The 72,089-nt window shown below is 36.6% G+C and overlaps 1 protein-coding gene across 8 annotated transcripts; it reads left to right on the top strand.

Moving 5' to 3' along the window:
* Positions 1-5,447: 5,447 nt before the first annotated feature.
* Positions 5,448-32,185, top strand: PWWP3B (PWWP domain containing 3B). 8 transcript variants are annotated; one of them, XM_023248912.2, is made up of 9 exons: positions 5,485-5,581; positions 6,589-6,794; positions 8,396-8,581; positions 14,216-14,392; positions 15,112-15,212; positions 17,059-17,190; positions 24,919-25,052; positions 27,317-27,388; positions 28,433-32,185. In XM_023248912.2, exon 9 carries the CDS (start codon positions 28,654-28,656, stop codon positions 30,733-30,735), a length of 2,082 nt encoding a protein of 693 aa, XP_023104680.1. In that variant the 5' UTR covers positions 5,485-5,581; positions 6,589-6,794; positions 8,396-8,581; positions 14,216-14,392; positions 15,112-15,212; positions 17,059-17,190; positions 24,919-25,052; positions 27,317-27,388; positions 28,433-28,653; the 3' UTR covers positions 30,736-32,185. The 8 variants fall into 8 exon arrangements, with proteins under 8 accessions (XP_023104678.1, XP_023104685.1, XP_023104681.1 ...); XM_023248910.2 differs by lacking the exon at positions 6,589-6,794 and having other exon boundaries at positions 5,448-5,581; positions 8,401-8,581; XM_023248911.2 differs by lacking the exon at positions 6,589-6,794 and having other exon boundaries at positions 5,466-5,581.
* Positions 32,186-72,089: the final 39,904 nt, after the last annotated feature.

Raw genomic sequence — 72,089 nt, forward strand, 5'->3', positions numbered from 1 at the left:
CCACAGCTAACATCATCCTCAACGGGGAAAAACTGAGAGCTTTTTCCCTGAGATCAGGAACACGACAAGGATGCCCACTCTCACCGCTGCTGTTTAACATAGTGCTGGAAGTTCTAGCATCAGCAATCAGACAACAAAAGGAAATCAAAGGCATCAAAATTGGCAAAGACGAAGTCAAGCTTTCGCTTTTTGCAGATGACATGATATTATACGTGGAAAATCCGATAGACTCCACCAAAAGTCTACTAGAACTGATACATGAATTTAGCAAAGTTGCAGGATACAAAATCAATGTACAGAAATCAGTTGCATTCTTATACACTAACAATGAAGCAACAGAAAGACAAATAAAGAAACTGATCCCATTCACAATTGCACCAAGAAGCATAAAATACCTAGGAATAAATCTAACCAAAGATGTAAAGGATCTGTATGCTGAAAACTATAGAAAGCTTATGAAGGAAATTGAAGAAGATTTAAAGAAATGGAAAGACATTCCCTGCTCATGGATTGGAAAAATAAATATTGTCAAAATGTCAATACTACCCAAAGCTATCTACACATTCAATGCAATCCCAACCAAAATTGCACCAGCATTCTTCTCGAAACTAGAACAAGCAATCCTAAAATTCATATGGAACCACAAAAGGCCCCGAATAGCCAAAGGAATTTTGAAGAAGAAGACCAAAGCAGGAGGCATCACAATCCCAGACTTTAGCCTCTACTACAAAGCTGTCATCATCAAGACAGCATGGTATTGGCACAGAAACAGACACATAGACCAATGGAATAGAATAGAAAACCCAGAACTAGACCCACAAACGTATGGCCAACTCATCTTTGACAAAGCAGGAAAGAACATCCAATGGAAAAAAGACAGCCTCTTTAACAAATGGTGCTGGGAGAACTGGACAGCAACATGCAGAAGGTTGAAACTAGACCACTTTCTCACACCATTCACAAAAATAAACTCCAAATGGATAAAGGACCTAAATGTGAGACAGGAAACCATCAAAACCTTAGAGGAGAAAGCAGGAAAAGACCTCTCTGACCTCAGCCGTAGCAATCTCTTACTCGACACATCCCCAAAGGCAAGGGAATTAAAAGCAAAAGTGAATTACTGGGACCTTATGAAGATAAAAAGCTTCTGCACAGCAAAGGAAACAACCAACAAAACTAAAAGGCAACCAACGGAATGGGAAAAGATATTCGCAAATGACATATCGGACAAAGGGCTAGTATCCAAAATCTATAAAGAGCTCACCAAACTCCACACCCGAAAAACAAATAACCCAGTGAAGAAATGGGCAGAAAACATGAATAGACACTTCTCTAAAGAAGACATCCGGATGGCCAACAGGCACATGAAAAGATGTTCAGCGTCGCTCCTTATCAGGGAAATACAAATCAAAACCACACTCAGCCATCACCTCACGCCAGTCAGAGTGGCCAAAATGAACAAATCAGGAGACTATAGATGCTGGAGAGGATGTGGAGAAACAGGAACCCTCTTGCACTGTTGGTGGGAATACAAATTGGTGCAGCCGCTCTGGAAAGCAGTGTGGAGGTTCCTCAGAAAATTAAAAATAAACCTACCCTATGACCCAGCAATAGCACTGCTAGGGATTTATCCAAGGGATACAGGAGTACTGATGCATAGGGCCACTTGTACCCCAATGTTCATAGCATCACTCTCAACAATAGCCAAATGATGGAAAGAGCCTAAATGTCCATCAACTGATGAATGGATAAAGAAATTGTGGTTTATATACACAATGGAGTACTACGTGGCAATGAGAAAAAATGAAATATGGCCTTTTGTAGCAACATGGATGGAACTGGAGAGTGTGATGCCAAGTGAAATAAGCCATACAGAGAAAGACAGATACCATATGGTTTCACTCTTATGTGGATCCTGAGAAACTTAACAGGAACCCATGGGGGAGGGGAAGGAAAAAAAAAACAGGTTAGAGTGGGAGAGAGCCAAAGCATAAGAGACTGTTAAAAACTGAGAACAAACTGAGGGTTGATGGGGGGTGGGAGGGAGGAGAGGGTGGGTGATGGGTATTGAGGAGGGCACCTGTTGGGATGAGCACTGGGTGTTGTATGGAAACCAATTTGTCAATAAATTTCATATAAAAAATAAAAAATAAACATAAAAAAATAAAATAAATTAAAAAAATTAAAAAAAAACTGAAAATAAACTGAGGGTTGATGGGGCGGGGGGGGTGGTGGGAGGGAGGGGAAAGTGGGTGATGGGCATTGAGGAGGGCACCTGTTGGGATGAGCGCTGGGTGTTGTATGGAAACCAATTTGACAATAAATTTCATATAAAAAAATAATAATAATAAAATAAAATAAAATAAAATAAAATAAAATAAAATAAAATATACATACACGTGAGGCATATTAAAACTTTCTGCAATCTGGATAGAATAAAGGAAAAATAAATAATAAGTATACGATCTCATTGGGAAGGGAAATTGTACATTCTAAGATCAGTTTTCATTTTAACTGCTTAATCCTCTCCTTTCTATTATTCCTAGGTTGCTCTTATTTGCACTAATGTATCATTATATGTATATATTTAAACATACAGCCCCAGATACATGAAAAGTTTTAACCTTAAGCTTTAAAATATAATTTTAACTGCTGAAAATATTGCCATTTTTATTAGAAATGTATAAAAAGTAAATACTTTCATACATAAAACTATAATTAAAAATTATTGCATTGCAACTTGGTATGTTTGATGCTCTGTGTTTATGGATTCTGATCTTCTGAGGAATTTCCCAGGTATCCAAAAAATATTCCCTCATTACTTTTGAGGTCTTAAAGTCAACTAGAGAACTTAGAATTTAAGTTGACATTAAAAAAAAAACCACAATCATGAGGCACCCGGGTGGCTCAGTCGGCTCTTGATCTTGGCTCAGGTCATGATCTCGTGGTTTATGGGTTCGAGCCCCATATCTGGCTCTGTGCTGACAGCAAGGAGCCTGCTTGGGACTGTCTGTCTCCCCCTCTCTGTGCCCCTCCCTTGCTTGTGCTCTCTCTGTCTTTCTGTCTCTTTCAAAAGTAAATAAACATTTAAAAAAAACAATTAAAAAACCACAATCATTGTTAACATTAAAATTTTGGCTGTATAATATTTCAATGAAAACCTATACTATAATATATTCCAAATAGAATAATTGTAGGGCCACATATTTTGTAGCATTGTCTGAAGTTGGCAAGAACTGATCCTTTTGTAAAAACTTGGCTTACTGCAATTCAGTTTCTCGTTATTATCTTAAACATTTCATGAGTAATGGCAACTTCTATGAGCAGCAAAATCAGTAATGGAGGCAATCTAGGAAGTTCAGATTAATTAGCCTTTTTATAATATAATAGTCCCAAACAATTCAAATCAAGAAGACAAGTCGAAGGACTAGGTCAACTATGAGGCCCATAAAGCAGAGATTTCTACATATTTTTTATTCTCACTACTGTGAAAAATTTGTTGAAGCCCCCCAGTTCATATATTTATAAAGTATATATTAGAGTAAAAATAATTTATTATGAGCATTTAAAAGTGTTTATAAATAAAAGCTTATAAATAAAATGAAAAAAATGAAAATTTTTGAATATTTGCTTCCTAGGCCCGACTGGATAGTCTCATATGTGCTCTACCACCTAGTTAGTCATGCCACTCTGCTACCAAAAACCCTAAATGTTCTCTGTTAATCTCTATAATGTTCAACTTTAGGGAATCACATCAAACATTTTTCGAAATACTAATTCCAGTTTACAGTCAAGCAGTGTATGAACATTTAGTTTCCCCTTATCTTCACCAACACTTGGTATATTCAATATTTTATATTTTGGTATATTTATTGTCTATATTCCACTGGTTTCTTTTTAAAGCATTTTTCAATACCAAAGAAAATTACAACAGTATCAAAAACAATAAAAAAGCAACGCTCAGAGTAGAATCTTTTTGTTCTGAATAGCAATGTTTCTCACGGTTTTTCCATTTTGAAAAACAAAGTTGACCAGTTTTCTGTTGTCAGTGTTGCTATGTTTCAACGAGCAGTTTCTTAGTATTATGTCCTTGATAAACAGCAGAGCCGCTTCCACAGTTTTGTAAAGATTCCCATGAACAGAAACGGTTTTCATAGAATTGCAATACTGAGAAGATTTGGTTTTCAAAACTATATTAGAGCTCTTGAGAGAATGTGCTGTTAGAAATCATATCAGATATTACAAGACCAAAATAAAAAGACTTTAATCTGGAAGGGATCAAAATGTTTTGTATGTTAAAAGAGCCTCGGGAAGAGCTGACCAGCATTTTCCTCCTACTTCTGATAGAGCTACACAAAAGTTTCTTACTTTTCCAGCAATGTGTTTACATTATTATACATTTTGAGGTTAATTGTAGATACATAAAAGTTTATACATCCTGGAAACAATGAACAAATTGCAACAATAGCAACAAAATACATGAAATAGCAGATGAAACAAAAATGTCAGTTTTATTAAGAGAGGAAAGCGAATTGCAGAATATTGCTCGTCATGAGAGTGAAATGGTGCTAACAGACCCCATGGTTTAAGCAAACTATCCATCAGCCTAGAGGCCTGTTTACTCTAGAAGCAAAACCTTCTAACTGCACTACTTGTGCTTTCTTCACAGGGAAATATATATCAGGAGTAGGGAAGAACCTTGTGAATTGTTTGTGTCCTTTGCCAGTTTCTCTACCCTACTGTTCATTTCTTTCTCAATGAAATATAAGAACTAGTTTAGGGATATTTTTGTTTATCCAATCATATGGATTGAAAAGCATTCTAAGTTTGTGGTTGATTTTTTACTTTCGTTTATTGTGATTTTACTATTGACACATATGGTTATTTTTTTTCAATTTGAGTATAGCTAGATTTTGTTTCAGGATTTTTGTTTAGAAGTGACTTAAGGAAGGAAGTATTAGATCTAAGTGAAAAGAGATACATATTATGTCCCAGGTTCAGATTCAAAATTTTAAATAATTAATTCTACCTAAAATAAAGTATTCATTCATTAAAATCCCCATCAAGACACTTAGCATGCTTTTGTAGTGGAGCTTGACTAGCAGGTTTCAAATTTACCAGAGATAAAGTATAAGAGAAGGCCTGGAAAAAACGTGAGGAAATCTTTAACTGCATCTTTATTAGAGGAAAAAGAAATTTGCTACCTCTACTTCTTTTCTTTTTTTTCTTTTTTGTTTTCAGGAAATCACCCACCCTAGGGGTTTGAATGGAAACTGAACAGACATGTTGCCATTACACTTCAAAATTCTTTAAAAGGGTAAGTTCTTCCTTTTAACTGTATTTCTGTTTAACTTGTGATTCTCCTCCCTCTAAGTGAAGGAAGCACCTCCTGCTTTCTCCATCACAGGGAGGGGGCGGAGCATTCTCTAGAAGCTTGGATGTGAGCTGTGCCTGGCCAGTCTTGGGGGAGGAGCCGTATTAACATACAGACTTGGAGGCTTCCGCTGAAGAGAAGCTTGGAGGTAATGGCTGTCGTAAAAGCTAGTTATTTTCGGAGATTTCTGGAAACTTCCGAGTAAAGGTGAGAAAAGAAGGGACTGCTGGTTTGGAGTAAAGGGAAAGGGGTGTCTTTTCGTGGGAGTCGTTGTTTCTGTGAGGGAATTGATATCTGGATTTTGTATTCCTCCAGATATTTTAAAAGCCCACATTTTGAAAGTGGGGGAGGTGGTGATCAGATTACACCTGCAGGAAAAATAGTTCATGAGGTTGCCAAAGCTAACTTCTGAATAAGGCATTTTAGGTTTGAAACAAAAAGCAGTGGTAACAGGAGATAAATGATGAAACAAAAGTTGAGAAATTAATCTTTCTTCTTGTGAAAAAAGATTGTGATAATCCCAAATGAAAAATTAAGTTAGTTGGGGTTGTTGGCTTTTTATATTACTTTGGTTGTATTGTATTTCTAACAAATCTTACTGTTGTGGTGGAGTTTGTATGGTAATAATCTGAAGTAATGTATAAGTGTACAGATTTAAATACTTCTGAAAATTAGGAGTTTGGTTATTTGTCAAGGGATACTCAATGCCTTAAAAGAATTGCCTTTTTATGGATGTTTAGAAGACCATCTTTGTCTACATCTCTACCTATCAAAAGAATGATGTATTCCTTTATTTGCTATAATCTGAAAAATACCTGAAAAATCATAAGCTAAGGAATAACGGACATATATTAACATAATAAAACACAACAAACACTATGTCTAGTAATAAAGGATGTCTGGAGGAAAAAAAGAGGAAATTTTCCACTTCTTCCTTCCACATTTCACTTAGCATGTAATACTTATGTCAGCATAAAAAAAAGAATTTTAAAACATGGGGGAGAAAATTATCTTCCTCAAAATGTGTGTGTGTGTGTGTGTGTGTGTGCATAAACATGGAAAGATATTCAAATATATGGGTGAATAAATGTAATCTCAGATAGTACATTCTAGAACATGTATGATGAGGGAAATAATCAAAGGGATTAGACCCAAATGTAAGCAGTAAACGTCTCAGTGGTTGAAGTAATGATGGTGTGTATTTTCTTCTTTAGATTTTATGTACCTTTAGATTTTTTTGGAAATACATAATGGAGCTGAAAAGGAAAATCCATTTTGTTACCGTTATTTAAATAGATACCACGCAAACTCCATTGTCTTTATCTGGAGGTGTATCTGAGAAGGCTGGTTATCTGTTTGCTTGGATTTTCTTGCAGTTCAGATATTTAGACTACAATCCAGACTTGGGTTCAAGCAGAAGGTATTTATTTTTATTTTCATGTACTCTTGAGAAATAATTCAAAAAATGCTTAAAACATATTATAGAATAGTTACATGGGATAGTACATCCATAATGTTGAGTACTATGCAGCTGTAAAAAGAAGAAGCTAATGCAGTGAGCTAAATGCAATAATAAGAAAAAGTGTCCATGATATATTCCAAAAATAGGCAAATTGCAGAATGGCCTATATTATGTTAATACAATATATGCCAGAAAAATCTGTAAATATGCATGCTACTTTATTAATTGGGGATATAGGTTTAGTTGCACAGACAGCACACTTCAATCTTCTATATATAATATTTCTCCATTAAAAAAATCTTACTTTGAGGGGCACCTGGGTGGCTCAGTCGGTTAAGCATCCAACTTCAGCTCAGGTCATGATCTCACAGTCTGTGAGTTCGAGCCCCGTGTCAGGCTCTGTGCTGACAGCTCAGAACCTGGATTCTGTGCCTCCCTCTCTCTCTGCCCCTCCCCTGCTCATGCTCTGTCTCTCTCTGTCTCAAAACTAAATAAAAACATTAAAAAAAAATTCTTAACCTTATTTTGAAAATAGTAACCTGAAATAATTTTCATTATGAGAAAATGAGATAAAATTTTAGAAATATAGACAACTTGTTTAAAAGTAATTCCTACTTATCCCAAGGGAAAGTGGAATGGCAAGATAATGCAGAAAATATTTATTGATGTGGAGAGATGATAAAATACATTCTTGTTTAAAAAAATACACATTTATAAATATCTGTAGAAAAAAATCTAGAAATATATAGAGCAAACCGTTATATTTTGATCATTGTGGTGGGGATTTGCTTTCTTTGAAAAACTAAAAGATGAAGTAAGAACTACAATAATGCATGAGAGATATTATAATAAAAGCCATTAAAATGAGGAATTATGATTCCATTTTTGTCTAACACAATTCTTAAATTGTGTGTATATATATATTACATATATATATAAAAGAGAAAGAATGAAAACGTATAGAAGCCTAAGGCCACTGTCTGCATAACTGTAGGTCCCACTCTTCCCCACAAAGGACCAGGGTATCTGCAGTTCTGTTTACAGTCACAAGATGGCACTTGCTAGGTGTCCTAATTTTTCTCCAGGCACCCATTTTTATGAAGTGGATGAACAAAGCAATGAAACATATTTTTCATCAGCAGATTATGAAACAGTACATAGAATTTTATTGTAGTTCCATTGAAAATTTTCACATGTATAACAGAAAAAGCATCCATACTAGGACTGATGTTAGAATTCAAACAGAAAGCATTAAAAAAAAAGTAGCTATACAGGTTTGGATGTGAAAGACACAGGCAATTGTTATGTCCCTTCTTTCCTGTCCCCAAATCATACTTTTCATGAGAGAGCTTATTTTAGCATGAACCAAATAGCAATTGTATCACAGAGAGCATTTCAAATAACAACAAAACGGGTAATGAACATAGCATCTTCATCACAGATGAAACTTCACTTCATTTCTGTGCTTCAGAATAACACATCTGCTAAAGTTTTGGTAGCGAAGTTTCTTTATGCCTTTTCCATTTAATTGGTTTGATTCCCTCTCTCTTTTTGGACAGAGTAGGTTAATATCAAAGATGCACATGACTTGGAAAATCTGCATGTGATCTCAGTTGAGCCCTAGAAAGACAGTGCAACCTTAGAAGTGCTGAGCAGGGAGAAGGCTCTGCCGGACAAGCAGTTGGAGTAAGAATCAAGACAAGAAGATCACAGGACCAGCCTTCCCATAATTTATGAGATACTGGGTAAAGCTTTCCCCATTTCATGAAATATTTCATGTTAAAAACATGTTGAGAACTTGGAATGTAATTCATTTTGCTTCCTGCTTTCTAGCCATAGCATTTTAAATTACAAGCCACATTTCATATTAAAATTACATTAGGTTGAGAATTAGAGGTACAATTAATATTCTTCCCTATTCTGTAATTAAGAGTCAAAGTTTCTCATTTGGGGGGGGAAATCTCATGTGTCAAACCACTGTGAGGAAAATTGTGCAAGTGTCTATTCAGGTATCTACCTGAGGTTTCAGCCAATGGCCTGACTCTCTATTCTTTCACCACTATTTTAGGTTGTCATCACCACATCCTAGATAACATAGGTACAAAGATTTCTTAAAACCTGCTTAAGGTCTTATGACCTTCCTTAAATAGGTATCTGTATAGTCTCCTGAATAGTATCTTATAGTGGTTTAACATTTAATTCTTTCTCAGCAGCCATCATGAATCTGACTCCTAAAGTCATGCTTTTAGTGAGGTTGGTACTGAACCCTCCTATCTGTGTCTGTGAGATCTTTGGTTGCTTTGGACAGATGGGGCAGCACTCGAAGCTTAGGAAACATAAAGCCAAGCTTTCCCTCATGATAACCCAGTGGGGTCCAAAAGGCCCAAATTATCCAGAGCCTCTCTGGATGCCAGAGAGATGCCTCTCTGGCTCTGCTGCCAGAGCCTCTCCCACATACGTTCCCTTCTTATATTACATTAGAAATAATAAAAATAGCATATTGGGTTTGTTACCATAATACTTCTTCTGTTTTTGTTCCTCTCCCCCAAAATGTGTTCCATATCTCTGACCTCCACTGATACTCACTACTTATTCTTCTGATTTTTATGTTATCTTCATCCTAATTTTCCATGTTCTTTCTGCTTAGCAAAGTAAACTTTTATTTGATCCCTTTTCTTTTCTACTATGTTTTAATCTAATTCAGTTGTCACCCATTGAAAACAGTTTATTCAGGCTATTTTTTGAAGTTTCAGAAGGATAAGAGGCTACAGCACGTGAGAACCATTTACTAGCCCTAGTAAGAAGAGTTAAGGGTTCTTTAAAAACACTGCTTTTCTAGAAAACCAGGTAGCTAAAACTAGATCACTGATGTAAGGATTTTCCCAGCATATAGTGTATCTTTTGATTGACTTCTTGTCAGATGCATTAATTGAACATGTGCAAATTCAGTTTCTCTGTGATTACGTTAGGACATCTTTTACCCCCTTTCCCATACTTCCTGTCTCATCTGTCTCTTTCTACTCACTTATACAGGTAATAAACTCTTTTTTATTCTAACATTAAATGTGATTTAATATTTAGACAATGTAGGTTAATATCAGAGATAACGTGTGACTCATGCATCTTTCTTTTTTTATATATATGAAATTTATTGACAAATTGGTTTCCATACAACACCCAGTGCTCATCCCAAAAGGTGCCCTCCTCAATACCCATCACCCACCCTCTCCTCCCTCCCACCCCCCATCAACCCTCAGTTTGTTCTCAGTTTTTAACAGTCTCTTATGCTTTGGCTCTCTCCCACTCTAACCTCTTTTTGTTTTTTTCCTTCCCCTCCCCCATGGGTTCCTGTTAAGTTTCTCAGGATCCACATAAGAGTGAAACCATATGGTATCTGTCTTTCTGTGTATGGCTTATTTCACTTGGCATCACACTCTCCAGTTCCATCCACGTTGCTACAAAAGGCCATATTTCATTTTTTCTCATTGCCATGTAGTACTCCATTGTGTATATAAACCACAATTTCTTTATCCATTCATCAGTTGATGGACATTTAGGCTCTTTCCATCATTTGGCTATTGTTGAGAGTGCTGCTATGAACATTGGGGTGCAAGTGCCCCTATGCATCAGTACTCCTGTATCCCTTGGATAAATCCCTAGCAGTGCTATTGCTGGGTCATAGGGTAGGTCTATTTTTAATTTTCTGAGGAACCTCCACACTGCTTTCCAGAGCGGCTGCACCAATTTGCATTCCCACCAACAGTGCAAGAGGGTTCCCGTTTCTCCACATCCTCTCCAGCATCTATAGTCTCCTGATTTGTTCATTTTGGCCACTCTGACTGGCATGAGGTGATATCTGAATGTGGTTTTGATTTGTATTTCCCTGATAAGGAGCGACGCTGAACATCTTTTCATGTGCCTGTTGGCCATCCGGATGTCTTCTTTAGAGAAGTGTCTATTCATGTTTTCTGCCCATTTCTTCACTGGGTTATTTGTTTTTCGGGTGTGGAGTTTGGTGAGCTCTTTATAGATTTTGGATACTAGCCCTTTGTCCGATATGTCATTTGCGAATATCTTTTCCCATTCCGTTGGTTGCCTTTTAGTTTTGTTGGTTGTTTCCTTTGCTGTGCAGAAGCTTTTTATCTTCATAAGGTCCCAGTAATTCACTTTTGCTTTTAATTCCCTTGCCTTTGGGGATGTGTCGAGTAAGAGATTGCTACGGCTGAGGTCAGAGAGGTCTTTTCCTGCTTTCTCCTCTAAGGTTTTGATGGTTTCCTGTCTCACATTTAGGTCCTTTATCCATTTGGAGTTTATTTTTGTGAATGGTGTGAGAAAGTGGTCTAGTTTCAACCTTCTGCATGTTGCTGTCCAGTTCTCCCAGCACCATTTGTTAAAGAGGCTGTCTTTTTTCCATTGGATGTTCTTTCCTGCTTTGTCAAAGATGAGTTGGCCATACGTTTGTGGGTCTAGTTCTGGGGTTTCTATTCTGTTCCATTGGTCTATGTGTCTGTTTTTGTGCCATCATGCATCTTTCTTAACTATGTTGTCTAATATGGGGAGATGACAACTTAGCATAGTTGCCAAGGATTTGATATTTTTCTCTCCACTGAATTAATACAGGTCTCAAACCCAAAACTGTCTGCCTGCCTGCCTGTTTGAACCCTTCAGAAACGTAACTCTGTCATAATGCCTCCATGACAAATTCTTAAATGCTAGGCATTGGATTCTGCCAACAAAAATCCGTATCTCCTCACCAAACAGCCCTTGATGTCCTTTATTCAGATTGGTTAGCAGAATAATTTTGACCCAGCCTAACACTGCTGTTATGTGTCTCTGGAAGAATGATGGCTTCTTCTTTCTTCAGAGTCCCCAGTGCAGACAGTTTTCTTTCTCTTGTTTGCTAATTACAGGAAGAGCTGTGTCATACTGCAGTTCTGTTTCTGTCACTTTAATAGTCAGAGGTGGCAGGAGGCAGGAATTGTGTTTACTTGTTCACTGTGGTAATGGATAGGGTTGTGAGGATCTCACCAACTTTACTTATGTTTTATAATTTTTTTGTTTTTAAACTTGGCATAACATTATCTTAAGAGAACGAACCCTCTGAATGATCCACTGGCAGTGTGTAGGTTTTTGCACCTCCTGGGAAACAACACCTCTAAGTTAAAAATCTAAATTTAAACCTTAATTTCTTGAATATTTTATAAACACAAAATCTCAATAAAAGCAGATAGAAAAATGATTTTCTAATATTGAACTAGAATCTGCAAACAACAAAAGCACAAGGAGTTGACAAATGTAAAATGAGGGTGGAATGAACTGGGGCATTTCTCTACCTAACAAATGATTTCCAGTCCCTGCTATATCTTAAGGGAAAGGTATTGCCAGGCTCTGAAACACAAAAGAGATATGTCCTACCTACTACGTGGCCAAGTGAATGCTATCATGCAGATATGGTCAGTGCAAAAACATAGTGCAGAAAAATATTTTTAAATTTGTGTGGGAATGTGGATGTATGTAAAAGATGGAGAGTTTATATATAAGTATGGTAGCTACTGAAAATGGTTGTAGTTCACCAACGTGTTTACCAGAAGGGACATGAGATTAAGCAATGCTCACTCTGGGGCTACATTTGCCAATTTCTTCACAATCTGAAGGTAAATGACATCATCCTTGGTTCTACCAAAGAGTCAGGATTCCAAGCCCAGGAGGCAGGGAATACTTGTAGAGAAGATCCTTTTGTTTGGAAGTCAGGTAGACTTTGGCTTTAATTTTGTTTTGACCTCTTTCCAACTTCATGACCTTGCACATGGGTAAGAGTGCCCATTTCCTAATTTTCTGGTCAACTGTCCATTGTATCATTTCCTTGCGTTTTTGTGATTTAAATTAGGTAGAAAAATCTCATTTCTGTTTTTGTTTGCATCTCTTTGGTGATTAGGGAAGATGAGTATCTTCCATGTTTTGCCCAGTTTTAATTTTTATTTTGAATGTTTGGGTTTGGGGAAGGCCCATGAATAGCACTTTCTTTTCTCCACTGAACAAATTGAGCAAATTGATATAAAACAAATAAATTTGCAGATGGGAGCCAAAATGTCAGCTTTGTACAATGGGGAAGATAAGTTGCAGGGCATTGATTATTGTGAAAATCCAGTGGCCCTTATAACACCACATTTAAATTTTTTTTTAATGTTTATTTTTGAAAGAGAGAGACAGAGTACAAGCCGGGGAGGGGCAGAGACAGAGGGAGACACAGAATCCAAAGCAGGCTCCAGGCTCTGAGCTGTCAGCACAGAGCCTGACACAGGGCTCAGACTTAGGAACTGCAAGATCATAACCTGAGCCAAAGTTGAACACAACTGACTGACCCACCCAGGTGCCCCAACCACCACATTTAAACAAATCTAACAAACAGCCTAGAAGCTTGCAACCATACAAGAAGGACAGAGATACCTGTAGTTGAATTACTTGTGCTTGATTAGAGCAAGTAAATATTAGGAGCAGGGAAGAACTATTCCCTCAGAATATTGTGAACTGCCTGTTTGTATCCTTTGCTCTTTTTTTTTTCATTTTGCTGTTTATTTCTTATTTTTCTTAATTTTTTAATGTTTATTCATTATTGAGAGACAGAGGGAGACAGAGCATGAGCATGGGAGGGGAAGACAGAGGGGGAGACACAGAATCCAAAGCAGGCTCCAGGCTCTGAACTGTCAGCACAGAGCCAGATCTGGGGCCCGAACTCACAAACCACAAGATCATGCCCTGAGCTGAAGTGGGACACTCAACTGACTGAGGCACCCAGGAGCCCCCATTTTGCTGTTTATTTCTTATTAATTTGGAAGCGCTACTTTAGAAATTTTTTTTAATTGAAAATGGTTCTCTCAAGTTTGTTCTTCTGTTTTCAACTTTGGTTTATTGTGTTTTTACCATATTTTTAAATTTCAGTATATTCAGAGACATATATCTTTTCTCTAAGGATTTTGGTTGATGTTTTATGTTTAGCAATGACTGTACTTGAAAAAAACTAGAAGATATTCTGAAGGATAAATGAGACAAAGACATATTATGTCCCAGAGCCAAAACTGTAGACAATTAATTCTTCACAAAATAATGTATTGATTCACTGCGATCACAAACAAGGATCTAAAAGCTCTTTTTTATGGACAGTCACCAGCGGGGTCTTAAAATCTTATAGAAATAAGGTGCCAAAAAAGGCAAGAAAAATATGCAAGAGCTATTTTAACTGGGTCTTTATTTTATGATAAAAGGATTTGCTACTTCTTTTCAGGAAATCACCTTACCTGTGGTTTGAATGGTTATTAAAGAGACACGTGTTGTCATTTCACTTTCAAGTCTTTTAAAAATGAACGTTTTTCCCCTTTAAGTGAATTTCAGTTAACTTGGCGATTCTCCTCCCTCTAATTGAGGGAAAGCCCCCCTACTTCCCCCATCACAGGGAGGGGGTGGAGCATTCTCTGAGAAGCTTGGAACTGAGCTGTGCCTGGCCAGTCTTGGGGGAGGGGCTGCATTTCAGGAGGCTGCAGCTGACAAGAAGCTTCAAGGTAATGGCTGTCTTAAAGCTAGTTATTTACTGGGAATTTTTTCGGGCTTTGGTGTTACGGTGAAAAAAAACAAACATTGTTGCCTGGGGGAGGTGGGAATGCACTATGATTTGGGGAAAATTGCTGTTAGTGTGACAGAATCAATCCCATGAAAATTTAGTTTCTCGATATTTTTTGAAGTCCACAGTGTGGGAATGAACGATCAGATTACAGCTTCTAAATTCTAAATTCAGTGAGGCATGCTGTTCATGTTAATTTTTTACGTGGCATGCATGTTTCTATTTTTGTTAGATTTTAATTATATTTTGATGTAAACATTTATTATTCTACACAAAAAGTAACTGAGAAAAATGTAAACATAAAAAGTGATTGGCACATACAAACACAAATATAAATGTACACAATCGAATGTGGAAGAGATTCATATATACTGTTGAGTGATAACACTTGTGAAAAATATATGCATTTTCATTAAAGAGAGAGCTAGACTCCCATGCTAACAGTCAGCATCTCTGAAGTGTTTAGATTACTGGGGATTTCAAAATACATTTTTATTTGGTTTCAGCATTTTTAGAATTATTTTGTTCCATGATTATTTTTATATTTAGAGGAGCAACATAAAGCTGAAACGCTGTACCTGTCTGGTTTCAGACACATAAATGTTCACAGACACAACAACAGACATGCAAACATACCCCCTCCTTGTCTTTTGCCGATAGTGGAGATTTTCCTGGACCTGATCAAGCGCGTAGCCTGGTTGCTGTGTTGGCTACCACCCTGCCTGTGTGTCCTCCTTGCAACTCATTCTTTCAGGCCACAGGTATGGCTGTGGTCAGCAAGAACCATTTTTCTATATCTTTTAAGTTTATTAGTGGGACAGGGGATTTGGCTTATTTCTATGAGCAGTTTTAAAAATATGATGTGGCATGGTGCATCCATACAGTTGAATGGTATATAGCTGACAAATGGAAGTATGAACATGTGATGATTTGAAAAAATGTCTGAGAAGTAATATGAAGTGAAAACTGGAAATTACAGAATGGCAAGCACTGTATTATGTCATTTAAAGATAAAGGACTGCCTTAATACAACATGTATAACAAAATCCCCCAAAATATAAGGCCAGCTGCTAATGGGATTGTGTGGTTGTAGACATAGGACAGTCTTTACTATCTCTACGTAAAAATAATCCTTAATACATGGTTATTCATTTTTTAATAGTAACAGGAAAAAAGTTTGAAGTAAAATCTTATAAATTAGGGGGAAATTACATTTGAAGCAAGTCATTAAAAAATCACATTGAAAATACTTACTGATACGGGAAAACTTTCAAACCATGCACTTGAGCATGATAAAAAAGCTGGTCTGAAATCATATGCATTCCGGTATATTTTTAAATAAATATTATGGAAAAATATTCAGGAAACAATAATATTATTTTTCTAGAATTATACTTTCTTTTTATAAATCACATCTTTTCAATTTTCATTAAGTATGCAATTTTTTATCAGACCATTGGAAGTAGACATTAGCATTCCAGTTTTTGCATAATGCATAACAAAACTCTAAATTTAAGCATGGTATATTCTAGAAGCCTGAGAAAACTGCTGGCTTGGCAGCATGTAGTTTCCACCCTTCCAAAAGGATCTGGCAGTAAGACAGTGCAGTTCTGGTACTGGTCACAAGATGGCGCTTGCCAGATTTTCCAAATTTTTTCCAGGCAACTGTTTTTATGAAGTGTGGAGACAAAGCCGTGAAGCGCATTTTGTATTAGTAAACTATGAGATGGCATGTAGAATGTGATTATAGTTCTATTGAAAAAAACCCGTATGTGTCTAGAAGAAAAAACTCCACATGAAGACTGATGTGAGAACTCAACCAGAAAGCACTCTTTTTAAAAGTAACTACATAGAATTTGGCCTATAGAAGACACAAGGCAATTGTTATTTCCCTACTCTTCTGTCCTCACCTCACCTTTTACTGATAAAGATGATGTCAGTATGAACCAAATAACAACTGAAATGCACAGAGAACATTTCAAATAAGAACAACAAAAGAATATAAGCATGACATCTATATCATAGATGAGATTTTGTCTCATTCCTGTTTTTCAGAATGACACACCTGCTAAAATTGTGGTAGGGAAGTTTCTTTACACCTTTTCCATTTTTAAAAAAAATTTAATGTTTATTTTATTTTTGAGAGAGAGAGAGAGGGAGACAGAAGATCCAAAGCGGGCTCTGTGCTGTCAGTAGAGACTAATGTGGGGTTCGAACTCACAAACCATGAAATCATGACCTGGGCTGAAGTCCGACACTTAATGGACTGAGCCACACAGGCGCCCTTTATATTTTTGTAATGTTTATTTATTTTTGAGAGCGAGAGAGAGACAGAGCGTGAGCAGGGGAGGGGCAGAGAGAGAGAGGGAGACACAGAATTTGAAGCAGGCTCCAGGCTCTGAGCTGTCACCACAGAGCCTGACAAGTGGCTTGACTCCATAAGCTGTGAGATCATGACCTGAGCCAAAGTCAGAGGCTTAACCGACTGAGCCACCCAGGCTCCCCACACCTTTTCCATTTAATTGGTTTGATTCCCTGTCTACTTTTGAACAGTGTAGGTTAATATAAAAGATGTGCATGACCTGGGGAATCTGCATGTGATTTCAGTTGAATCCCAGAAACACAGTGTAACCTCAGAAGTGCTGAGCAGGGAGATGGCTCTGCTGGACAAGCAACTGGAGTGAGAATCAAGACAACCAGATTACAGGACCAGATCCTCCATGATCCACGTGACATTGGGTAAGACTCTTCTCATTTCATGTTAAAACATGGTTAAGTTGAGAATATGCAGCACACTTTATTTTTATTCTGGCTCACTAGCCATAGCATTTTAAATTATAAGTCAGAGATTCTAGTGTTAGGAAAGAATTAAATATGTTAAACTCCTATGAAGAAATTATACAAATGGAAGTGTACTTATGGAAGACTTTCAGGTCTCTGCCAACTGTCTGACTCTCAAGAAATCCTTGAGAACTACCCTATTCAGTAGGTAGCTATGGCAGCCTCTCAAAATATCTAACTCCTAAGCTCATCTTCTTAATGAGGTCATGGTGCTGTACAAACCGCAGTATCCGTCTGACTGCCTTGGGTAGATAGAACAGCACTGGCAACTTTAAGAACTTAAGATTACCCTAGAATTAACCTCAAGAGGCCCCAAAGTATCAAAATATCCAATAATAGAAATGGTCTCCCTGACACATTCCCCAACACCCCCCATCCCCTACCATACACATACTCATTCATATTTTATATGTAATAGCTACAATAAGTATTACATAGTGGAGAATTATAGAACTTTTTTTGAATTTTCAAATACTTTTCCCCAACCACAATATGGGTTTTTTTTGGTGTCAGGTATTTATTCGTCTTTTTGTATGTCCTCTCCATTTTCATTTTCTACCTTCCTTCTTTGACAGAAGAAATCCTTTTGCTTATTTTCTTTTCTCTTTGCTTTCTAAGTAAATATTTTCTTATTATCTCCCATTCAAAATTACAAATTCGAATTCGAATTCGAATTCAAGCTTCCTAACAAAGTTTTCAGCAGGATATGTATTAGTACTGAATGAGAAAACTATTTAGTAGTTCTAAGGCAATAGAGACCTCTAAAATCACTGTTTTTGTGGCTACCTAGGCAGTCAAACATAGCCCAATGACCTAAGGATTTTTATAAATGATTCAGATTTCTAATCTATATCCAGATGTACCAGTCAATCACACACAGATTCAGATCTTCAGTGATTCATTTTGAACTCTGTTTATTTTCCCTTTCTTATGTTCATAGCCTTGCTATGCACACTTAGACTGTTACTGAACTTTTACAAATTATTTTTCCTTGTAATGTATTTTTCTATCTTTAAAATTTTTTTAATGTTTACTCATTTTTGAGAGGCAGAGACAGAGAGCAAGTAGGGAAAGGGCAGAGAGAGAGGGAGATACAGAATCCGAAGCAGGCTCCAGGCTCTGAGCTGTCAGCACAGAGCTTGATGCGGGGCTTGAACTCACAAACCACAAGATCATGACCTGAGCTGAATCAGACACCTAACCAACTGAGCCACCCAGGCACCCCTCCTTGTAATATATTTTGATATCTAGTAGTACCAGTTGCCCCTCCAGTCAGGTAGTAAAGTTAGAACCTGGTCCCAAACCCATGTCTGTTTATCTATTTGAAAACTTCTAACACGTAACAACTTTACTGTAATGCTTATCTGAGAAACTCTGATATTTAGACATTGTATCTTTTAATAGTCTGTCATATGTCTGAAAAACTGATAAAACTGATAAGTACATTTATTAAGAGTGGTAACAAGAAATAATTTTGGTTCAGCCTGGATCTTTCCCTATGGATGTCTCTGAGAATAATGGAGTGTGGAGGGGAGAGAACAGGAAGGGGATTCCTTTTTTAAGTTCCCCAAGGTAGATCCCATACAGTTCTTTCTCTTTGCTTGTTAATCCTAAGAAGAACATAGCTGAGTCTCTCTACTTCAAAGTGTAGGAAAGCTTTGTTTGATATGTGCTATAATGATGAAGTTGTGAGGTCCTCATCAACCTTTGCTTTATTTTATTTCTTTTAATATATTTCCCATTTCATCATCCTGAATCTTAATTTCCTAGCAGCTTCAAATGTTAGCACTTTGTAGGTTTTAGCATTATCTGGGGAATACAAAATCTCCAGACGTGGCAGGTTTATCTTCTTGTGACCCCTGAGTCACTGTTTTTTTTTTCCTTTTTTCCCTGTCATGGTCACATACACTTGACCAGAGATTATGGAGTCCCTTTGGCTCTGGCAGGGATGCACTATCTGGCTAGCCTTTTTTCTTACCTGAGATGTTCATTCTTAGTAAATTTTCTTCTAATGTTCCTCCTCTTCAGGTGGGCTCACATTCAGCCAGTGAACGTTAATAATAAGATTTTAACTTTGTTTATAGCCAGTGTCCATTATTTGTTTGTGCCTATTCAATATTTTGTATATCTGCAAATTCCTTGTAGTATCTGCAATTCCTTGCTTTACCAGTGCTCATGGCCCCCTCATGGTTTTTTACGAGTGTTGCTATTTGTTTATTCTATAACCATTCTTTCTCTTGTATATTATTTGGCTTATATTTTCTCATTGAGGGGCATACTTCTTATCCGGATCTCTGTCTCCAGATTATAACACTTTGGCTTTTACTGCTTCTTTTCCTTCCATTCACATAGTTGAGTGGTTATGTGAGAACTTCAGTTTAGTTAAAAGCTCTGCCAATGAGGATAAGTTTACAAACTGTAAGGTGACGATGTCATCTGGATTCTTGACATTTGTCGTGTGTTAACTAACATCTAATGAATATCAAACTCTTGTATGTATCCCCATTACTTACACAGTAAAATCCAGTCTTCCTATATAGGTCATATTCTGATTTTGAATGCCTTTTTTAAGGCTCAGATTTATTGAGGTGTAATTTACATAGACTTAAAGACTTTTAAGTGTATAGTTTGATGAGTTTTCACAAAGATCTGTAGTCATGTAATGATGAATACAGTCAGGCTATATTTCATTACTATAATTCCAAATTGTTCCCTCTTGCCCCATTGTAATCAATACTCTAATTCCTGGTGACCACTGATCTAATTTCTGTCCTTATAGTTTTATATTTTCAAAAATGTCTTATAAATGCAGCCATATAATACATAGTTTTTTTTTAGTCTGGATTCTTTTACTTAGCATGATGTTTCTGATATTTACCCATGTTGATGTTTGTATCAGTAATTTGTTATCATAGCTTAGAAGTGTTCTAATATCTACAATTTGTGTATCTACTCACCAGTAGGTTTATAATTTGGGGTGATTATGATTAAAGTTGTTATAAACATTCCAGAACAGATCTCTGTGTGTATATAAGTTTTTATTTCTCTTGGGTAAATACCTAGGAGTGGGATTCTGGGTTATATGGCAAATGTGTGTCTAACTATGTTAGAAACTGCCATACTGTTTTCTAAAGTAACTGTGATATCTTGTATTTTCACCAGCAGTGTATGAGTTCTAGTGGCTCTGCATCATTGCCAGCAATTGATACTGTCAGGATTTTTCTCTTTTTAATATTAGCCATTCTTATACAGTGATGTCTTATTGTGATTTTACTTGCATATCCTTAACTGTTAATAGTGTTGAGCATCTTTCAATGTGTTCACTTGATATTCATATATCTTCTTTGATGATGGTCATATTTAAATTGTCCATTTTTTATTGGGTTGTTAATCTTATTGTTAAATTATAAGAGTTTCTTCTATATGCTGAATAAATGTTCTTTATTAGATATGTGTTATGCAAATATATCCTCCTGTGGATTTTCATCTTATTTTTCTAAAAGCAGAAGTTTTCAAGTCCAATTTATCAAATTTTTTATGGTGCATGCTTTTTATGTTTTAATAAATCTTTGTTTAAATGAAGGCCTCAAAGGTTTTCTACTTTGTTTTCTACTAGAAGTTTTATAGTTTTTGCTTTTACATTTAGGTCAGTAATTCATTTTGAGTTCATTTTTGTATATGGTCATAGATAAGGGGTCAAGATGAATATTTTTGCATATGATGTCCAATTTTTCCAGCACTATTTGTTTAAAAGACCATCATTTCTCCATTTATTACCATTGTCAAAAATCTGTTGACCATATTTGCTGATATATTTGTGTTCTATTTATCTATGTGTCTATTTAATGTTAATAGTACACTATAATAATTAATAATTGATAACTAATTAATAATATACTTGATTGCTGTAATCTTAAAATCAAATAGCATGAGTCTTCAAATTTCATATTTCCTTCCCAAAAATGGTCTGCCTATTCTAGTTCCATTGCTTTTCTATGTATAGAGATAACTTTCCAATTTCTACAAAAAAAAAAAATTCTGCTGGGATTTTGGTTGAGATTATAATGATTCTATTGATAGGTTTGGGGAGAAGTTACATCCTAAAAATACTTAGTCAATGAACATGACATATTCATTTATTTAGGTTCTTCTTTAATATCTTTCATCAGTGTTTTGAAGTCTTCAGCATACAAATTGTGCACGTATTTGTTAGATTTGTTCTATCTTAGTGTTTCCTGGTTTTTGATGATATTATACATGGTACTTTTTAAAACTTCAACTTCCAAAATAACCTAATATAATTATGGGAGTGAGTGACATCCCATCACTTTTGCCAAATTCTATTGATTAGAAACAAGTCACAGGTTCTCTCTATACTTATCAAGAGGTTCTGTCAACTCCCCATACATAATTATTTCAACATTAACTAATTCACCTGTTCATCCAGGCACATTTATAGAGCACTTTTCCATTTGCAGTGGGGTAAGTACAGTGTATCTTAGTGATTAAGAGCATGGACTCTAGACTTAAAGTACCTGGATTAAAATTCCATGCACCACATGCTCTCTAGATATCCTTGTAAACATTCATTAACCTCTCTAAAGCCTTATCTACAAAATGGGAATACTCATAACACCCACCTAACAAGATTTTATGAGAATTAAGAGAGATAGTGTATACAGAGCACCTGGTAGAACACCTGGCACATGGTAAGAAACACTTCTGGCTTCTATAATTTTTATCATTTTTTTAAATGTTTATTTATTTGTTTTTGAGAAAGAGAGAGTGAGAGGGAGGGGCAGAGAGAGAAGGTGAGAAAGAATCCCAAGCAGGCTCCACGGTGTCAGTGCAGGACCCGATGCGGGGCTCAGTCTCACAAATGGTGAGATCATGACCTGAGGGAAAATCAAGAGTCAGATGCTTAACTGACTGAGCTACCTTGCACCCCAATTTTTGTCGTTATTATGAATAATACTACTGTTGTGCAGAATGAGTTAGTTATGGGACTCTCCATGAAATAACCATCTGATTATTAAATGAGATAATATGTTGAGTGCTGGGAACAGGTATTAAATATTATTATATTCATAATTATTATATACCTTCATTATAATAATAGTAGTAATAATAGCTTTTTTATTATTGGTTATCATTCCTTTCCACCTCCTGCTATATAGAACAATAAAACATAAAATATTATCCAAGGAATTAATCTTTTCCTTTGCATTTTGTTTGGAAAATGGTAAGGTAATGTAGCATTTCTTGATTCATGTGCAATATAGAAAATAGACAAATGAAAGAAAGTATAGTTTTGATGTAATGGCCATACTTTATTTGCATTTGTTTTTTTCTAAACATGTGAAATGAGAAGAAAGGATAATAAATATTTCATTTATAAAATATATAGTGGAATCTCTTTACATTATATAGTAATACCTTGAAAGCTTTGAAAAGTATTAATTCTGTAATAAAAATGATATTATTTTTGTTAGTGATTACAAGATCAACTGTTTTGTTCTGCTACTAGAAAGAGAGACTGGAAAACACAGTGATTTACATAAGATAGAAGTTTATTGTGTCATTAAGTTACAGGAATGAGCTGGCCCCATTATTGAGGGGTTCAGGATCTTCCATCCCTAGTGAGTTTCATCTTTTTTCTACATCACTTGGTCCAGAATGACTGTCTGAATTCCACCATGGTCAAATTCTAGGGGGGAAGCAAGAGAAAGAAGGAAAGTGAAAAAAGCCCAAGTTGGCTGTTTACTCCATCTGGAAGTACCTTCTCTAGAATCTTTACAAGTATTTCTGCTTACATTCTTTGGCAAGAAATTCCATCATATGACCATGGCTTGTACAGTAAGAGAGTCTGGAAAAAGTAGTATTTTAAGAGTTTACACTGTACCCTGAATGCGACTGGGGTTCTGCTAATGAGGACAAATGGAAACAGTGGATTTTGGGCGAGCAACTAGAAGTTTCTGACGCAGTCATTATAACTATGATACGTGGTTGTAAACAAAAAAAGCATTAAACAATAAAGGAAATCTATAAAAGATTGAAAGGGAAAACTTTCAAAACTTTGGCAGAGAGAATGCTAAGGGGCTCACCAAACTCCATTTCACTTTTCTCTTGGGTCACAGGGAGACTGCCTCCCCGAGGCTCTATGGCAGTTCTAGCTAGTTGACTGTGACTAGCAGTGATGTTTGCTAGACCTGTCCCTAAAACCTGCCACGGTATTCTCCAGCCTCCCTCTTTATAAGATTGCTAGCCAGATGCAAAAAAATGCAGTTGAGGACTTCAAGGCTAAAGAAGATGGTATAGCCATAGGGTGGAAGAAGTTTGAGTCTCTTAATGACTCCTTGGAATAGAGCTCCCTCCCTATAATAGCAACATGATGGCTTGCATTTTATTTTGACATCAGGAAAATAAACTTCTGTGGCTGAGCCTCTGAGATTTAGGGGTTGTTTATATACAGAACATTACATACTCTAATTGTTAGAGCCCCCAATAATATACCAGTCTAGAGATGACCTTCATTAATTTATTGATACTTACTGTTCCAATGTTAATCCTTATATAATGGTAAATTTTTATAATATATATGTTATATATTACATGATAGAGTGGCCAAATAAAACATGTCATCCTTAAATATCTTCATCCCCAAATTATCACTAATGATATTGAAAATTGGCTTTCTAAGTTAAATCAGGAAATCTAAATTTAAATTTAACACAGGAAAATTTTAATGAATAAAATTTACAAAATACCTTTCAAGGGTACCTGGGTGGCTCAGTTGGTTAAGCGTCTGACTTCAGCTCAGGTCACGGTCTCACAGCTTGTGAATTCTAGACTCACATCAGGCTCTGTGATGACAGCTCAGAGCCTGGACCCTGCTTCTAATTCTGTGTCTCCCTCTCTCTCTGCCCTCTCATACCCTATCTTTCTCTCTCTCAAAAATAAACAAACATTTAAAAAAATTTAAAAAAAAAACAACAAAATACATTTCAGACATACAAAGACATGTAAATTTTTATAAATTAATTATCCCCACATTGAATTGCCTGAGTGAAAAATACCAACAAAATAAAAGAAGGAATTTCCAATATTGATGAGGGTATGTGAAATGGGTACTTTCCTGCAAAACCAGTGATTCTCAGCCTTTAGTCAGAAATATCCATGTTTGTGAAGAATTCTCTGAAACTTTTCTAAAGCATTTAATAGAAAAACAATAAAAGGAGAGATTTACCGTGTCACGGAAAAAGAAAAAAATATATAAAGCAATCTCTCTAAAATAAGGTACACTTTTAGTGCATTCCCAGTCAAGACCCCTAATGAGCTATTTTATTGGAGGTTTAACAGCTGGGCTGTAAAATTTACCTGCAAAGGTAAGGTACCAAAGAAGGCAAGGAAAAAAAATATGTTAGGAATATTTTAAACTAGATTTTTGTGTTTTAGTAAAGTGGTTTGCTAACCTCTTTTTATCCAAAAATTTCACGTTCTCAGAGTTGAGTGGAAATTAAACAGGCACTTGTTGCTATTCCACTTTAAAGTTCTTTGGGAAAAAAAACATTTTACCCTTTCATACTTCACTAGTTTAACTTGGCAATTCTCCCTTCTCTGATTCAGGGAGGTGCCTCTGTCATCCCCATCACAGGGACTGGGCGGAGAATTCTCTGAGAAGCTTGGAAGTGAGCTGTGCCTGGCCAGTCTTGGGGGAGGAGCTGCATTTCACCAGTCTGCAGCTGACAAGAAGCTTCAAGGTAATGGCTGTCTTAAAGCTAATTATTTTCTAGGGACTTCTCAGGGCCCTGGAGTAGAGATGAGAAAAACAAGGAGGGTGGTCTTGGAGTGGTGGGAAAGGTATGTGCTTTTCAGAGAATTGCTGGTGTTTTGAAGGATTTAATCCTTTGGAAATGTTGTATCTCCCAATGCTTTAAAAGTCTCCAGTAAGAGAAGGGGTGATCAGATTACAGCCTCTATATTAAGGCCTCTGTGCAACATGGCCGTTCATGCTAATTTATTGACTTGGCATCACTTGTTTATATTGTTAGACATTCTGTTACTGTTTGAATTTTTAAGCAGTTATTAAGTTACACACAAAAATGATAGATAAAAATATTTAACAACTTGGGGGAAATACTCCTGTGAATTGATTACCATATAGAAATACTATGTATTTGTCATATGTACATGAATATGGAAAGGGGAGCATGTATGTAGCTGAGTGAAGACATTTGCACATATATATGCATGTATATATGTGTGAGTAGAAACAAAACCTGGGAGAAAATAAACTCCCATGTTAGCATTTCTGGGTGGTCAGGTTACTATATTAATGTTATTTTTTTCGTGTATTTCAGCATCTTTAGAGTAGGTTTTCCCATGATTATTTTTTTTTCAAAATTTAGAAAATTTTATTTTATTTTTTTAATATGAAATTTATTGTCACATTTGTTGCCATGATTATTTTTATAATCAGGAAAGAAAAATAAAGCTGAAGCAACATGCCTATTTTGTTTCAAACACATAAGCAAGCATTCATAGATACATGCAGACATGCAAACATACCCCCCCTTTTTTTGCCAATAGTGGAAATTTGTCTAGACCTGATCAAACATGTAACCTGGTTGCTGTGTTACAGGCTACAGACTTGCATATGTTCTCCTTGCAGCTAATTCTTCCAGACCACAGATATGACTGTGGTCAGCAGGGCTGTGATCTAAGAGTGAGATACAGTGGTTTATTTCTATAAACAGTTTTTAAAATTGTTACAAAGCATGGTGTACTATGTATCTGGAGAATAGAAACATGAACTCCTACATCTGGTGATTTGAAATGTCTGAGAAATAAATGGTATGAAGTGAGAAAACCAAATTAGATCATAGCATTTATCATATGACTTCACTTAAAATTAAATATGTATGTTAGTGACACATGTGTATGCTACTACAGGACTTGCAACCAAATCACGGAAAATGTGTCTGCCACAGTATTAATGGGATTATTTGCGTAGTTGGAGATACAGAGCTAGCTTTACTGCTCTCTATTTAAAATATTTACATCATAAGAGAAAATACTAACATAAAATGTTGCAAATGTGGGAAAAATATCATTTTAAGTAATTCATGAAATATGTGGAAAATAATTTATGTAGAATGATGTTCAAACTCTGCTCTTGAGATCTGAAGTTGGTTTGAAATTATATGCATTCATTTATACATGTAAAAATTCTGGAAAGAGAAAATATTCCTAGTGAATATTTGTATAGAGCTGTACTTTATTTTGCATATATCTTTTTGTATCTTTTAAGTTTGCTTCTGGATATTTTTACAACCAGAAATATTATAGTTGAAGACATTATAATCCTGTTATAATTCTATACAATAAAATCCTTGAGCTTATAACAAAAATTATAGAAACCTGGGAAGGCTCCTGGCTGGCTAAATGCAGTTCCCACCCTTCTCTCATGAGAAGGATCTGATAGTGATTGAGGCCTTGTCTGTACTTCTCCAGGAGGCTGCAGTTCTGGTTTTGGTCACAAGATGGCACTTGCCAGGTTTCCTGAATTTATCCAGGCAACCATTTTTTGAAGTAGGCAAACAGAACAATGACACATATTTGTATTAGTGAACTATGATACAGTATATCGAGTGTAATCAAAATTCTGTTGAGAAAATTATATATTTAAAGAAGGAAAAATACACATGCTGATCGATGTGAAGATTCAAACAAAGGTCTATAGTCTGGCTCATAATAGACACAAGGTAGTTGTTACTTCCCTTCTCTCTTATCCCTACCTTACAGTTTTCCTGAGAGATTATTTCAGCATGAACCAAATAGCATAATTGTATCACAGAGAGTGTATTTAAATAATAAGAACAAGAAGGAAAATAAACATGGTATCTATGTCATAGATGAGATTTCATCCCATTTCTGTGTTTCAGAATGACATGCCTGCTAAAGTTTTGGTAGGGAAGTTTCTTTATGCCTTTTCCATTTAATTGGCTTGTCTCTTTTTGGACAGCTTCCCTCCTTTTAGAGTACGAATGGAGACAACCAGATCATAGGGCCACACCCTTCACAAGTCACAAGTTGGGTAAGGCACTTTCCATTTCATGAAACATTTCACATTAAAAATATGTTGAGAACATGTGGTGTAATTCATGTTGCTTCCTGCTCTGCAACAATACCATTTTAAATTAAAACCCACATTTCATATTAAAATTATGTTTGTTTGAGCATATGAGGTATAATTTATTTTGCTCCCTGTTCTATAGCCATAACATTTCATAATTAAGTATCAGAGTTTCCAGTTTGGGGAAAGAATCTCATGTGTTTAACCACTATGAAAAAATTATGCAAAAGGCTATTAAGATTTCTACTATGAGGTCCTAGTCAGCTACCTGACTCTCAAGAAATCCTTGATAACTATCCTAATAAGTGAACATAGCAGTCATTCTGAATCTCTGCCTCCTAAGTTCATGCTTTTAACAAGGTCATTGTATGTTGTCTGAGTCCAGGAAATACATAATCCTATTATCTTTGTCTGCCTGCTTTGGGTGAACAGAGAAGCATTTGTTTACAGCTTAAAAATTATAAAGCTGTTTGTTCATCTAGAACAGTGCTTCTCAAGGAGTTCGTGGACCAGAAGCATTAGAATCACTTGAGAACTTTTTAGAAATATAAAATGTTGGGTCCTATCTAGACCCTCTGAATATAACTCTCGGGATAGGAGCTAGAAATGTAGTTTTATCAAGTGCTCCAAATTATTCTGATGCGTGCATAGTTTAGAGTCCCACTGGCCTAGGTAAAACATTAGGGGACACCTAAGTCCCAAAGCATCTAATAACATAGACTCCCTGACATATCACTGCAACCTCTTCCACCTCTGCCATTATGTATACAAATTTACTCCTTAATAATCATGTGTAGTAATAAGGGCAAGTTTTTGAATTTGAGATATTATAAAAACATTTCTCCAATTCTTGTCCCCCATCTTACATTATGTTGCTTTTTTCTCCTCCCAATTGATACCCCATTGAGCATTGTTCTTTCTTTTACTTCTCTGTTTGCAATTGCCCACCTCTACTTGGGCAAAAACTTGCTGATACCTTTCTTCTTTTCCTTTGACTTATTCTAGTATCCTCCATATTGTCCCATTCAAACAACATGTTCAAGCATCCTTGAGAAATTCAGCTGGAGAAGAACAGGTGACACAAGCTGTATATCCTTTGTAGTTCTAACACAAAAGAGGCTTTGATCAGAGTATTGCTTTTGGTTGAAACTGTCTTAGCAGAGTCAAGAATAGCCAGACACCTCAATCTCTGATAATAACCTCTTGGCACACGTATATAAATCATAATGGATGCCGAGTATGTCCTGTGCAACTGGAAAGACCAGTTATGGCCGGCAAAAGTTTTGTCTGGATATGAGACTTCATCAAACAGTAAACGAAAAAAGGCATTTTCCCTAGAAGTTCAAATACTCTCACTAGATGAAAAAATTAAAGTGGAAAGCACGGAAACAAAGATTCTAAATAAATCTCAAATTGAAGCCATTGCCTCCTCACTAGCAGCACAGTCAGAAGTCAGCACTCCACCTAGAGCGGAAACAGCCTATGAAAGGTCATTAAAAGTGGCACTGGATATTCTGAATGAAAGAATATATTTGAGTCAAGCAAGCAGTTCATATGACAAAGAAACCACTACTCTGTCTCAAAATGATCCACAAAAACTTTCTGATTCACCCCCTCATAAAAAGTACCGGAAGCATGAAGGAGACTTATCAGAATGTCTTGAGGAAAGTAAAAATGCAACATCCTCGTTAGTATCATTAGAGAATAATGATTCCCTGTATGATGATAAATCACAGGTGCATGCAACCATTGATACTCTTCCAAGTGAAATGGAAACAAAGTCATCAGAAAACTCCAGCTGGTGCCAGAGATTTCCTTCACTTTCAGAAGATGATGATGAAAAGGAAAGCAAGAAAGAGATTGATATCTCAACAGTTATGCCTTTGCATTCCACAATCAAAGAGGAGGATGTATGTGTTAAAGATGAAAAGTTCACTCCAACTTTGCCATTAGATACACTCACTGTGCCCAAAGCTTTGAAAGAGGAGGCACAGGACATTTGCCCAGAGACCCAGGCTATTTCCTCTGAATGCTCTTCCTTCTCAGAGAATATTGAAGATCCTGGAGAGGGCCCTTCAAATCCGTGCTCAGATACCAGCCAGAATCAAACTGTAGAATCAGAAGCAAGTGCTGTGACATCCCCCAGGCATTGTTCATGGGAATGTCAAGTTTCATTTAGTGCCTCTAACAACGTCCTGGATTATTCACTCCTTCTTGTGAATAATGAAAGAAATCCTCAGAGACTGGATTTTGAAGAACTTGGAGAAGACCTTCAAGCTTCTGATAAGTCAGTGCATCTAAATCCTATTGATACTTCCATAGTAGATGAGAATGAGGAAGATGAAGAACTTCCACGCTTTGTTTTTAATTATGAGCCTCGTTCATTTGAAACAGGAATGATAGTCTGGTTTAAATATCAAAAATATCCATTTTGGCCAGCAGTGGTGAAGAGCATCAGGCGAAAGGAGAGAAAAGCAAGTGTGCTTTTTGTTGAGGCAAATATGAATCCTGAAAAGAGAGGTATTAGGGTGCCTTTTAGAAGATTAAAGAAATTTGATTGTAAAGAGAAACAAGCACTAGTGGATAAAGCCAGAGAAGAATACAGTGAAAGTATTGACTGGTGCATCTCGCTGATTTGTGACTACAGAGTAAGACTAGGTTGTGGTTCTTTTGCAGGCTCTTTCCTTGAGTATTATGCTGCTGATATTAGTTATCCGATTAGGAAAGTAATCAAACAGGATACCTTCAGGAACTTATTTCCTAAGCTGCATAATGAGAATCCTGTGGAACAGATGGTTGTGACTTCCCAGACCAAGAAAATGTCCTTCCAGAAAATTCTTCCTGACCGAATGAAGGCTGCTCGGGACCGAGCCAACAAGAACTTAGTGGACTTCATTGTGAATGCAAAGGGAACAGAGAACCATCTTCTAGCCATTTTAAAAGGCACAAAAGGATCCAGGTGGCTGAAATCATTTTTGAACGCAAATAGGTTCACTCCCTGTATTGAAACATACTTTGAGGATGAAGATCAGTTGGATGAGGTGGTGAAATATTTACAAGAAGTCTACAAACAAATAGATGAAAGAATGCTGACTGTGATAAGAGATGATAAAATTAAATTTATCCTGGAAGTTCTTCTGCCAGAAGCTATCATTTGTTCAATTTCTGCTGTTGATGGATTAGATTACAAGGCAGCTGAAGCAAAGTATCTAAAGGGACCATCCCTAGGATACAGGGAAAGAGAATTATTTGATGCAAAAATCTTATTTGAAAAGAGACGGAAACCATTAACAAATGAGTCTCATTAAATCTCTTGAGAATCCCAACCATAACAGAAAAATTACATACATATTAGTTTTAAAAAGTCGCTGAGGAATTCTAACATATATTTTCCAGAAATGAGAAAGTTTGGGTAATGTATTCACTTTTTTTTTTAGATCTCTAGGATTTGTGACTATTACTACATTTTTGTTTTCTTTTCTTACACTTCTTCAAAGTCAATTTTACTAACATATATCAGCAGTTCTACTTTCCCATACATTTTTAGAATGCATAATTCCTAAATTATTTTTAAGGGAAGGTACTGTTTTGTTTTTTGACATTTTTGTGTCTATGCTGTATAGTTAAATACAGTGTGCACAATCATTTTAATATTAAAATTGTACTGGTGTTAGATATTAACAGAGATAATTAGAAAAAAGTCTAAAGAACATCACATATATTTTTTGCTTAATTTTTTATAAAATATTGGGTTTTCTCTTAAGCTAGTTGAATTATTTTTCCTGCCATGCCTATTTATTTTTGGAAAAAAATATCTCTGAGACGTGGAACCAAAGATAGAGAGATGCTTTGCTATATACTATAACTAACTGCAATTGCTTTTGCAAGATAACAGTCTGGAATTCAAAAATAAAGTAAATAGATTACCTGCATGCAGTCTTTCTGTGTGTGAATAACATCTCAGCATGCAGAAAATAATTTTGGCAGCCTTGAACAGGATTGTTCATTTTATGTTTCCCTGAAATTCCATTTATGGAGTGTCTTTTATTCAATAGTTGAATGGTTTCTTGCCTTTTGGCTGTCTTCATTATTAACAGTGAGACTGTATCTTAATATAGCCATCTGATCACATGTGAAAGGCAGATAGAGTCATTGTATTCATGGTCTGGCTACTCTAGATGAATGAATCCGGACTGACTGCTTAAAAGCCCATCTAATTTGATATAAACTATAGAAATGCAAGCACTTTGTTCTGAGTCTTGTATCTCTGAATATACAGTCATTTGTTTCAAACCAACCAATCTTCAGCATCTGGCTTATTCGTAAAATAGTTCTAGTTGGTTCCAATAGTATAAATGCCAACTGGTATGTTATTCCAGGCTACTAGAAAGAGTAGATGGACTAGAATCTGTGAATTTGGAAATGAGTCACAGAAAAAGCCTTCATTTGGCCAAAATTGACAGTTATCTGAATATGATTTAAAATATACAATTAAAAGTTAAAGTTTGAAGCCAATGAATTGTTTATTCTAACTTGAAACAAGACTTTAGTGAGAATAAATATTAGGAGAGCTGCTTTATTTTTAAAAATAGATGTAAAAATAAATGCTAAAGGCTTAACGTTTACCTGTCTGCGTTTTTACTGAGTGAGACACATACCATTCTTGGGTTTTTGTTATGTGTTCACATGGCCACATGTTTATGTAAAAGTTACAAATGTTTCATGTTTTGATTTGCAATAAAACTATTATACCTTTCACTTTGGATTGTCACTTTATCATACTTCAGATTGTGCAGCCTCCAAAGTAGTGTTTCTGTAAAAAAAATTATACACACACACATATATTATAATTTGGAATTTTTGCCTATTGTAGTTGTCATAAGTTTAACACATGTTATACATTATCATTCTAAATAAATATTCACTTTCATGATTGATTTTGTATTATTTTAAAAGAAAGCCATCTAAATTGTATAAGCTTCAGATTCCACAGAACCTTCTTTGGACCCTGCCTGACAAAGACCAAGACTCTGGGCATATAGCCAAATCAATCCATATAGTTTCTTCATGGTTCTGAGATGTATTTGACAACAGACATCACCACACTATATGTGACCTTGTACCCTGAGAAAACACTGTATTTACTCTATAAAACTGTGTCCCTTTGATTCCAATCTATTACCAACCTTCAGTTTTCTCAATGGAGCCAACTCTATCACTTGGTTCCAATATTTTCTTTCCTACCTCATTCATTCATTCATATGGTTGTGAGTCAGGAGAGCAAACAATGTGTGGTTTCAAGCTCAACTCTGAGGATTTAAGGTACCCCAAACGACAGGGTTAGATCTAAGGTGAACCAGATGATAATCTAATTTCTAAAATGATTAGGATGCACTACATCATAATAGTGAGAAGTACTTATTAACCTTGTGGACTGCTTATATTTCAAAACAAGAGCCCCAGGCTTCCCCGTATTTGAGTCCTGAGTATATGGTTTGGAGTAAAAGGAGGGTAACTGACTCCTCCTGGGATGTCATGTTGTAGCATTTATTGCAGTGAGGGAAATATGCTTCAGACATGCATCTATTCTCTATAAATGGGTTGGCATTTGAGGTATGGGAGTGAATGAATTTGGCTTCCAACTCAGCGTGGATTCTGAGATACCTTTCAGTCTAAAGTGGTTGTTGGAGCAGCCTCTAAGACTGCCCTAATCTGAATCTCTAACCCAAGTTTGTGTGTCTAGTAAGAATGCCCAACCTGTCATCTACACTAAGCCATTAGGTTAAGGAGACCTTCATCTCCTTCAGTCATAAAGAAGACTGCTGAATATAAGGCACAGGTTCTAATTGTAAGGCTAGAAGAGTTTCATGGAAACTGCATTCACATTACATGTCTCTGTATCAATGTATGTATTCCAATAAAGAGTAGAACTCTAGGAGTTGGAATGGTAATGAGTATGAGAATCTTGAATATCTACAATCCCCTGAATCCTCAGCCTGGCAAAAGCAGCCCCTTAACTCTTATAATTGGAGAGCAGCCTCTCTGTTCCTAAACACAAGGCAGTAACCTCATCTAAGGCAGCTACCTCAAAAGAAATTGCTTGTCTTCCTCAACACCCAGCATTGATATATTTCATTACTTCTAACTTTTAAGGGTGAGGTATCACAGCACAAAGAGCAAAATGTAGTCTTTGTTTAGGTGGAAAATCCAGAAGGAACTACAGAGACTGGCTGATATGTACTAGCACGAACTGGGATAATATATGTTGGAATTGACTTTGAGGATGATGAATTATCAAGAGAACGAAGCAGAAAAAAAGTGAATATACTAGAGTACTTACTAACATGGGAGTGCAAAACTATGACTCAGAATTCAGTGACCTAGAGCTGCCTTAATATGCTGCTCAGGTGACATCTTTAAGCTTGGATGACACCCTATAGTAAATGAGATAGCAATACTGGAACTTCCTTGCCAGAATGCTGAAGAATTGGTGAAAAGGTCAAAGGGAGTGAAAGTATTAGAAATGATTTCTAGTATGAGACAAGAGGACCTATCTCTAAACTATTTTCCTGGGGGGAGGGGGACAGAGAAGACTCTACTATAATGAGTCTGTGGGTGAGGGGAAACACATTTTTTAGAAGCTCAATATTGGCTCTCCTCTGCAAACCATGATTGGAAGTAAACTATGTTGCAATAAAGATGATAGGATTCCAGGCCCCAGTGCCAAGCACAAAACTTCAGGACATTACCATAATGGGAAACAAGGTCAGAGTGGAGCGAGGCTTTTTGGACTGACAAAAATCTGTGGCGATGCTTTATATATTGTATTTCAGGGCTAAATGTATGGACAGGTGTCCATTTTGTCTTTAATACAAAAAGGAAAACATGAGACTTGGCAAGGCAAAGTCTGATGTTAGCAGGTCTGGTGGAATATCGTGGTCCCCCACCAGTTTTTCAGATCTGCAGTGCAAGTTGTCCTGCTACTCTGACCGTATGATTCAGCATATCTGATAGTGTTTATGGTGGTATCTATGGTAGATAAGGATGCACTATCTAGTCATTCTAACCCATAATATGGGAGGCACAACACAGAATCCTGGGATTCTGAACAAAATCCATATATTCTGTGCCTGTAAAGTACTTGTTATTTAAAAAACAGCTTCTTGGGGCGCCTGGTTGGTTCAGTTTGTTAAGCGTCTGACTTCGGCTCAGGTCATGATCTCATGGTCCATGAGTTCAAGCCCTGGGTCAGGGTCTGTGCTGACAGCTCGGATCCTGGAGTCTGCTTCAGATTCTGTGTCTCCCTCTCTCTCTGACCCTCTCCTGCTCGCACTCAGTCTCTCTCTTTCTCTCTCAGAAATAAATAAACATTAAAAAAATTAAAAAATAAAAAATAAAAACAGCTTCTTGGGGTGGCTGGGTGGCTCGGTCAGTTAAGTGTCTGACTTCAGCTCAGGTCTGATCTCACAATTCGTGAGTTCAAGCCCCCCCGTCGGACTCTGTAGTAACAGCTCAGAGCCTGGAGCCTGCTTCAAATTCTGTGTCTCCCTCTCTCTCTCTCTCTCTCTCTGTCCCTCCCCAGCTCATGCTCCATCTCTCTCTCTCTCTCAAAAATAAATAAACATTAAAAAAATAAGTATTTCTGAAAAGTCTTTTTAAAAGAACAGCTTCTTATATGCTATTAGAGGCTTAGTAGCTATAGAGTGCCTAGCCAAGAGAACAAATGACTATATACAGGAGCACTCCACCATAAGCTGTACATTATAAGATGCACCAAGTGATAAGTTATGACAGGTTTAAATAATTTAAGTTTATTTATTTTGAGAGAGACAGAAAGTGCAAGCTGGGGACAGGCAGAGAGAGAGAGGGAGAGGGAGAGAAAGAATCCCAAGCAGGCTCTGCAGAGTCACTGCAGAGCCCAAAATGGGGCACAAACTCACAAAACTGAGCCAACAAAAGTCAGAGGCTTGGGGCGCCTGGGTGGCGCAGTCGGTTAAGCGTCCGACTTCAGCCAGGTCACGATCTCGCAATCCGTGAGTTCGAGCCCGCGTCAGGCTCTGGGCTGATGGCTTAGAGCCTGGAGCCTGTTTCCGATTCTGTGTTTCCCTCTCTCTCTGCCCCTCCCCCGTTCATGCTCTGTCTCTCTCTGTCCCAAAAATAAATAAACATTGAAAAAAAAATTAAAAAAAAAAGTCAGAGGCTTAACTGACTGAGCCACCTAGGTGCCCCAAGGTCTGGCAGGTTTAAGAGCAGTCCACCCTATGGTGGAAATGCTACATTCAGGATCCAGCCTGACAAAGGACAAATAAATCAGCAGATTTCACAAACCCCTATGACATCGACCATTGTTGCAATGATGTCCCTCCTGGGGTATGGGGTGATGTACGATCAGCTAATGGAAGATAGTGTACAATGTGTCAGCACACTAAATATTGATGATAGTGCAAAAATGTGTCCGCACATTAAATATTGATGATAGCTGTAAATGAACTGCCACCATACTTCAGCTTCAGTTGGGAAATCCCTAAAGGATAATGTTCAAAGGAGAAACCTACCAGTTGGCAGAGCTGTGAGCATTACACCTGATCCTTCACTTTACATGGACGGAATAGTAGCTTGATGCAATGTCCTGGACTGAATAGTAGCTTGAGGTGATGTCCTGGGCTGTGAAGAATGATTTGGTATGTCAAGATCTTGGAAGAAAAATTGGAAATTGAGGACAAGAAAGTTTGGATAAGAGGCATGTAGAGGGACTATGGGACTATGGGAAACAAAGCATATCCATCTCTGTGCCTCATAATAATAACTATACAAGGAATTGACTGTAGAAAAGGCACTTAACCACGTGGATCTGATGCCTCATGCTGTGGATATGAAACAGCTTCTGTCCTCAGTCATCTTAGTTCTGGCACAAGGAATGATGAATTGTCATGGTGACAAGGATGGAGCTCAATAGCTTTGGATCTCCCTCACTAAGAGTGATTAAGCTACTGCTACTGCTGAATGTATAACTCCCTAAGAGCAACATCTGATTCTGGGCCCTCAATTCTGAAACCTTCCTTCAAGGATATCATTCAGCTACATCATTCCACTTTGAATGCACTACACTCATTCTATCTTATAATAGATAGTGGTAGTTATTTGTTCTCACAAAAATGCATACCAACTTTGGACCCACAGGTCACACAGAACCCACAGGATCAACTATGCTTGCCTATAGTGGTGTGAAACTTCATAACACATCTTTGATCTTTCCACTTTTTTGTTTCACACCTCATTTTCCTTACTCTGACTCACTAGAACCATTTACCCAAATGAACTACTCATGTGGAAACTGTTGTATTGCATTCTCTTTTGTGGGCACTCAGGCTAAGACAACCAGCAATAATTATGTTTATATTTTATAAAATATAATTAGGTACTTATATATCAAAAATGTGTTAAAGATTTTAAATTTATTCATAAGTGAAAACTATTAAAAGTACATTTTCCAGGGGCACCTGGGTGGCTGAGTCAGTTGAGCGTCCAACTTTGGCTCAGGTCATGATCTCACAGTTTGTGGGTTCGAGCCCTGCATCAGGCTCTGTGCTGACTGCTTGCTCTGAGCCTGGAGCCTGCTTCAGATTCTATGTCTCCTTCTCTCCTTGTCCCTCCCCCACTCATGCTTTGTCTCACTCTTTTTCTCAAAAATAAATAAATGTAAAAAAATTTTTTCAGAAAAGTACATTTTCCAGGAGAGGCTGGGAAAATGCAGAGTAAGAGGACCCTAAGCTTGCCTCATCCCACAGATACAACTAGATAACACTCACATCAGTGTAAATAACCCAGAAAATGACTTGAAGGCTGGAAAAACAAACTCCACAACTAAAGGTATAAAAGAGGCCACATCAAAGAGGGTAAGAAAAGTAGAGATGTGCAGGAAGCTAGATGGACCATAGCCATCTGTAAGGGGAAGAAGCCATAGGCACAGAGAAGGGGAGAAACAGACTGTCATACCAGGGTGCACACACAGGGAAATATCTCCATAACATTTGGCTTTGAAAGTGAGAGGGGACAAATTTTCAAATTTCATGAGTTCTTACAACCAACAGGACTTAAAACCTGGAATTTTAAAAATTGGACTCCTGTCTGGGAGAGCCCAGAGGGCAAGAAGAAGCTGAGTCCCCACCCTTAAAGAGACAGAACAAATAGTTCATAGAGATACAGCCTGGGACATACAGGAGGAAGAGTAGCTTACTCATTTCAGAGCACATCTTAGAGGGGCAGGGATCACAGGAAGATCTCTCCAGGAAAAAAAGAGCTGACAGGCACCATCTCCCTCCTCTGCCCCCCAGCATAAATGCAAAGCCACCTGTAGGAACTATCACAGTACGGGCATTCACACTACCTAACTTGCTAACAATGTGTCCCTCTCTCCCACCCCCAGCTTTCTCTGATCCTCCTTTCCCAGTCCTGCTCACCGTAGTCCCAACACTGTGGGTCCCCTCCTCCAGAAGACCAGTGCAAACCTTGCCAATACTGTGTCTCCTGACTGGTACATTTTTCAAGTCCTTGGTCTCAGTGGTGGTGGTGGGGGCAGCAGAAGCCAGTCCTGTGGAAGACCAGTGAGTACCTTGTTGAAATAGCATGCCCCAAGCACATGGGCTTTGCAGATCTTCCCAGGCTAGCATGGAGCCTTGGAGCCACAACAGCAGATATCATTTTGCAACTAGACCAGCAGTCGCCATGCTAAAACTGCATACCCCATTCTGGCCCAGTCCCAGAAGCAGCACATACCCTCCAATATGCCCTCAGCTAGAGACCATCCAAAGCATTGCCACAAGCCTGGAAGTGCACAAGCAGCTCCAACAGAGGCCAGCACCACTCCAAAGTGACTACTGCCTAGAAAGAGGGAAAGATAACCATACATGCCAGTCACACTGTAGCCCCAGAAGTAGGATGGAGGCAGACAGCTGGTCTGAATGCAGGCCCCACCCACCAATGAAAATTTTTCAGTGAACAACACAGGGAAACTGCCACACAGTTTGGTACTACTGCCTCTTTAGCAAAAGCCTGGTCTGACTCAACTCAAGCCCAAGGCGGCTCCAGACTGGTCCACTAATAACACAGAGACCCAACATGCCTACAGCAGGCAAAGAAAGCCACTGAAGATAACTAGAATGAAGAAAAAAGTAGCCAAGATACAACAGCAGCATGCAGCAGTTGAGTGCATGCAACACACACAGGAGACATTCCTGTAGTCAAGTTCTGGTGAACAGGGGACACTGCATTGCAGGGCACTAAAGGACCTCATCTTCATAAGGCAATTACTTTTAAGAGCAGGAGAGATAGATGACTTTCCTAACACAGAGAAACAAATAGAGTTAGACAAAATGAGGAGAGTATGAGGTATATGTCCCAAATGAAAGAACAGGACAAAACCACAGAAAGAGACTTAAGCAAAATGGAGAAAAGTATTATGCTTGACAGAGAATTTAAAGTAATGATCATAAATATACTCACTGGACTTGAGAAAAGAGTGGAAAACATTAGCGGGACCCTTATCAAAGAGATAGAAAACATAAGCAGTCAGAGATGAACACAATAAATAAAATTAAAATACAATAGATGGAATAAATAGCAGGCCAGAGGAAGCAGAGGGATGAATTAGTGACATGGAAGACAGAGTAATGAAAAGCAATTGAGCTAAGCAGGTAAGAGAAAAAATATGCAAAATGAGTATAGACTTAGGGAATTCAACAACTCCATCAGTTGTAACATTCTCATAATGGGGATACCAAAAGGAAAGAGAGAAGGGAGAAGAAAATTCATTTGAAGAAGTAGTAGCTGAAAACTTCTCTAATCTACGGAAAGAAACAGATGTTCAGATCCAGGAGACAGAGATCCCCCAACAAAATCAATCCAAGGAGGTCCCCCCAAAAAACACACTGTAATTAAAATGGCAGAAAGTAGTGATAAAGAGAGAATTCTAAAAGCAACAAGAGAAAATAAGTTACATAACAGGGAAACCCAATAAGGCTATCAGTGAATTTTTCAGCAGAGACTTTGCAGGCCATAAGGGAATGGCATGATATATTCAAAGTGCTGAAAGGAAAAAAAAATCTGCAGCTAAGAACACTCTGTTCAGCAAGGCTATCATTCAGAAAAGAAGGAGAGATAGAGTTTCCCAGATAAATAAATGTAAAGGAAATCATGACCACTAAACCAGCCTTATAAGAAATGTTAAAGGGAACTCTTTGAGGGGAAGGATCGACCATAAGTAAGAGTAAGAAAAGTAGAAAGGATAAAAGCACTAAAAATAAGTATATCTGTAAAAATTAGTCAAGGGCATCACAAAATAAAAGGATGTAAAATATGACAACATATACCTAAAACATGGTGGGAAGAGGAGTAAAGAATGGGTTCAAACTTAAGCGACCATCAACTTATTATAGACTAATTAATGTATGTTATATACAAACCTAATGTTAACCACAAATCAAAAACCAGCAATAGATATGCAAAAAATAAGAAGAAAGAAATCCAAGTATATCACTAAAGAAGCCAGCAAACTGAGGGAAGAGGACAAGAGATGAAAGGATCAGAGAACCACAAAAACAACCACAAAAAAGTAACAAAATGGTAAAAAAAAAATACATACTTATAAATATTTACTTGAAATGTAAGTAGACTAAACACTCCAATCAAAAGACATATGGTGATGGAATGTGTAAAAAAAACAAGAATCATATATGTGCTGCCTACAAGAGACACATTTCAGACCTAAAGACATATGCAGATTGAAAGTAAATGATGGAGAAGCATTTCTCATGAAAATGGTTGTCAAAACAAAGCTGGGGTAACAATATATCAGACAAAATACTTTAAAACAAAATACTTTAGAGATGCCTGGGTGTCTCAGTTGCTTGAGTGTCTGGCTTCGGCTCAGGTCATGATCTAACGGTTCATGAGCTTGAGCCCTGCGTGGGGGTCTGTGCTGACAGCTCAGAGCCTGGAGCCTGCTTCAGATTCTGTGTCTCCCTCTTTCTCTGCCCCTCCCCTGCTCTCTCTCTCTCTCTCTCAAACATAAATAAACATTAAAAAAAATTTTTTTAATGAAAAACAGCTTCTTGGGGTGGCTGGGTGGCTCAGTCAGTTAAGTGTCTGACCTTGGCTCAGGTCTGATCTCACGGTTCGTGAATGCAAGCTCCCCGTCGGACTCTGTACTGACAGCTCAGAGCCTGGAGCCTGGAGCCTGCTTCAAATTCTGTGTCTCCCTCTCTCTCTCTGCCCCTCCCCCCCCCCTCTCTCTCTCTCTCTCTCTCAAAAATAAATAAACATTAAAAAATTTTAGAAAGAATAAACTTAACCAAAAAGATGAAAGACCTGTACTCTGAAAACTATAACACATTGATGAAAGAAATTGAAGACAATGCAAACTAATGGAAAGACATTCCATGCTCATGAATTAACAGAACAAATATTGTTAAAATGTCTATACTACCTAAAGCAATCTGCACATTTAATGCAATCTCTATAAAAATAGCAACAGCATTTTGCACAGAACTAGAAAAATCTTAAAATTTTTTATGGAATCACAAAACACCCCAAATAACCAAAGCAATCTTGAAAAAAGTAAAACAAAACTGGAAGCTTCATAATTCCAGGCTTCAAATTATATTACAAAGATTTAGTAATCAAAAGAGTATGATACTGGCACAAAAATAGACACATAGATCAATAGAACAGAATAGACAATCCAGAAATAAGCATACAATTATATGGTAAGTCAATCTTTGACAAAGGAAGCAAAAATGTGTAATGGGTAAAAGTTTGTCACTTCAACAAATGGTGTTGGGGAAACTGTACAGCTACATGCAAAAGAATGAAACTGGACCACTTTCTTACACCATACACAAAAATAAATTCAAAATTATTTAAAGACCTGAATGTGAGACCTGAAACCATAAAAATCCCAGAAGAGAGTACAGGCAGTAATTTCTCTGATATTGGCCATAGTAACTTTTACAGATAAGTCCCCTGAGGTAAGGCAAATAAAAGCAAAAATAAACTGTTGGGACTACATCAAAATTGAAAGCTTCTGCACAGTGACAATCAACAAAACTAAAAGGCAACCTACTGAATGGGAGAAGGCATTTGCAAATGATATATCTGATAAAGAGTTAGTATACAAAATAACAAAATAATTCAAATTAAAAAGTGGCAGGAGACATGAACAGACATTTCTCCAAAGAAGACATCCAGATGGCCAATAGACATATGAAAAAAAATACTCATCATTTATTATCAGGGAAATGCAAATCAAAACTACAGTAAGATATCTCCTAACACCTGTAAGAATGGCTAACATCAAAAACTCACGAAACAAGTTTGGTTAAGTATGTGGAGAAAAAGGAACCCTCCTCACGCACTATTGGTGAGAATTAAACCTGGTTCAGCCACTCTAGAAAACAATACTGAGGTTTCTCAAAAGTTGAAAATAAAATTACCATATGACTGAGTAATCACAATACTGGGTATTTTCCCAAAGAATACAAACACTATTTCAAAGGGATATATGCACCCCTATGTTTATAACAGCATTACTTACAATAAACAAACTATGGAAGCAGCCCAAGTATCTGTCAGTAGATGAATGGATAAAGAAGAAATGATATGTATACACAATGGAATATTATTCAACCATTAAAAAATGAAATCTTGCCATATGCAATGACATGGATGAAGCTAAAGAGTATAATGCTGAGATGGAAAGGAAGATGGCGGCATAGGAGGACGCTGGGCTCACCGCACGTTCTGCTGATCACTTAGATTCCACCTACACCTGCCTAAATAACCCAGAAAACCGCCAGAGGATTAGCAGAACGGAGTCGCCGGAGCCAAACGCAGACGAGAGGCCCACGGAAGAGGGTAGGAAGGGCGGTGTGGCGGTGCGCGCTCCACGGACTGGCGGGAGGGAGCTGGGGCGGAGGGGCGGCTCGCCAGCCAAGCAGAGCCCCCTAGTCTGCCTTGCAAAAGCGGAGGGGCCTGACGGACTGTGTTCCCACAGCAAGCGCGACTTAGCGTCTGGGAGGTCATAAGTTAACAGCTCTGCTCAGAAAGCGGGAAGGCTGGAGGACAAAGGGAGGGAGAGCTGCTGAGCCCCCGGACGACAGAGCCCAGTTTGGTGGGGAACAAAGGCGCTCGCCAGCGCCATCTCCCCCGCCCATCCCCCAGCCAAAATCCCAAAGAGAACCAGTTCCTGCCAGGGAACTTGCTCGCTCCACGCAAACACCCAACTCTGTGCTTCTGCGGAGCCAAACCTCCGGCAGCGGATCTGACTCCCTCCTGCTGCCACAGGGCCCCTCCTGAAGTGGATCACCTAAGGAGAAGCAAGCTAAGCCTGCCCCTCCTGCCCCTGTGCACCTTGCCTACCCACCCCAGCTAATACGCCAGATCCCCAGCATCACAAGCCTGGCAGTGTGCAAGTAGCCCAGATGGGCCACACCACCCCACAGTGAATCCCGCCCCTAGGAGAGGGGAAGAGAACGCACACACCAGTCTGACTGTGGCCCCAGCAGTGAGCTGGGGGCAGACATCAGGTCTGACTGCGGCCCCGCCCACCAACTCCAGTTATACACCACAGCACAGGGGAAGTGCCCTGCAGGTCCTCACCATGCCAGGGACTATCCAAAATGACCAAGCAGAAGAATTCCCCTCAGAAGAATCTCCAGGAAATAACAACAGCTAATGAGCTGATCAAAAAGGATTTAAATAATATAACAGAAAGTGAATTTAGAATAATAGTCATAAAATTAATCGCTGGGTTTGAAAACAGTATACAGGACAGCAGAGAATCTCTTGCTACAGAGATCAAGGGACTAATGAACAGTCACGAGGAGCTGAAAAACGCTTTAAACAAAATGCATAACAAAATGGAAACCAACACAGCTCGGCTTGAAGAGGCAGAGGAGAGAATAGGTGAACTAGAAGATAAAGTTATGGAAAAAGAGGAAGCTGAGAGAAAGAGAGATAAAAAAAATCCAGGAGTATGAGGGGAAAATTAGAGAACCAAGTGATACACTAAAAAGAAATAATATACGCATAATTGGTATCCCAGAGGAGGAAGAGAGAGGGAAAGGTGCTGAAGGGGTACTTGAAGAAATAATAGCTGAGAACTTCCCTGAACTGGGGAAGGAAAAAGGCATTGAAATCCAAGAGGCACAGAGAACTCCCTTCAGACGTAACTTGAATCGATCTTCTGCACGACATATCATAGTGAAACTGGCAAAATACAAGGATAAAGAGAAAATTCTGAAAGCAGCAAGGGGTAAACGTGCCCTCACATATAAAGGGAGACCTATAAGACTCGTGACTGATCTCTCTTTTGAAACTTGGCAGGCCAGAAAGAATTGGCACGAGATTTTCAGGGTGCTAGACAGAAAAAATATGCAGCCGAGAATCCTTTATCCAGCAAGTCTGTCATTTAGAATAGAAGGAGAGATAAAGGTCTTCCCAAACAAACAAAAACTGAAGGAATTTGTCACCACTAAACCAGCCCTACAAGAGATCCTAAGGGGAATCCTGTGAGACAAAGTCCCAGAGACATCACTACAAGCATAAAACATACAGACATCACAATGACTCTAAACCCGTATCTTTCTATAATAACACTGAATGTAAATGGACTAAACGTGCCAACCAAAAGACATAAGGTATCAGAATGGATAAAAAACAAGACCCATCACTTTGCTGTCTACAAGAGACTCATTTTAGACCTGAGGACACCTTCAGATTGAGAGTGAGGGGAGGGAGAACTATTTACCATGCTACTGGAAGTCAAAAGAAAGCTGGAGTAGCCATACTTATATGAGACAAACTAGACTTTAAATTAAAGGCTGTAACAAGAGATGGAGAAGGGCATTATATAATAATTACAGGGTCTATCCATCAGGAAGAGCTAACAATTATAAATGTCTATGCGCCGAATACCGGAGCCCCCAAATATATAAAACAATTACTCATAAACATAAGCAACCTTATTGATAAGAATGTGGTAATTGCAGGGGACTTTAACACCCCACTTACAGAAATGGACAGATCATCTAGACACACGGTCAATAAAGAAACAAGGGCCCTGAATGAGACATTGGATCAGATGGACTTGACAGATATATTTAGAACTCTGCATCCCAAAGCAACAGAATATACTTTCTTCTCGAGTGCACATGGAACATTCTCCAAGATAGATCATATACTGGGTCACAAAACAGCCCTTCATAAGTTTGCAAGAATTGAAATTATACCATGCATACTTTCAGACCACAATGCTATGAAGCTTGAAATCAACCACAGAAAAAAGTCTGGAAAACCTCCAAAAGCATGGAGGTTAAAGAACACCCTACTAACGAATGAGTGGGTCAACCAGGCAATTAGAGAAGAAATTTAAAAATATATGGAAACAAACGAAAATGAAAATACAACAATCCAAATGCTTTGGGAAACAGTGAAGGCAGTCCTGAGAGGAAAATACATTGCAATCCAGGCCTATCTCAAGAAACCAGAAAAATACCAAATACAAAATCTAACAGCACACCTAAAGGAACTAGAAGTAGAACAGCAAAGGCAGCCTAAACCCAGCAGAAGAAGAGAAATAATAAAGATCAGAGCAGAAATAAACAATATAGAATCTAAAAAAACTGTAGAGCAGATCAACGAAACCAAGAGTTGGTTGTTTGAAAAAATAAACAAAATTGACAAACCTCTAGCCAGGCTTCTCAAAAAGAAAAGGGAGATGACCCAAATAGATAAAATCATGAATGAAAATGGAATTATTACAACCAATCCCTCAGAGATACAAACAATCATCAGGGAATACTATGAAAAATTATATGCCAACAAATGACAACCTGGAAGAAATGGACAAATTCCTGAACACCCACACTCTTCCAAAACTCAATCAGGAGGAAATAGAAAGCTTGAACAGACCCATAACCAGCGAAGAAATTGAATCGGTTATCAAAAATCTCCCAACAAATAAGAGCCCAGGACCAGATGGCTTCCCAGGGGAGTTCTACCAGATGTTTAAAGCAGAGATAATACCTATCCTTCTCAAGCTATTCCAAGAAATAGAAGGGGAAGGAAAATTTCCAGACTCATTCTATGAAGCCAGTATTACTTTGATTCCTAAACCAGACAGAGACCCAGTAAAAAAAGAGAACTACAGGCCAATATCCCTGATGAATATGGATACAAAAATTCTCAATAAGATACTAGCAAATCGAATTCAACAGCATATAAAAAGAATTATTCACCATGATCAAGTGGGATTCATTCCTGGGATGCAGGGCTGGTCCAACATTCGCAAATCAATCAACGTGATACATCACATTAACCAAAAAAAAGAGAAGAACCATATGATCCTGTCAATCGATGCAGAAAAGGCCTTTGACAAAATCCAGCACCTTTCTTAATAAAAACCCTTGAGAAAGTCGGGATAGAAGGAACATACTGAAAGATCATAAAAGCCATTTATGAAAAGCCCACAGCTAACATCATCCTCAACGGGGAAAAACTGAGAGCTTTCTCCCTGAGATCAGGAACACGACAGGGATGCCCACTCTCACCGCTGCTGTTTAACATAGTGCTGGAAGTTCTAGCATCAGCAATCAGACAACAAAAGGAAATCAAAGGCATCAAAATTGGCAGAGATGAAGTCAAGCTTGCGCTTTTTGCAGATGACATGATATTATACATGGAAAATCCGATAGACTCCACCAAAAGTCTGCTAGAACTGATACAGGAATTCAGCAAAGTTGCAGGATACAAAATCAATGTACAGAAATCAGTTGCATTCTTAGACACTAACAATGAAGCAACAGAAAGACAAATAAAGAAACTCATCCCATTCACAATTGCACCAAGAAGCATAAAATACCTAGGAATAAATCTAACCAAAGATGTAAAGGATCTGTATGCTGAAAACTATAGAAAGCTTATGAAGGAAATTGAAGAAGATATAAAGAAATGGAAAGACATTCCCTGCTCATGGATTGGAAAAATAAATATTGTCAAAATGTCAATACTACCCAAAGCTATCTACACATTCAATGCAATCCCAACCAAAATTGCACCAGCATTCTTCTCGAAACTAGAACAAGCAATCCTAAAATTCATATGGAACCACAAAAGGCCCCGAATAGCCAAAGGAATTTTGAAGAAGAAGACCAAAGCAGGAGGCATCACAATCCCAGACTTTAGCCTCTACTACAAAGCTGTCATCATCAAGACAGCATGGTATTGGCACAAAAACAGACACATAGACCAATGGAATAGAATAGAAACCCCAGAACTAGACCCACAAACGTATGGCCAACTCATCTTTGACAAAGCAGGAAAGAACATCCAGTGGAAAAAAGACAGCCTCTTTAACAAATGGTGCTGGGAGGACTGGACAGCAACATGCAGAAGGTTGAAACTAGACCACTTTCTCACACCATTCACAAAAATAAACTCAAAATGGATAAAGGACCTAAATGTGAGACAGGAAACCATCAAAACCTTAGAGGAGAAAGCAGGAAAAGACCTCTCTGACCTCAGCCATAGCAATCTCTTACTCGACACATCCCCAAAGGCAAGGGAACTAAAAGCAAAAGTGAATTACTGGGACCTTATGAAGATAAAAAGCTTCTGCACAGCAAAGGAAACAACCAACAAAAGTAAAAGGCAACCAACGGAATGGGAAAAGATGTTCGCAAATGACATATCGGACAAAGGGCTAATATCCAAAATCTATAAAGAGCTCACCAAACTCCACACCCAGAAAACAAATAACCCAGTGAAGAAATGGGCAGAAAACATGAATAGACACTTCTCTAAAGAAGACATCCGGATGGCCAACAGGCACATGAAAAGATGTTCAGCGTCACTCCTTATCAGGGAAATACAAATCAAAACCACACTCAGGTATCACCTCACCTTTGGCCAGTCAGAGTGGCCAAAATGAACAAATCAGGAGACTATAGATGCTGGAGAGGATGTGGAGAAACGGGAGCCCTCTTGCACTGTTGGTGGGAATGCAAATTGGTGCAGCCGCTCTGGAAAGCAGTGTGGAGGTTCCTCAGAAAATTAAAAATAGACCTACCCTATGACCCAGCAATAGCACTGCTAGGGATTTATCCAAGGGATACAGGAGTACTGATGCATAGGGCCACTTGTACCCCAATGTTCATAGCAGCACTCTCAACAATAGCCAAATGATGGAAAGAGCCTAAATGTCCATCAACTGATGAATGGATAAAGAAATTGTGGTTTATATACACAATGGAGTACTACGTGGCAATGAGAAAAAATGAAATATGGCCTTTTGTAGCAACGTGGATGGAACTGGAGAGTGTGATGCCAAGTGAAATAAGCCATACACAGAAAGACAGATACCATATGGTTTCACTCTTATGTGGATCCTGAGAAACTTAACAGGAACCCATGGGGGAGGGGAAGGAAAAAAACAAAAAGAGGTTAGAGTGGGAGAGAGCCAAAGCATAAGAGACTGTTAAAAACTGAGAACAAACTGAGGGTTGATGGGGGGTGGGAGGGAGGAGAGGGTGGGTGATGGGTATTGAGGAGGGCACCTTTTGGGATGAGCACTGGGTGTTGTATGGAAACCAATTTGTCAATAAATTTCCTATATTAAAAAAAATAAAAAAATAAATAAATAAAATAAAATAAAGAGTATAATGCTAAGCAAAATAATTTAGTCAGTGAAACAAAAATACCATATGATTTAAGTCATATGTTGAAATTAAAAAACAAAACAAGTGAGCAAAGGAAAAAACACAGAAAGAGAGAGACCAAGAAACAGACTCTTAATTACAGAGAACAAAATGATGGCTACCAGAGGGACAGTTGGTAGGGGGATGTGTGAAATATGTAATGGGAATGAAGGAATGCCCTTGCCATGAAAAGCACTGGGTTATATATGAAATTATTGGATCGCTATATTATACATCTGAAACTAATATAACACTGTAAAGTAACTATACTGGAATTTAAAATAACTGAGTAAATACATACTAAAATAAGAAATCAGTGAAGGGGATCAAGTGTATCATGATGAACACTGTGTAATGCATAGAATTGTTGAGTCACTATATTGAATATCTGAAATTAACAAAATGCCGTATGTTAATTACACTTGAATTTAAAAATAATAACAAAATTATACTATTAGAAAAAATACGAATAGTCTACAATCCAGTAATCATACTACTGTGTATTTACCCAAAGAATACAAATCACTAATTTGAAGAGTTACATGCACTCATGTTTATTGCATATATATAATTGTATATATACAATGGAATATTATTCAACCATAAAAAACAACAAAATATTGCCACTTACACAAATATGGAAGGATCTAGAGAGTTAGAGAGTATAATGCTAAGCAAAATAAGCCAGTAAGAGAAAGACAAATACTATATGATTTCACTCATACATCAAATTTAAGAAACAAAACAAAGGAACAAAAGAAAAACAGAGACAAACAAAAAAAATGCACTCTTAATTGTAGAGAACAATCAAATGGTTACCAGAGGGGAGGTAGGTGGACAGATGGGTGAAATAGGTGAGGGGGATTAAGAGTATACCTATCTTGATGAGCACTAATAAATGGAAATGTTGAATCACTATATTATACAACTGAAACTGATATAATACTGTATGCTAGCTACACTGGAATTATGAATGAATGAATGAATGAATGAATGAATGAATGAATGAAATGTTTTCCTGTTCTGGATGGGATGGAGTCATACATTTCCCCCATTCATCCTGCCAAAATCAATAACTTAAGTTCTTACCTTAGAAAACTAGAGAAAGAAGAGCACATTATGTCTGAAACAAGCAGAAGATAGAAAATATATAGTGGAGGGGCGCCTAGGTGGCGCAGTCGGTTAAGCGTCCGACTTCAGCCAGGTCACGATCTCGCGGTCCATGAGTTCGAGCCCCGTGTCAGGCTCTGGGCTGATGGCTCAGAGCCTGGAGCCTGTTTCTGATTCTGTGTCCCCCTCTCTCTCTGCCCCTCCCCCGTTCATGCTCTGTCTCTCTCTGTCCCAAAAATAAAATAAACGTGGAAAAAAAAATTAAAAAAAAAAAAAGAAAATATATAGTGGAGCATAAATCAACAAATTTGAAAACAGGGCAATATAGAGTAAATCAATGAAAATAAAGCTAATTTTTGGAAAAGAGCGATAAACTGATAAGACTTTAGCCAAGGTAACTAAGAAAAAGAAGACACAAATGATCAATATTATGAATGCAAGATGGAATATTACTGCTGATCTCATGGACATGAAAAGGATCATAAAATATTATCAATAACAATATATACACAAATAACTTAGATGAAATGGACCAATTCCTCAAATAATTTGAAGTATTTTATTTTATAGCATTTCTTTTTACTGTACTTGATATTTTAAAATAGGATTCATATTTTTTATGTGAAAAGGCACTGGTGTCAGATATTAAACAGTAATAATTTTCAAAACTTAATGTATATTTTCCTGAGATATATATTGAATTTTTCCCTTTTTTTCATTGATATAATCTGTTGATTTTTTAAACATAATTCTTAAATTTCCCTATAATGCCTATTTATTTTTGGAAAAATCACTTTAAAGAGACATCAAGCCAATGACAAAGATGCTTTATTATGTGTTATCACTAACTTCAGTTGCATTTGCAAGAAAACAGTCTGCAATTAAAAAATAAGATTAACACATTGTCTGCAGTGTGTATGTGCATGAATGAAATCTCAACATGTAATAAATCAATTTTGGCACCCTTGATAAAAATTGTTCACTCTACCTTTCCTGAAATTTCATTTATGGGAGTATCAATTCTTCAATGGGTGAATGTCTTCTTAAAATAGACAGGCTTTTTTTTGGTTGCCTTCCTAACTGAAAGCGACTGGATCCTCTTAATATAGCCATCTGACAATATGTGGAAGATAGCTAGAGTCATTGTATTCATGATCTGGCTACTCTAGAATATGAGTCCAGGCTGACTGCTTAAGAGCCTATACAGTTTGCTCTAAACTGTAGGAAATATAAGCACCTTGTTCTGACTCTTGTATCTCCCAAAACATAGTCATTTGTCATAAACCAAGCAAGCTTTGTCATCTGGCTTATTTTTAGAGTATCTCTAATAGGTTCCAACAATATAAATGCGGACTGGTAAGTTATTCCTTTCTGCTAGAAGGAGTAGATAAGCCAAGATCTAAGAATTGGAAATGTATGATGGAAAAAGCCACTTGGCTAAATTTGACAGTTACCTGAATATGGTTAAATATAAAAAATTAAAAGTTAAAGCCTGAAGCTGAATGTTTATCTTAACTTGAAACACTACTTTTTGTGAAAATAAATGTTTGAAAAACTGTTGTATTTTTAAAACTTGATGTGAAAATAAATACTAAGGGCTTAACCTAGACCTAACTATATTTTTTACCTTTTATGGTAGATTAACTACAACTGACATGTGAAGTCATTTACATATACTTTTTTCACAGTAATGACTATGGAAGTTGAATTTGTGGGAAAAATGAGGCCACTTCCCTAATTTCCCCCTCACTTTACAGAAATTCCTTTAGTAAAAATTATACTGCATTTTCTATTGGATGGGTGGTTGTCCATTTTCCTTTCAATTAGTAAGTTAATGTTTTAAGAGGAATACAGACTTTCAGTCAAAATAATTGCAAACAAAATTTGTAATATGTTATACCCATTTTTTTTTATGTTTATTTATTTATTTATTTTGAGAGAGAGAGAGAGAGAGAGAGAGAGAGCGAGCGAGCGCAATGGCATGGGAGGGACAGAGAGACAGGGAGAGAGAGAATCCCAAGCAGGCTTCATGCTGTCAATGCAGAGCCCAACATGGGGCTTGATCCCACACTAAGCCAAAATCAAGAGTTGGAAGCTTAACTGACTGAGCCACCCAGGTGTTCCTGCTAAACCCTTTCTCAATGTTGATTTCAAAGTGTGATATAGTAGTAAAAAATAGTCAAATGGCATTGCTGAAATTGTGAGGTAGAAAAGTCCAAGTCTCTTTCAGTCTACTGAAGCAAACTATATGCTTGCAAAAAAATTGTTAGAATCAACTTTTTGGAAATTCTGGAATCAAATAAAATCACAACATCAACCCAAATGTCCATTGACTGAAAAATGGATAAGGAAAATATTGTGTATACATGCAATGGACTATTATTCAACCATAACTACCATATAGATGAACCTTGAAGATATTATGCTAAGTCAAATAAGCCATTCACAGAAAGACAAATACTGTATAATTCCACTTCTATGAGGTATTCAAAGTAGTCAAATATATAGAAACAGAAGTAGGATGGTGATTACCAGTAGCTGGGGAGGGAAGAAAAGAGGAATTGTTGTTTAATAGGTATAGAGTTTCAGTTTGTAAAGATAAAATCTGGAGATCTGTTTCACAACAATATGAATAGACAATGTTACTGAACTATACACTTAAAGATAATTATGACAGTAAATTTTATGTGACATGGGTTTTTTAGCATGATTTTAGAAAATATACAATCATGAGATCCTTAAAAAAGAAATAAGCTGATAATTTTGGATAAGAGATGGTTAAGGCATTTTTATTTACCTATCATTTGCCACTTGCCAGCTCGGAGGTGACCATGAGAATGATAGCTAGCCTACATGCCCTGTATGGCTTGCTAGTGCCAGAGGAGTAATGTGGACCTAGTTTTCAAAGAATTGTGGTTGTCTATTTTTACCTATATGGCAGGTCAAGATACTGAACAGTTCCAACACTAAAAAGACCCATTTTGTTGCTCTTTTGTAAACATACTTTTCTCTCTCCTCCTTTGTCCATCCCTAACCACTAGCAAACACTAATCTGTCTTCCATTTCTCAAATATTATTTTTAAAGTGTTATGTAAATGAAATAATAATGTTTATAGCCTCTTGCATTTATCTTTTTTCACTCACCATATTCATTCAAGTTGTGTGTATAGCTTGTTCTTTTTTATTGTTGAGTGGTATTCCATAGTATGGCTGTTCTACAGTTTCTTTAATCATTTATCCTTTGAAGGACATCTGAGCTGTTTTCATTTTAGACTACTACAAATAAAGCTGCTGTGAACATTTGTGTGAAGAATTTTTGTGATTGTAAATTTTCATTTCTCTGAGGTAAATGCCCAAGTGTGCACTTGCTGGGTCCTATAGTAATGGCATGCTCAGCCTTACAAGAACTTGCCAAAAAAAAATTCCCCAGACTGTATGTACCATTTTACCTTTCCATTAGTAATATAAAAGTGATACCATTTCTCCGCATCTTCGCCAACATTTGGCATTGGCATTACCTTTTATTTTAGACCTTCTAATTGGTGTATAGTGATACCTCATTGTGATTTTAATTTGCATTTTTCCAATGGTTAAAGATATTGAATACATCTTCATGTGCTTGTTTTTCATCTGTATATTCTATTTTTTGAGCATATTCAAATTAGCATAAATGCTAGTTCTTTGTTGGATGTGTACTGTACAAATTGGTTTGGTCAGTTTGTAGCTTTTCTTTTTTTTTCTTTGTTTTCTTTTTAAAGTTTATTTTCTTATTTTGAAAGAGACAGACAGTGCGAGTGAGGTAAGGGCAGAGAGAGAGGTGAGAGAGAGAATCCCAGGCAGGTTTGGCACTGCCAACAAAGAGCCCAATGTGGGGCTCAGACCCATGAAGTCATCAGATCATGACCCGAATTGAAACCAGGAGTCGGACACTTAACCAACTGAGCCACCCAGGTGCCCTTGTAGCTTTTCTTTTCATCTTGTCCACATGTACCTTTGCAAGCAAAAGCTTTGAATTTTGTTAAGGTCTAAATGATCAATTTTTCCTTATTTCATTATGCTTTTAATGTAAATACTAAGAACTGCTTTGCCTTAGGTCCTAAAGATTTTCTCCTATGCTTTATTTCTTGTCTAGAAATTTTATAACTTTGTGCTTTACATTTAAGACTATTCCATTTTAAGTTAAGTTTTTTAAGAAACTGTGATGTTTATGTCAATGTTCTTTTCTGTTTTTTGTCTATAGATGTCCATTTTTTCCACATGATTTGTTGAAAAGCTTATCTGTCTTCTACTGTATTATTTTTACAATGATCTATGACATTTTGTCATAGATGAGTTGGGCATAGTTGTAGGAGTCTATTTCTAGGTTGTCAGTTCTGTGAGGTTGAGCTATATATCTGTCTACACACCAGTACAACAATATCTTAATCACCATATAGAAGACAGAGATAGAGATAGTGATAGAGATAGAGATAGCAATAGAGATAGAGGTAGATAGAGGTGATATAGAGACAGAGCACACACACACAACATTGGGAGGAGTGGTGTTATTCTTCTTTTACAAATTTGTTTTGGGTGTGCTAAATCCTGTGCCTTTATACATACAATTTTGAATAAGATTATCTATGTTTATTAAAAAAACGTTCTAATATTTTTATAGGAATTGCAATCAATCTATAGATAAATTTAGGGAGAATTTATATCTTTACTATTTTGAGTCTTCCAACCCATGAACGCAGTATGACTCTCCATTTTAAATCTTCTTTGATTTCTTTTATCTACATTTTGTAATTATCAGCCTACAGATCCTGTACATGCTTTGATAAGTGTACACCTAAGTATTTCATTTTGTTTGAAGTTATAATAAATCATATTGGTTTTTTTTATTTCCTTCTTTGCACGTCCACTATTTGCATGTTGATCCTTTATCCTGTAATCTTGCTGAGCTGACTGATTAGTTCTATGCAGGTTTCACAAGACCCACACAATTCCTTTATATGAATAAGTGGTAACAGCTCTTATGGCATAGGATTAAAAATGTATGCTGATGAAAGTGTCTGGAAACTGTCACTAGACAAAACCCATATGCACTAAGTATCATCATACCAAAATCATGAGGCTCAGAGTATAAATGGAAATTAGGAGGATTTAAATGTGTTGCATAGTAAAGATGGGAACCTTGGGTAAGACAGTGAGTGAGGCTGTTAATTGTTGCCAATTTCTAAACTTAGAAGATAGCAATGTCTCAAATGACACCCTCTGATAGAGGTAACAGTATTAATGAGTGTTTAAATAACATGATTCTATAATTGACTTCTTAAATGGATATCTCTTTCATTGAATTTATGATTAGACTTTTCATCTAAACAAGTTGCATAAAATGGTCAGCAATACTGAAGCCAAGATTTTGATCTCTCTTTTCATCAAGTGCCATTCAACTGTTGCTATAGTCTTTGGCAACATCATGTACTGTGTTCTAGTAACATAATTTTCCATGAGATAATTGCCTTAAAAAATATGGAAGAATCTTCTGTTTTCTACTTGTACACATGATGAGCTTCTTAGAATGCCAGCTTCAGGGCCGCAGAGATTATTGTCTAACTAACTTCTTTTTTTTTAATTAATTAATTTATTTTAAGAGAAAGCACACAGGAGCAGGAGCAGAGAGAGATAGAAAGAGAATCCCAAGCAGGCTCCCTGCTGTCAACACAGAACCCAATGCAGGGCTCAATCCCAGGAACCTGTGAGATCATGACCTGAGGCAAAAATCAAGAGTTGGTTGCTTACCTGACTGAGCCATCCAGAAGCCCCTACACGTTTTAAATTTACAGCTTTTGCAATCTTGAAAAAGAAAACCAAAGCAGGAGGCATCACAATCCCAGACTTCAAGCTATACTACAAAGCTGTAATCAAGACAGTATGGTACTGGCACAAGAACATCCACTCAAATCAATGGAACAGAATAGAGAACCCAGAAATGGACCCACAAAGGTATGGCCAACTAATCTTTGACAAAGCAGGAAAGAATATCCAATGGAATAAAGACAGTCTCTTCAGCAAGTGGTGTTGGGAAAATTGGACAGCGACATGCAGAAGAATGAACCTGGACCACTTTCTTACACCATACACAAAAATAAATTCACAATGGATGAAAGACCTCAATGTAAGACAGGAAGCCATCAAAATCCTCAAGGAGAAAGCAGGCAAAAACTTCTTTGATCTTGGCCACAGCAACTTCTTACTCAACACGTCCCCAGAGGCAAGGGAAACAAACGCAAAACCAAACTACTGAGACCTCATCAAAATAAAAACTTCTGCACAGCAAAGGAAACAATCAGCAAAACTAAAAGGCAACAGACAGAATGGGAGATCATATTTGCAAATGACATATCAGATAAAGGGTTAGTATTCAAAATCTATAAAGAACTTATCAAACTCAACACCCAAAAAACAAATAATCCAGTGAAGAAATGGGCAGAAGACGTGAATAAACACTTCTCCAAAGAAGACATCCAGATGGCCAACAGACACATGAAAAGATGCTCAACATCACTCATCATCAGGGAAATACAAATCAAAACCACAATGAGATACAACCTCAGACCTGTCAGAATGGCTAACATTAACAACTCAGGCAACAACAGATGTTGGCGAGGATGCAGAGAAAAAGGATCTCTTTTGCATTGATGGTGGGAATGCAAGCTGGTGCAGCCAATCTGGAAAGCAGTATGGAGGTTCCTCAAAAAACTAAAAATAGAACTACCCTACGACCCAGCAATTGCACTACTAGGCATTTATCCACGGGATACAGGTGTGCTGTTTCGAAGGGACACATGCACCCCCATGTTTATAGCAGCACTATCAACAATAGCCAAAGTATGGAAAGAGCCCAAGTGTCCATCGATGGATGAATGGATAAAGAAGATGTGGCATATATATACAATGGAGTATTACTCGGCAATCAAAAAGAATGAAATCTTGCCATTTGCAACTATGTGGATGGACCTGGAGGGTATTATGCTAAGTGAAATTAGTCAGTCAGAGAAAGACAAAAATCATACGACTTCACTCATATGAAGACTTTAAGAGACAAAACAGATGAACATAAAGGAAGGGAAACAAAAATAGTACAAAAACAGGGAGGGGGACAAAACAGAAGAGACTCATAAATATGGAAAACAAACAGGGTTACGGGAGGGATTGTGGCAGGGGGGATGAGCTAAGTGGGTAAGGGGCATTAAGGAATCTACTCCTGAAATCGTTTCACTATATACTAATTTAGATGTAAATTTTTAAAAATAAAAAATAAAATTAAATAAATAAATGTACAGCTTTTGTATGTTAATCATACCTCAATAAAGTGATTTTTTAAAGCACTATACTAATTACAATGAAATATATCCCAGGATGTAAGTTTTGAAGTAAGCTCAACACTATCCAGATGTCAGGAATATCTTTGGCCAAAGTTAAATGAAAAAAAAAGAAATGATGGAGGAGCTTAAAATCTTTTGGTTTCACTTATTTTGATACAAGGGAAAAATAATGTTTATTACATCTTTTTGACTTTATTTGTTTATTTAATTCTGGTAAACTTACACAGGTTAAAAAAAGGATTTTTTTTTTTTTCAAATTTGGAGCATCTCTATATTCTGGTCATTTTATTATTGGTATAACTAAATGTGATCTTATATATTAGAAACTCTGATAAACTATATTGAGCAACATAGAGGACATAAATTAAAATGAAAAATAGAAGAGGGAGTTAGAGGAGGAGACTAGGACTACAGAGAAAGCAAGGCCATGCTTGTAAATGGACAATTTGCTGCTACAGATGTGGGAAATCTTGCTAATGAAAGCATGGAGACCAGATGGCTAGACAAAGTCTACAGTCAATTCATGACTCTACATAGTGCCAGTAGCACAAGGTTCAATAGGCACATAAGAAAGTTTAAATATTCTGCATAAGAAAAGGCACTTCTAGTGAGATCTGATGACAGGATAATGCAGCTACACACTTGGTTTATCATAAGTTTAATTAATGCTAGAGCCATGTGAGTTCAAAGAACAATGGCCATGTGGAATATTGTAATAAAGGTGGGCAAGAGATCATCCATTTCCCTGTCTACCTATTTCCCTGATAAAGGATTTCAGAGTAACATTCCTGATCTCTCCCCTAGTATTCTGTCCCTTGAGGAGGATGACTGGTGAGCTTGGGAGAAAAAATTGAGCATGCCTGGATCAGTCCCTTCTTTTGTCTGTGGATCTGACTGTCCACTCTGAGGGTTCATCCTGACTTTCTCTATGCCATAAGTTAAAATGGACCTGTTCTGTGGTGCTGGGAGATTCTGAAGGCAGTGATTTTCTAATAGTGTGATATATTAGATAAGTTAATTTGTCTAGTTCAGGGGGGAACTATTTGTAAGCATGTTGGTTTGATATCAGGAATAAAGTTAGTATTTTGAAGTACACCTCTCTTTTACCCAAATACTAATGTTCAATTAGTTCTAAGGTAGGGAACATAAAGGAAAACTTAACACATATGTTGTATTAGTCTCAAAGAGAAAATAAAAGTATTTCAAATTTCATGAGTTTTCCAGGATGGCTTATATAAATGTAATTAGCATAAAAAGAAATATGGAAAATAAATTTTTGTGGATTGCTTTATTTCAGAAAATTTGCAGTATATTTCAAAGTTTAAAATTGAAAAATTAATGTACTAGACACTGAGAATATATTCCTTTCTCTGTGAGATTTCTCTCAGAAAGCCTTTGTCACTTTGGCTCTGCTGTTGAGCAATATGAAACATAAACTACAATCTGAAATACTTCTAATCCCAAATTGTATTTCAAAAGCAATCACCTTCACATGCATTTGTATATCATCTTTAGATAAATCTGCCTTTGTATTAAAATAAAATATTCAATTATATTTGGAAATTTGGGGATACAAAGATTTTATACTAATGAAAATTTTTAAAAAACATTTATTTAAGGAAGAATACATACTATTAAAACATCTGCACTACCTAAAGGAATCTGCACACTTAATTCAATCCCTATCAAAATACCAATAGCATTTTTCACAGACCTAGAACAAACAATCCTAAAATTTGCTTGGAACCACAAAAGACCCTGAATAGCCAAGGAAATCTTGAAAAAGAAAAGTCAAGTCACAATTCTGGACTTCAAATTATATTACAGAACTGTAGTAATCAAAACAGTGTGGTACCTGCGTGAAAATAGACACATAGGCCAATAGAACAGAATAGCCCAGAAATAAATCTACAACTATATGGTCAGTTAATCTTTGACAAAACAGAAAGACTATGCAATGGGGAAAAAATAGTCTTCTTCAAAAAATGGTGTTGTGAAAACAGCACATCCACCTGCAAAAGAATGAAACAGGACCACTTTCTCACACCATACACAAAAATAAAGTCAAAGTTGTTTAAAGACCTAAATGTGAGACCTGGAACCACAAAAATCCCAGGAGAGAGCATAGGCAGTAATTTCTCTGACATCAGCCATAGCAATTTTTTTCTAGATAAGTTTCCTCAGGCTAGGGAAACAAAAGCAAAAATAAACTATTGGGACTACATCAAAACAAAAAGCTTCTGTACAGCAAATGAAACAATCAACAAAACTAAAAGACAACCTACTAAATTGGAGAAGATATTTACAACTGCCATATCTGATAAGGAGTATCCAAAATATATAAGGAACTTACACAACTCAATACCAGAAACACAAATAATCCAATTAAAACATTAGCAGAAGACATGAACAGACATTTCTCCAAAGAAGACATAAAGATGACCCACAGACACATGAAAAGATGCTCAACATCACTCATCATCTAGGAAATACAAATCAAAACCATGATAAGATACCACCTCATACCTGTCATAACGGCTAACAGAAAAAACCCAAGAAACAACAGGGGTTGGTAAGGGTGTGGAACCGTCTTACACTATTGGTGGGAATGCAAACTCCCTGCAGCCACTCTGGAAAACAGTATGAGGATTCCTCCAAAAGTTAAAAATAGAACTGGCCTACAATACAGCAATTGCACTACCGGGTATTTATCCAAAGAATACAAAGACACTATTTCAAAGGGATACATGCAACCCTATGTTTATAGCAGCATTATTTATAATAGCTAAGATATGGAAGCAGCTCAAGTGTCCATTGATAGATGAATGGACAAGAAATCGTATACATAAATACAGTGTAACATTACTGAGTCATAAAAAATGACAACTATAGAACTTGAGCAGAATGCATGAGGAAGCTATATGAGAATTCTGAAATGTAAATAACAGCAGGAAAATTGAGAAAGAACAAACAAAATCAAACTATTATGGAACTATGAGTTTGACATTTTTTTCTTCTTTTATCCCCTGACTTAAATGCAATGCATTCCGAAACCCAGAAGTGAGCACTGTAGTGTAGAAAGTGGGAGATCCAGAAAGCCCAAGGAGTTGGAAAGGAAATGCCTAACATTCCTAGAGATCACAGATATATCCATTTTCTTTCCATCTTTGATATACACGTCACATCATGTACAATATTTTATCAAAATACAGTATCAAATTAAATGTAAAACCTAAAGCTATGAAACATCTAGGAAAAAAGTCATAGAAGATAATCTTCATGACCTTAGATGAGGCAAAAATTTCTTAGATATGGCACTAAAAACATGATTCATAATAAAACTAATAAACTGGACATTATCAAAATTAAAGCTATTTCTCCTTAAAAGACACTGAGAGAATAAAGATATGTTACAGAGAGAAAATATTTTCAAATCCTACATTTTATAAAGGACAGGTAGCCAGAATATTTTAAAAATCTCAGAAATAAGAAAACAACCCAACATAAAATGAAATCACAAACCTCAATAAGATAATACACAACACAAGATGGAAAAAGAATTTCAACATTTTGTCAAAGAAAATATATAAATGGCAAATCAGTATATCAAAAGATGTTTAACATCATTATTAGGGAAATGCAAATTAAAGTCACACTTATAATAATGGTTAAAATTAAAATATTAACTATATGAGGTACTGGTGAGGATGTGGAGAAAATGGGACAGTCATACACTGTTGGTGGGAACAAAAATGGTACAGACACACTGAAAAACAGTTTAGCAGTTTCTTTACAAGTTAAACACAAACCTACCATATGAGCTAGACATTCGATTCCTAGATGCTTACCCAAGAGAAATGAAACTATATATCCATAGAAACATTTGCAAACAAATGGTCGTAGCAATTTTATTTGTATTAACCAAAAATCATAAATGGGAATAATCCAAATGAACAGTAAGAAGTGGTGCGGCGCCTGGGTGGCTCAGTCAGTTAAATGTCCAACTCCAGTTCAGGTCATGATCTCATGGTTCATGAGTTTGAGCCCTGTGTCAGGCTCTGAGTTGACAGCCCAGAGTCTGGAGCCTGATTCAGATTCTGTGTCTCCCTCTCTCTCTGCCCCTCCTCCGCTCACACACACTTTGTCTCTCTCTTTCTTTCAAAGATGAATAATAAAAAATAAGTAAATGGTTAAACTATGAACTGTATCTTTATCCAGACCTACATACATCTCTATCTCTATCTAACATCTATGACTAATTAATGAAAATGAATTATTGATATGTTGTTACAACACAGATTAAACTCAAGATACTAATAGTAGTAAGATAAAGAAGTGAAAGAAGAAAAAAGTACATTCTGCATTATTACATTAATATAAAATCATAGAAAATGCAAAACCTATGGATACCTTTGGAACAGGAGGGGGTAGGTTGCAGGGAGTGGGAACAATGAAGGATTGAAGAAGCTTCTAGAAATGAGTGAAGTGTCACTATCTTGAGAGTGGTGATAGTTTCATAAGCTTATACATATGGCAAAAGCTGCATTGTATAATTTAAATATATGCAGTATATTTTGACAATTATACCCATCTACAGCCATTTAATAATGTAAAATGATGGGAAAGACATACCATGCAATCATTAATCAAAACAATGCTGGACTGGATATATTAATACAGAAAAATTAGAGGCTAAAACAAAGAACATTAAAAGGATAAAGAGAGACATAACAATGATAAAGGAGTTAATTGATCAAGAAGAGGAAATAAAAATCCTACATGGATACATCCCTAACAACTGAACTTCAAAATAAATAAAGCAAAAAAAGAGATAGAAATAAAGAGAAAAATAGAAAAATATACATTTATAGTTGGAGGTTTTAACACTACACTCTCAATAATTTATAGAACAAATAAGTTTGAGTAAAATCTAAATAAGACTATATAAATTAACTGCCTTGGTTGATATTTATTGAGCACTTGACACAACTGGCATAATAACATTCCTTTCAAATGCACCTGGATCAGTTACCAAGATAGACAATATTTTGGATACTAAAAAACCTCAAAAAGATTAAATATTAAAAGTAGAGAAAGTATCTTCTCTAACCATAATGAAATTAAACTAGAAATAAATTATAGAAAAATATTTTTAAAATCCCCATTGTTTTAAAATTAAATGGCACTGACAATTCATTCTGTCAAAGAGAAAGCTCTAAAGGAAATTAGAAAAATTTTTGAATAGAATAAAATTAAAATACAACATATCCAAATATTTGTGATGTTTTTAAAGCAATACCTTGAGAGAAAACTATAGCATGAAATGTTTGGAATAAGAAAGAAGAAAAATCCCCAATCAATGATCTAAGTTACATCATTAAGAAATTACAAAAAAGAAGTGCAAATTATACTCACAGAGAGCAGGAAGAATGAAATAATCAAAATCAGGATAGAAGCCAACTGGAGAGCAAAGAATCGATAAAGAAAATGTATGAAAGCACAAGCTGATTTTTAAAAAGAAAAAAAAATGGTCGCAACTTCTTACTAGATGTGTCTCCTGAGGCAAGGGAAACAAAAGCAAAAGTAAACTACTGAGACTTCATCAAAATAAAAAAACTTTTGCATAGTGAAGGAAACAATCTTCAAACTAAAAGGCAACCTACAGAATGGGAGAATATATTTGCAAATGACATATCCAGTAAATGGTTAGTATCCAAAATATATAAAAAATGTATAATACTGAACACCCAAAAAACAAATAATCCAATTAAAAGAGCAGAACACATGATTAGAAATTTTTCCAAAGAAGACATATAGATGGTCAACAGACAAATGAAAAGATGCTTATCATCACTTACCATCAGGGAAATGCAAATCAAAACTACAGTGAGTTATCCCCTCACACCTGTCAGAAGGGCTAAAACCAACAACACAAGAAACAACAGGTGTTGGCGAGGTTGGAGAAAGTGTAACCCTCTTGCACTGCTGTTAGGAATGCAAACTGGTTCAGCCATTCTGGAAAACTGTATAGAGGTTCCTCAAAAAAGTTAAAAACAGAACTACCCTGCAATCCAGCAATTGCACTACTAGGTATTTACTCAAAGAATACAAAAATACTAATTCAAAGGGATATATGCACCCCAATATTTATAGCAGCATTATCTACAATAGCCATATTATGAAAACAGCCCAAAAGTCCATGAACTGACGCATAAAGAAGATGTGGTATATATATGCAATGGAATATTAGCCATAAAAAAGAATGAAATCTTGCCATTTGCAACAATGTAAATGGAGCTAGAGAGTATTATGCTATGAAAAATAAGTCAGTCAGAGAAAGGCAAATACCATATAATTTCACTCATATGTTGAACATAAACAATTCAAATTAGCATAGGAAAAAGAGAAGCAAACTAAGAAACAGACTCTTAACTAAAGAGAATAAACTGATGGTTACCAGAGGTGGTGAGAGAATGGGTTAAATAGGTGATGGGGATTAAAGAGTAAACTTATAATGAGTACTGGGTGTTTTATGTCAGTGCTGAATCACAAAATTTTACACCTGAAACTAGTATAATGTATGTTAACTTACTGGAATTTAAATAAAAACTAAAAAAAATGATAGCACTGTAGCCTGAGTAATCAAGAAAAAGAGAAAAGAAATGAATTACCAGTTATCAGAAATTAAAGGTAAAACATCACTACAGATACTACAAGTATTAAAAATATAATAAGGGAATATTATGAGGAAGTTTATACAGTCAAATTCAGCAACATAAATAAAATAAACTCACTGCTTGAAAGAAACTACCAGAGGTCACTAAAAGAGGAATCTACAACCTGGATAGTTCTATATCTACTGAAAAAATTATATTAATAGTTAAAATTGTTCCAACAATGAAAACTCCAGATTTAGATGTCATCACAGGGAGATTCTATAAAATATTTAAGTTATAAACATTACCAATTTTACACAAATTCTTCTATAAAATAGAAAATAAAATGTCACTTCACATTTTATTTATTTATTTATTTATTTATTTATTTATTTATTTATTTATTTATTTTTATAAAATTACATCCAAGTTAGCATATAGTGCAACAATGACTTCAGGAGTAGATTCCTTAATGCCCCTCACCCATTTAGGCCATTCCCCCTCCTACTACCCCTCTGGCAACCCTCTGTTTATTCTTTATATTTAAGAGTCTCTTACACAGTCATTTTATAAGAACAATATTTTACTGAAGACATAAACAGACAAAAAATTACAAGAAAGAAGACTATAGACTATTAATTCTCATTGATATAGGTAAAAACATCCTTAACAAAGTATTAGTAAATTGAATTCAACAACATATAAAAGGGTTAATATATCATCTATAAAAGGGAACTACCCATGAATTCAAAATTGCTTAAACATTCAGAAATCAATTAATGCAATTCACCTATAAATACACAAAAGCAAAACTCAATCAATACATAAAAAACATTTGGCAACATTCAGCATCTATTTGTGATAAAATCCTCTAACTTGTAATGAAAAGAAACATCCTCAAACTGGTAAAGGGTATGGATAAAAAAATATGTTAACATCCCTAAGTTTGGGAATATTTTTTGTGTATCTGAAATTCAGATTCAACCAGGCATTCTATAATTTTATTTGCTAAATCTGGCAATCTTATCAAAATTTATTTTCGAGGTTTAACTATAAAGTCTGGACATGTGTCTTGGTTTCCCTTTTCATTTTATCTTCACTAAAAAAATGTTTTGAAAATCTTCATTCAGTTTATAAACAGGCATATTTTTAGAATTGCTTGGCACATACCCCATGGATCCCAGGAGGTGTGAGATGAGTTCTTTTTGCTTTTGAGTCCCTCAACTGAGCATAGAGGCATCCTTTCTATGCTTGTTAATAGAAAGTAGAGCTGTGTCCTAATGCATATATTAGAGAAACTATGTGTGTGCTTAACTATTCTGATGATAAGTTGGTATGGTGAACATCAAATATACCTAAATATTTTTTTAAAATTAATCTTAACATAGTATATAAGTGAAACATTTACCTATGAATGTATTATCTATGGAAGTCTGTAGATTTTATCATTGCTTTGGAAACAGCATAATCCCTAAAGTAGTAGCCTCATATTTATCTTTTGTCCTGTATTCCCTTGTACCAAAACACTATGGGGTAGTGCGTCTATTTTCATTCAAGTTGTTTTTCATGGTCCTTGGCATGATGAATGATTTTTTAACAAATCCTTGACATTTTGACTATTATGTTTGAAGATTCTTGATCTTATAGCCCATTTCAACAGGTAGTCACTCTTTTTTAGATCTAGCTTGTAGATCTCAGTTAACTTTTGTGACCTTTTGTTCAAATGGCAGGTTAGTGTTCAGACACCAATTCAAGCGCTATTCTAGCTGACTTCATTCTGGCTCTGCTAGTCTCCCTCTTGATATCTGTATGTGCCACCTGTGTGCCTAATGCCATTGAGTGGGATATCATGAAATATTAGGCGTTAGTTGCCAATGCTGTGGTGGACTGATCCACCATTATTTCATGCATGGAGTGTGGAAAAGGTCCTTGGTTAGGCCTGGAAGACTATGCTGCTGCTATTGATTAGGCCACCACTGCTTCTGTTGTTGGGTGTGGTGGATTGCCTCACTAGGTCTTTGCTAAGATTTCCTTTTTCCAACGTCTTTGGGCAGAGAGAGTAGATTTTTTGTGTTTCCCTTTGTTTTTCATCTATGCCTGTGGGAGCTTCCAGGTTGTAGGCCTCTTTTGCACACAAGCAAGAATACATAAAAGATACAAAAAAAAAACCCTAATAGACTCACAGACACCACTGTGTCTTTCTTTAAGTCTTGTGTTTACAAGCCTGTCACCTTCCTTCAACCTTCAGAGTCCTTTTATAACTGTTGAATTATTCCCATGACATTTACAACAGAGGAAAAGGGAAAATTAGTCCATGTCATTTTGTCCTAGAATTGGAAGTCAATTTACCTTTTTTGGAATCATTTTCTTAATACTACCATTTTCATAAATATTTGTCCAAAAATTTACCAGTGCCCTTAGCCTAGGAAGATCCTCAGTGGCTGGTTTCCTTAATATTATATCTGGAAGGTTAATGTTCACTAAATTCTCTCCTCCCTGTGTTGTCCCAAAAATACCAAAAATCCTTGGACATGGCCTCAATATATTCTTGTTATAATCAAGGACTTCCATTATCAACAAGGATTTTGGTGGAGGAAAAATCTCATTGTCAAATATTACTCAGTTCTGCTTCCTTATTAGAGTCATCTCAATGTCCAGATTCTAACATTTTCTGTTCTACCTCATTCATTTATTCATCTAGTTTTAGCATTGTAATGAGTGAACCACTGAGCTGTGGTATCAGGCATTCATTGATTTTGGGATAAACTTAAGATGAAATAGGAAGAATGTGGTAATTTTGTGAACCAGGGCATCTGGATGTATTGAGTGTTTTCCCTGGGTTTGGGGCTATGTGGGTTTTGAAATTCCTTTCATCACAAGTATGTTATTTCAGGTTCTAAGGTGATCTTTTTCAGACACTGAAACCAGTTTTGCTGTGTATGACAGAAAACCAGAATGATTAATCATCCGTTTCATCCATTTAACTGTTTTGAAATCCTTTTATTTTACTCCAATAGTAAATTTGGGGGGATACTGCTGAAATAATCTCTTCCTTTCACTGATTCTGAGGATGAATTTTTGCTTCAGTTTCCTTGGAAAGCTAATGTAATACTGATTGTTATGTTGATATTCTGGTTTCTATGACAATTGGAATGTGCTATCTAATGGTCAGAGGGAGAAATAGTTAGCAAGGATATTCATGGCTAGAAAGAATGGCACACATGCATCCAAAACAGGCCTACTTGGGAGTCTCCCATCAATATGACTGTGATCATGTGTCTTTTTACGTGGGTCTTTGAGGGAGTGGGTTATTTTATTGGAGAACCTGGGTCTGATCTCCCTTGTAATTTTGCAGAGACTGTCAGTTCCTCATGAGGACAGTGGAAAATAGCTGAGTCACCAGTTATTTATTTAATTCCCTTGTCTCTGTGTCCTAAAATAGCCTGACACCTGTGCAGGAAGAACCAATTTAACCATTGATTCTTTCATTTGATTCTGTTAGTGGACATAGAATAAAATTTGGAAATCCAATAGAGGATTAAATTAATTTTATGATTTTAAAAATTGTGTATATTTTAAAATTTAACATTATGTATTAAAATTCCCATAACAAAATGTGTATACCTTATGAAGAAATAGAATTTTAGTAAAGATCAAAATTCTCCTTAATTTATCCTTTATATTCAATACCAAAATAATTATCAAAAATTCCTTTTAACTACACAAAGCAATTATAAAATTGATCTAGTGTCAGTAAGGTGATAAAAGAGCCAAAATATTTTTATTACATGAAACCATTACAAACTGCTCTTTTAGTATAGTAAAATTTCCTTACTCATTATTTTGAAGAAATACTCCTTTCAGCTGCCTCTAAATTTCCACAGGCTACTTAGTACAAGAAGCTCTAATGTAATAAGTTGGAATTTTGGTGATGTGCATTTCAGATAAAAGTGAAAAAAATGAATTTCAGTCTATGGATGTTGGTGTTCATGGGAGTTATTTTAAGAAATGTGCACTTACTGAGAAAGAACTCCATATGGAGATTTCTTTTCCTTGAGATAATATGTTAACCACCTAGTAAAGAGTTATCAGAGTATAGCTTCCAAATCACTATTTCTATAGAGCATGACTGTCAATAAGATAACTAAAAACTACTTTTTGATTAATGATTTTATTTCAACCTAATTGTAGAAAATGAATAATTTTTTTAAAAAGCATAGGAATAAAAACTCATAATTTAGACATTTTATTATAAAAAATTAGATTTTATTGTGGTAAGAACACTTAACATGAAATCTACTCTCTTAACAAAATTTTAAGTGTACATTATTGTGGACTATAGGTATAATGTTATACGGCAGGTTTTTAGAGCTTATTCATCTTAAACTTTATGCCTGTTGATAACATGCCATTTTCCTCTCCTCCTGGACCCCTGAAACCACTGTTTCACTCTTGGATTCTAGAAAATTTACTATCTTACATAGTTCATGTAGGTAGAATTATGCAGCATTTGTCTTTCTGTGACTGGCTTTTTCCACTAAGCATCATATTCCAAAGGTTCTTTCATGTTGTCACATATTGCAGAATTTTCTTCTTTTTTAAAATAGAATAATATTCCATTGTATATATAGAGATAGATAGATACATGGATGGGTAGATAGATATATAGATAGATCGATTGATAGATGATAGATAGATAGATAGATAGAGATCACATTTTCTCTATTCATCCAGTTGTTGATGGACAGTTAGGTTGTTTCCACATCTTGGCTATTGTGAACAGTACTGCAATGAACATGGGAGTTCTAAATATCTATTCAAAATCCTATTCAATTCTTTTGGATAAATACCTAGGATGGAATTACTAGATTATATGATATTTATGTACTTAATTTTTTGAGGAAAATATTATTTTCCATATTGGCAGCAATGTTTTGCATACCCAACAACAATGTGCAAAGATTCCAGTTTCTCTGCAGCCTCGCCCATATTTATTATCTTTTATGTTCTTAATAATAGCCAACCTGACAGGTGTGAAGGGACATCTCATTATGGTTTTGATGGTTATTAACATTGAGCATCTTTTCATATACCTGTTGTTATCTATGTCTTCCTTGGAGAAATGACTATTCCGTTTCTTAGCCCATTTTTAAGTGAGTTATTAGTGTTTGTTTTGGGGGGTTTTTTTTGTTCTGTTTTGTTTACTCTTGAACTATAGAAGTTCCTTGTATATTATTGGAGATTAACCTCATCAGATATATGGTTTGTGCATATTTTGTCCCAGTCCACAGATTCCCTTTTCCCTCTGTTGTTACTTGTTTCCTTTGTGGTGCAGAAGACCTTTAATTTGATGTAGTCCTACTAGTTTATTTTTGGTTTTGTTGCATGTTTGGTGTCACATCCATGAAATAATTGCCAAGATCAATGTCATGAAGCTCTTTCTCTATTTTTTTTCTAGGACTTTTATAGTTTCAGGTCTTATGTTTAAGTCTTTAATCCATTTTGAGTTGGGTTTTTTGTGTGTGGTTATGGTAAGGGCCCAATCTTATTTTTTTTTTTTTGCATGTAGATATTCATTTTTTCCGTGACCATTTGTTGATGAGACTACCCTTATCCCAATGAGTGTTCTTGGCACCCTTGTCAGTTTATTTTTAACACTTTATTTTAAGCCGATAACAACTTAGCTTTAATCACATACAAAAACACCACATTTTAATTGCCCCCTCACATTTTGTTATTGTTAGAATTTACATCTATTTATAGTATTTTTTTAACATTTTTTAACAATTTTTTCAGGAGATGGCGCACGTAAGCAGGAGAGAGGGACAGAGGGAGAGGGAAAGAGAGAATCTTAAGCAGGCTCCACTCTCAGCATAGATCTCAATTCAGGGTTGGATCCTGTGACCCTGGGATCGTGACCTGAGCCAAAATAAAGAGTCAGACACTCAACCTACTGAGCCACACAGGGACCTCTAACACATTTTTAAATTACAATTATTTTTAATACTTTTTCCTTTATCTTTACTACTAGAATTAAAAATGTTTACCCCAACACCATTATAGTAATAGAGTATTCTCTATTTGTCTTAATATTTACATTTCCCAACAAGTTTCATGCTTTCTTATGCAATTATCATAAGGGCCTTGATTAGGGTCCTTTTGCTTCAACCTGAATACATGTCTTTAGCATTTCTTGGGGTGCATGGAAAGTAGTGATGGACTTCCTCAGTTTTTGTTTCTGGGTTTTTTGTGGGGGGAAGGATGAGTCTATCTCCCCTTCATTCTTATTTTTTTAATTTTTAATGTTTATTTTTGAGAGAGACACAGCATGATTGGGGGAGGGGCAGAGAGAGAGGGAGGGAGAATCCCAAGCAGTCTCTTCGCTGTCAGAGCCTGATGCAGGGCTCCAACTCATGAGCCATGAGATCATGACCTGAGCCAAAGTCAGATGCTTAACCGACTGAGCCACCCAGGCATACCTCCCCTTCATTCTTAAAGAACAGTGTTGCCAGTGAATTTTTCAGTTTAGTTATTGTGTTCTTCAGCTGCATGAATTCTATTTGGTACTTTTCAATATTTTATCCTTGTTGAAATTCTCACTTAGTCCATGCATTGTTCTCTTGAACTCAGTGAGTAATGTTATAACAGTTGATATGAATTCTCTATCAATCTCTGTAAATTATGTACAATTTCATTAGGATTAGTTTCTGGAGATTTGTTTTATTCCTCTGGTTGGAGCATCTTTTCCTGATTCTTAATTTTCCTTTACTTTCTGTGCTGATATCTGTGCACTAGCTAAGGCAGTTACCTCTCTCAGTCTCCATGGACTGGCCACAATGCACGAAGTCCTCTATCCAACAGCCTGGCTAGAGATTCTGGGATTGTCTGTCAACTCTTTCCCTCTTCCAGGAGAGGCAGGCAGCTGTGTTTTTGTCTGCTTGCTTGGTGCTAAAGAAGGGGAGGATCTATGGCCTCTACCAGTCGAAATTGGTATTATTCCTCAGGTAGCTAAACTATGCTAGACCCACTAGAGTTCCAAGACTGCAAAGCCAGATGCCACTTCTTAGGGCAGGCCTGGAGTAGATGGAGTGTTGGATGGATGGATCAACTTGTTTCCTCTAAGGGGGAAGCTGAAAGCTGGGATTTTTCATCTGCTTACTCTATGCTGAGCAGGGGGAAGTATCTTCGGCATCTAATAATTCAAACCATCCTCTCCATTCTCTCTCAGGTGGCTAGACTGTGTCAGATTTGTCAGAGATCCAAGACTGGAAGGAGAAAAACCAGTCCTCTGGGGAGCTCTTGAGGAAATGTTGGTGTGTGGAACACATGAAAAAACTTCTTCCTTCCCCTGGAAGAAGCTGAGAGCTAAATGGTCTTTTCTGATCGTATACCAGAGGCAGAGACTGAAATGAGAAGATGTCCTGAATCTCTCTGCTAGCTTCAGTGAGCCTGGTTTCATGTTCACACAGTGTAGAGGAGCATTTCATTTACATTCTGGATTTATCACAAAGGGAATTTGTCCTTGTATTGTTGCTGAATTGGTGTGTTTGTGAGGGGAAGGAGGATCTAAGACTTCCTACTCTACCACCTTGCTGATGTAACTCCTGGAAATTTTATTTCTTGATGACAATTTAAAAACTATGAATTTATGGGTCATAGATTGGCCAAGATTAATATTTTGTCTTTATACTAATTTGATTTTGTATTTAAACATTACACCAAGTTCTAGAAGATCTGGGTCAGAATAAATATTTGGATATTTTAAAAGTTGAAAATTTCTGAGAGTTGGGGTATGCTTAAACAAGTTTTGTGTTGTTTGGTGCATGTACTAATAATGGTCAAGGAGAACACAAAGAGAAATAGAGAGAGAGAGAGAGAGAGAGAGAGAGAGAGAGAGAAAGATTTCTATGAGTACAGAAAATGAAATGAAATTACTATTAGTTTATATACAAACTTAGTAGTAGAAGATATATTGAAAGGGGACCACTAGGTGATATACCAGTTCATTTAGATATTTTTATGTAAGATATTTTTCTATTAATTGTTTACATTAAGCATTCATCATTTTTATCATTATTTTTATCACCATTTTTAGGATATATGGGAAATATACCATAAATGTGATACATACTTTCTAAGTAATATACAAATATGAACAATAAAATCTATTGAAATCTGGTGTAGAGCTAAAACAAATAGACTTTTGGGATCTGAGCTAAGATCATGGCATAGTAGGAGGACCCTAGGCTTGCCTTGTCCCTCGAACACAGTTATATAACTATCAAATCATTCCCAGTACCCAAGAAATTAGGTACTGACTGAGGACTGACAAAAAACTGCACTAGAGGGAGAGAAGAGGCCACACTGATGAAGATAGGAAACTTGGAGACATAGTTTGGGGAGAAACGGGTTATGGGTGCTGTGGAAGGCAAAAATCCATGGTCATGGAGAAAGGTGAGAGTGGAGTGCACAGGGATACATACAAGGAGAACACTTCCCCCAAAACCATTGGCTGGGAAAATGAGAGGGGCTGTTTTTTGTGAGTTTTTACAAACAGCAGGGCTCAAAGACCAGAATTTTAAAGGTCACTGGCCTTGGCTGGTAAAGAGCCCTGAGGGTGCTGCACTACTGGAAAGAAGGTAGGCAAACAACCCTGAGGCAGATGGCAATATCTGAGTATCAATAAGGCATACAGGGAGAAACTGTTCTTCTTGGAGGGCATCTGTGAGTGCTGATTTTCACAAAGACACCTCTCCAGGGACAAAAGAGCTGGTGG

This window comes from Felis catus, chromosome X (genome assembly GCF_018350175.1).
Source record: "Felis catus isolate Fca126 chromosome X, F.catus_Fca126_mat1.0, whole genome shotgun sequence".
Lineage (NCBI taxonomy): Eukaryota > Metazoa > Chordata > Mammalia > Carnivora > Felidae > Felis > Felis catus.

Bases quoted from the DNA above. Each gene is read 5' to 3' on its own strand.
- PWWP3B (XM_023248910.2), top strand. From the start codon at position 28,654: ATGGATGCCGAGTATGTCCTGTGCAACTGGAAAGACCAGTTATGGCCG.